Source organism: Zingiber officinale, chromosome 7B (assembly GCF_018446385.1).
Source record: "Zingiber officinale cultivar Zhangliang chromosome 7B, Zo_v1.1, whole genome shotgun sequence".
Taxonomy (NCBI): Eukaryota; Viridiplantae; Streptophyta; class Magnoliopsida; order Zingiberales; family Zingiberaceae; genus Zingiber; species Zingiber officinale.
The window spans coordinates 97,754,107-97,826,195 of record NC_055999.1 but is presented as its reverse complement, the minus strand read 5'-3'; the positions used below and the strand labels follow the sequence as shown (position 1 = coordinate 97,826,195).

General features: G+C 40.5%; 5 protein-coding genes and 1 long non-coding RNA gene across 6 annotated transcripts in view; 2 read left to right on the top strand and 4 right to left on the bottom strand.

Annotated features, from left to right (window-relative positions):
• LOC122006437 (receptor-like protein EIX1) overlaps positions 1-3,417 on the bottom strand; it is a 3,740-nt gene extending 323 nt beyond the window's left edge. The window contains exon 1 of the mRNA XM_042561940.1: positions 1-3,417. This exon is cut by the window's left edge and continues 323 nt beyond it. Within this exon, the coding sequence (XP_042417874.1) occupies positions 1-3,362 (3,362 nt within the window). The 5' untranslated portion in view covers positions 3,363-3,417.
• Positions 3,418-17,783: 14,366 nt separating this feature from the next.
• Positions 17,784-19,221, top strand: LOC122004597 (E3 ubiquitin-protein ligase TRIM71-like). The gene is made up of 3 exons (XM_042559459.1): positions 17,784-18,086; positions 18,174-18,506; positions 18,583-19,221. The coding sequence occupies exons 1-3, from the start codon at positions 17,784-17,786 to the stop codon at positions 19,219-19,221; spliced, it is 1,275 nt and encodes a 424-aa protein (XP_042415393.1).
• Positions 19,222-36,905: 17,684 nt separating this feature from the next.
• On the bottom strand, positions 36,906-40,206 carry LOC122006436 (receptor-like protein 19). Its single transcript, XM_042561939.1, has one exon. It carries the CDS (start codon positions 39,605-39,607, stop codon positions 37,037-37,039), a length of 2,571 nt encoding a protein of 856 aa, XP_042417873.1. The 5' UTR covers positions 39,608-40,206; the 3' UTR covers positions 36,906-37,036.
• On the bottom strand, positions 39,702-40,142 carry LOC122004595 (receptor-like protein EIX1). The gene has a single exon (XM_042559458.1). The coding sequence runs from the start codon at positions 40,140-40,142 to the stop codon at positions 39,702-39,704; it is 441 nt and encodes a 146-aa protein (XP_042415392.1).
• Positions 40,207-53,159: 12,953 nt separating the features above from the next.
• On the top strand, positions 53,160-53,499 carry LOC122003960. Its single transcript, XR_006118174.1, has 3 exons — positions 53,160-53,219; positions 53,300-53,368; positions 53,480-53,499. It is a non-coding gene; the product is annotated as an uncharacterized LOC122003960 (long non-coding RNA).
• Positions 53,500-61,417: 7,918 nt separating this feature from the next.
• Positions 61,418-65,116, bottom strand: LOC122004594 (probable inactive leucine-rich repeat receptor kinase XIAO). The gene is made up of 2 exons (XM_042559457.1): positions 62,971-65,116; positions 61,418-62,157 (listed from the first exon to the last, which is right to left on the bottom strand). Exons 1-2 carry the CDS (start codon positions 65,114-65,116, stop codon positions 61,418-61,420), a joined length of 2,886 nt encoding a protein of 961 aa, XP_042415391.1.
• Positions 65,117-72,089: the final 6,973 nt, after the last annotated feature.

Below are 72,089 nucleotides of genomic sequence, written 5' to 3'. Positions count from 1 at the left end.
TATGTCCAAAATCCGACTATAAATCCCATAGCAATGAAGGCATAATCCAGAACTTTTTCAAGCTTGCTGCCATTACCATCATCATCATCTCTTGCATGAAGTGGACCTCGCTGGGCTTCATCACTAGGACACTCGGGTAGTGGCCAACCACAAAGGTCCTTGTTGCCAGCGTATATCGCAGGGTCATCGAAGGTTAAAAATTGATTCCCGGTTGGAATTCTTCCGGACAAGTTATTGAAAGAGAGATTCAAGTGACTGAGAAAGTTTAGAGCAGACAAGTTGGAGGGAATTGTGCCAGTGAGATTGTTCATTGACAAGTCAAGAGAAAATAACTCTGTCAAATCGGCAATGTTTTCAGGAATTGTACCAGTCAAGTGATTGTTGGACAAGCTCAGGAAGTGCAAATCACGAAGCATCATTAGCTCGTTTGGGATTTCACCAGAAAGATTATTATGCGATAGGTCTATGCTGGTCACGAGGGAGAGAATTATAATGTATTCATAGGTTGATCCTTTGGCAGTTATTAGGATCTTATCCTTTGGTCTATAAGAGCCCATAGGTCCCCTTGCACATTGAAGATTATTATCATGGCATGGTTTAGAATTGGTATAATCTTGAAACATAGCCCTGAAATGTCCTACAGATGAAGGTATTTTACCAAATAATTTATTGAAAGAAAGATCCAAGACTTTAAGAGAAGCGAGGTATCCTATATTTATTGGGATGACACCGGTGAAAGAGTTTGAACTCAAACGTAAAATTTGTAGAGAAGTGAGATATCCAACCCATGTTGGTATTTTGCCCGACAATTTATTTTCACCGAGATCAAGAGTGATTAACAATTTACATTTTTTTAGGAAAAAAGGAAATTGTCCAGAGATACTATTATTGTTCAAATGTAGATACTGTAATGCATGAGGAAATGAGTTTTGACAATGTGGGAATGTACCAGATAAGTGATTGTTAGACAAATCAATGAAAAATATGGAAGTTAAATTACACAAGAAGGGTGGAAAACTACCATTTATATGGTTATTAGACAACACTAAAATTTGAGTGGAGTCTGTAATCATTATGTTCGTTGGAATTGGCCCTTCAAATGAGTTGTTTGAAAGATCAGTAAATGGAGAAAGAGTAGAAGGTATTAGACCACTCAAATTATTTGAACTTAGGTCAAGACATTGAAGCCTAGTGTTTGAAATGAAGTTTGAGAACCAGAGTGGAATTGTTCCTAAGAGTCCTACTCCAGAAAGGTACAGTGAATGCAAATACCTTTGGGATTGAATCCATGAAGGAAATGTACCTCCCAAATGACAGGAACTCATATCAATTTTATAGGCATGAAAAGGGGGACGCCAATCATTTGGTAGAATCACATTCAAGGAGTTAAAAGATATATTCAAAGACGACAAGCTTGTAAGTTGAGAAAAGTGAGCTTCAGTCATGTTACCTTGTAGAGAATTTGAGGAGAGGTCCAGTTCCTGTAAGTGAGCTAACAGTCCAAGGTTGGATGGAATACTTCCACTCATATTATTGTCGGCAATGCTTAAGGATGATAACGCTGCTCCTTGTGGACAATTAGATAAGTCATCAAGTAGATTTGCTAACTCTCCGATGATATTGTTTAATGACAGATCTAGCATCCATAGGTTGCATAGGCGGCCAAAAGTCTTTGGTATTTCTCCAATTAAGTTGTTCTCTGATACATCCAAATACCACAAGTTGAAAATTCTACCAATAGTTGTTGGTATTTCTCCAGTTAAGTAGTTATTTGATACATCCAAATAACTCAGGTTAGAAATTCTGTCAATCGTTATTGGTATTTCTCCAGTTAAGCGGTTCTCTGATACATCCAAATAACACAGGTTGGAAATTCTGGCAATCGTTGTTGGTATTTGTCCAGTGAGAAAGTTGCCGTGTAAATCTAATTGTAGCATATTTTGAAGACTCCCCAAAGTTTTTGGTATTTCTCCAGTAATCTTATTTCCAAACAAATTCAAATACTTCAAGGAAATAACATTACCAAGACTCTCTGGTATCGATCCTGTGATGTTGGTTTCGCTCAAATATAGCTCTTCCAAGTTTGTAAGGTTTCCTACGTTCAATGGCATCTCTCCTGTTATATCATTTATAGACAAATCAAGAAGCTCCAAATGGATAAGTTTCCCTATTGTTCTTGGAATTTCTCCAGTTATTCGAGTGTAGGACATACTCAAGTGTCTCAAGCTTGTGTAATTCCCTAACATCTCTGGGATTCTCCCATAGATGTCATTCATATCTAATGCTAAGAACTCCAATTGGTGCGGAAGGATCGACAAAATTGTTGAAATTTCTCCAGGTAAGAAGAAATTCCATTGCAAATCTAAATGTTGCAACATTCTGCTAACATTCTTCAGAATTGTAGAAACTTGTCCTGCTATTTGAGTTTCGACCAAAACTAGCTTCCTCAAATTATGCAGAGCTCCCAAAGCAACTGAAAGCGCCTCAGCATCAAACACCCTCATACATTTAGATAGATCGAGGTGTTCAAGATTACTGGCATTAGACAACCACCTCAACATGGAAGCGCTGATGTTCCATTCATACTGACTGAGATCGAGCATGGTGAGGGAAGTGAGGTTAAATGTGGGTAAAGAAGGTGGGACACGTGGGAGACTTGCACCCCCCAAAAGCAACACTTGTAGAGTAGGAATCAAATTAATTTGGTGGAGCCAATTGGTTGCTTTAGAGAGGTTTACACAACTCATGTCGAGATATTGTAGAGAATTTAAGTTGGAGAGCCAACTCAAGTTGTTTGAGAATAGAGTAATTGGATATGTACAATAATTTCGAAGGTCAAGGTGTTGTATGTGGGAAAGATTCCCTAACACGGGAGGAATTAATCCATCAAAACAAGCATTGGAGAGGTTAAGGTATTCCAAGTGCACAAGTGAGGCAATCATGTGGGGCACATGCGCATATGAGAAGTTATTAAAGCTCAAATCCAAGTATCTCAAATGCTTCAGTTCAAACAGAGAAGGATTTACCTTGCTCGCACCAATACTCTCCACCCATGGATTATATTCATCGGGATAGTGAAGGTCAAGCCTAGTGACATAACCAGTAAGATTGTCGCAAGCAACTCCTCTCCACTTGCAGCAATCATAGCCGGTCCATGAAGATAACCGCTCGCCAGGATCATACATATCGCTCTTGATGGCAATCAAAGCTCTCCTTTCACTCTCTAGGCAGTTGTTCCCCTTGTTGGCATGTAGAGAATCATCACAGTTTGCTCTATTGCTCAACAGTACTAAAGCGACGAAGATAACTATAGCATGCTTTGAGGAACTAGAAATCACCATGAAATCCCAATTGAGAGTCATTCGTAAGTTGATTCTCTCTCTAGGAAAGAGGGGAAGAAGATGTGAGTCGGAGGGAATGCAATCCTTAGTTCTCATATATATAAGTTGTCTTAACCGTGTGAAAGTTTATCAATATGCTTGGTCTCGATTGGAAAATTAGATGACTTTTGTCCGTCATAGTCCAAGTCAAGTTAGAAAATGTTGTCATTTTCATAGTCAATGGTCGCCTACTGCGACGACTGATCGATCAACAAGTCAATTTATTTTATTAATAACAACTTTTCTTTTAAATAGGAAAATGGACATTCAATTTTTAAACATTATGAGAAGTCCCAAATTACTCTTGTTATCATTTCGATTTGCCTGACTTCCTCGAACGCAAGTAAAACTTCTTCACAATTTATTCTTATTTCTTCTTGCTTGACCTAAAATTCATAAAGGAGGGAGGGAGGGGATGATCACAATCTTGCAAAAGGTTAAATGTATCATCCCGGTGGCTCCCATGATTGCTCCATGCCATTAAAAGGGAGTAAATGAGATACAGACTCCCATGTAGGAGGATATTTTTCACCGGTTTCATCGAGACCCTTGCTCAATGTTATAAATTTGTCAAATGGTTATTGGATTGGCTATACCCTAAGACAAGGAGAGAACAATTAAAAAAAAAATGAAAACATCACATCAACAGTTTTAAAATCGGTCCCATGATATAAAGAAATGTAAATATAAATAGACAGATGGAAGATGCATGAGAGGATTAGGCAGGTGATGGCTGTGAGGTCAAGCAAGTGGAGACAAGGGTCACAGCTAAGGAGGACAATATGTGGACAATGACATGAAGATAATTTAGGGAAAACAAATGCTATTTTGATAACAAAAAGACAGATTTTTTTTTTTTTTTAAAGAATACTCTTTTTGTGTTTTCTCTTAATATCTTAACAAAAAAAAAAAAAGAAGATTGAATCAAATAGATGCAAATTCTTAAGATTTTTATATATGCTTATATGATACGAGACAAGGTCACTTTCACCTTTATCTGCGTCAAAGTCAAGCAAACTTGTATATTGCTCTTGCATATTTAATAGAGTCACCTTCCATTGTTCAAAGGTGTCCATTTCCTTATCTCTTTGTTGGAACAAGTTAGAAGAATTGCTATTGATAATTTAATGGGTCAAGTGGCAATTTAGGGAAAACAAATGCTATTTCGATAAAAAAAAAAATCATAAAAGAATACCCTTTTAATGATTTCTTTTAATATCTTAACAAAAAAAAGATGATTGAATTAGATAGATGCCAATTCTTAAGATTTTTATGTATACGTATGTGATACGAGACAAGGTCCTCTCACATTTATCTGAGTCAATGTCAAGCAAACTTGAATATTGCTCATGCATACTTAAAGGCCTCACCATTAATGGAGTCACCTTCAATTGTTTAAAGGTGTCAATTTCTTCATCTCTTTCTTGGAACAGGTTAAGAGAAATAGAGAATTGCAATTGATAATTTAAATTGATAATTTAAAGGGTCAAAACCTTGGCTTTCACATTGAATCACTCAAGATAAAATTCAAATTGGAAAATCTTCATTAACTTTTTTAGATTAGATTGACCTTTTTTAAACACAAATTAGAAAAATAGATATTCAATTTAAACCACATCAGAAAGCAAATCGATTCAATCCTAGGGATCATACATGTAAGTCTTGATGGTCAACAAAGCTCTTCTTTCAATCTAAGCAATTGTTCCCTCCTGTGGCATTTAAAAAATCACTGAATATTGCTTAGTGCTCAACAATATTTAGGCAATGAAGATAACTGTAACATGCTTCGAGGAACTAAAAACCACCTTGAATTCACACTTAGGAGCCATTCATCAATTAATCCTCTCTCTAAGAAAGAGGGAGTCGAAGAGTAGAGAAGTTATGGGTTGGAGGTAAGACAATCTCTAGTGATAGGTTGTCTTCTCCATGTGAAAGTTCATCAAAATGCTTGATTTTGCTTGGAAACTTGGATGACTTTTGCTTATGATAGTCCAAGTTAAGTTGAGAAAATATTGTCATTTTGATTACCAATTAATGACCTACTATATATATATATATATATAGAACAGTGATATCTTGCACTGTGCATGTCGTGCAGGATATCAACAGTTTTTTTTTTTTTTTTTCATTTTTTGATTTTTTTAATATTTTAAATAAAAAAAATTAATATTTCTTTATATAAATTTCTAATACATTAATATATCCCCTCAACATATTACAATACTCAATAAATACTTAAATTAATTTTATTTTATTTTTTTTTAAACCAAACACTATAACCTAATTGGGAAGTCTGAACCCCAGAGGTAAAATCTAAAAAAAAAATAACTTTGATAATATAACCCAAAGCCTGAACCTTAGAGGTAAAATCTAAAAAAAAAAAATAGATTTGATACTATAACCCAAAGCCTGAACCTTAGAGGTAAAATCTAAAAAAAAAAAATAGCTTTGATACTATAACCCAAAACCTGAACCCTAAATAGCTTTGATACTATAACCCAAAGGTTGAACCCTAAAAATAAAATTTTAAAAAATAATTTAATTATTTGTTTTAATTCAAAAATTAAAAAAAAAACTAAAACCTGATATCCTGCGCGCGTGCACTGCGCACTGTACGGGCGCGCAGGATATCAGAATCATATATATATATATATATATATATATATATATATATAAAAGATAGAAAAATGAACATTTAATTTTTAAAGCCTATATAAATACTCTTTTATCTTTTTTTACGAATAATCACTACTTTTCATTTTATATTATTTTCAACAATCATAAAATGCTCTAATACTTACTAATATTAAGGCAATGAGGATGAATGTATCAGGCTTTGAGGAATTAAAAATGATCTTGAAGTCAAAGTCAAGTTGAGAAAAATGTTCACATTTTCGTAATCTATATATGCCCACCCTATTGTGTGACGGATCAACAAGCTAATTTATTTAATTTTATTAATAATAAATTTTCTTTTAAAATAGAAAAATGGACATTTAATTTTTAAACCTTGTGAGAAGTCCGAAATTAATTATATCATTCGGATTTATCTATCTTCCTCCACTGCAAGTGAAACCGCTTCACAATACATTCTTGTTTCTTCTCGCTCAACCTAAAATTCATACGGGAGAGGGCGACCACACGCTTAGTCAAGTGGCTACTGTGAGCTCAAGTAAGTAAAGGGTCTTGTAAGGAGGACAATATGTGGACAATGACATGAGGATAATTTAGGAAAAACAAATGATATTTTAATAAAAGAAAATCATAAAAGAATACCTCTTAATATATTAACAAAAAAATGATGAAGATTGAATTAGAGAGATGTCATTCTTAAGATTTTTATACATGCGTATATGTTACGAGACAAGGTCACCTTCACCTTTATGATCTGCGTCAAAGTCAAGTAAACTTGTATATTGCTCATGCATACTTAATGGAGTCATCTTCAATTGTTCAAAGATGTCCATTTCCTTATCTCTTTCTTGGAACAAATTAGAAGAATTGCTATTCATCTAGGCTTTAACATTGAATCAGTCAAAAGCTAAAATTCAAGCGGTGGCAAATTATCAAATCAATCTAAATCACGTATTCAAGATTCAAAATTATAAAATCATATACCTCATATCCATTTTTCCTCTCTATATTTATCTCAATTTATTACTACAGTGTAACAATTAATATAGTGTTCATCAACATAGTAAGATCTCTACTGTAACAATTGATTAAAAAAATTTATTTTATGTTTAAAAAATTACTATTTTTAATATAATATATCAAATTAATATTTGAATGTACGAATATAATTAAAAAAATTAGATAAATACATAAGACTTGTTTTATATCATTTTAAATTTTTTAAATTTATCGACCGATTTTAATTGAAACTATGGACTTTTGTTCGTGAAAGTCCAATTCAACTTGAGAAAATGTTATCATTTTCATAATCAATGGGCACCTATCATAAGTCATTACTTTTATCTTTTCCGTGAATACTCATCACTTTTTCATTTTATATTTGATTCCGTTCGGAAGTTGTGTCAGATGAAGGCTGGTCTCGGTGTACTGGAGGTTGACGAAAAGTCGCTACGGAGCTGGATCTACCTGGCACTCCCCGGAGAGGCGGGCACTCGCGGCTGACGAGGGAAGGTGATCAGGAAGATGACAACCGAACTCTGCGTATACTTGGACAAGCACACAAGTCGTTAGAGACCCAAAATCAGGGAAAAAGTCCCCGGGTCAGGCCCTCCGACGCTCAAGTCAGGTACTTTTTCCCCAGAAATCACAGAGAAAGGATGAAAAGTAAAGAGTAGTGAGAAATGACGAGTGAACGTACCCGCGTAAGGGACAAAACATCCCTTTTTATACTGCAACGAATGTTTCTGGAGCCTGGCGAATGTCAGAGAATGTCGGGTGTCAGGTGTTGTCTAACGGTGGTCGACACGTGGCCTTCCCTTATAGGCCGATGGAGGAATCAAGAGGCGTATGAGCCTCAAACCGTTAGAATATTCCCTAACATATGATGATTATTCTCTGACAGGTGGTTACGATTCCTTGTATATTTGTCATGTAGTGTCTGGTCTCCTGACCTGCATCTGTCCACTGTCATCCAAGGCATGCGCGTCCCGACCTGTACGCTGGGTCTGCCTCTCGTCTGTGCTGTTATCCAAGGCAAGTACGTCCTGACCTGCACGCTGGATCTGTGTCCCGACCCATATCTGTCTGCTATTATCCAAGGCAAGTACGTCCCGACTTGCACGCTGGGTCTGTGTCCCGACCCATATCTATCTGCTATTATCCAAGGCAAGTACGTCCCGACCTGCACGCTGGGTCTGTGTCCCGACCCATATCTGCCGGCTATTATCCAAGGCAAGTACGTCCCGACCTGCACGCTGGGTCTGCCTCCCGACCCATATCTGTCTGCTATTATCCAAGGCAAGTACGTCCCGACCTGCATGCTGGGTCTGCGTCCCGACCCATATATGTGCTATTATCCAAGGCAAGTACGTCCTGACCTGCACGCTGAGTCTGTGTCCGGGCCCGTTTACTAGTAGACTAAGTCCTCAGCTATACCTGGCCCGCGGGCCCGTCTATTGCCCACTATCAGGGCTGGTCTTATAATCCCCTCCTTTGATCGCCCCGTCCGCTGAGACTTTGACCTTGGCCACGTAAGCTTGACTTTTGACCTCCTTGCTCATGTCAGCTTGACTGCTGACCAGCCACGGAGGCTTGACTTCTGACCTTCTTGACTTCCTCGTCAGCTTGATTGCTGACCGGCCATGGAGGCTTGACTTTTGACCCTCATGACCTCCAGGTCAGCTTGACTCCTGACCCTCCTATGGCCTTGACTCATAACCACATCACCCTATCGACCCCACAAAACATACGTCGTATCACAAGCCTCCCCCTCAAGTCTAGTCGAAGGAGGCTCTAGGCCGACTGACTAGACCCCAGTTCCTTCAATACCCGCCCTGGGTCTTGCACTCTTTTGTTGACCTGTCTATTATCCATATGCTGCAAAATTTCCTTATATTTCGGGAGATGAACGATCTCCTTCGGAACTTATGTGGACTCCTCAACTTCTACACGCCCTTTCTTCCTATTAATGATATGCTGCTTTCCAAGCGCCGCCTCAAGTTCCGAGGAAATCCCTTTATCTTCTCCTTCTTTATAAAAGATCCAACTGTTCACAGCTTCCCACCATCCTCTTGTTAATGTAGTACCTTGCTTCCATGGAACCGACCACAGAACTTAGCGAACTTGCTTCCTTGCTTCGACAGACTTCCCATCTATTGGAGTTATCTGCTCAAAAAGAAGAAGCTTCGCTCCAGCAAATTGCCACTCTAACAGAGTTGCTAGCTCAAAAGGAAGGCATCCTTCAGGAGATGACTGCGAGCAACGATCTTCAAGCTTCCCTTACTCATGAAATGGAGAGCCTCTGGCTGGCTGCTAAATCTAGAACTCGAGCTGAAATTGCTCTTAAACATAAAGCTCAATCAGACTTTCAGAGTCAGGGGTAGTATATTGCTTATTTGAAGAGGAGGCATGAAGATGAAGTGGTTTTTTTGAAAGAGGAAGGACGGACCAAAGATGAAACCATTGGGCAATTGAAGCGTACCATCGATCTCCTTACAAAAGACCTCATCAAAGTCCGAGCTCATTTAACTAGGAAGGACCAAGCCTCTGGCTCGGGTAGCCATGTAAACCCTTGACAGATGTACTTCTGGTGTCACGGAATAAAAATCTGTTTTCTGCATTCCATTCATGGTTGTATAGCCCCATACTATATGCTACGAGTATCGTCATGCTTTTATATGACACCTGCACTTGTCTAATATTTCTAGCAAAAATAGCAGTAATAAAAATAGTCGGCTTACTCCGTTTTACCTCGTAACCTACGAGCCAAAAACCCATTAGAGGCTTGATGATCTGTTGGTAACACCTCATATGTGGCAAGAACCCTCAAATGCAGCTTATTGACTAGTCTGCTACGATGACTTGGCTTGTAGACTTGGTTTGCTGCATGATACCTCAACGAGTATAAGGAGTGCCGACCGAGATATTCCTTGCCCCTACTGAGAAAGTCGTTGGTCGTGAAAGTATGCTCACTTATAACTTGCACTGGGGTAAAAGTCTGGGACAACCGACCAGGAAGGTCGTTGGGCGTGAGAGCATAGCACACTTATAACTTGCACTGGGGCGAGAGTCTGGATCAGCCGACCTGGACGGTCATTGGGCGTGAGAGCATAATTCACTTATAACTCACACTGGGGCGAGGGTCTGGATCAGCCGACCTGGACGGTCGTTGGGCGTGAGAGCATAGCTCACTTATAACTCGCACTGGGGCGAAAGTCTGGATCAGCCGACCTAGACGGTCGTTGGGCGTGAGAGCATAGCTCACTTATAACTCGCACTGGGGCGAGAGTCTGGATCAGCCGACCTGGACGGTCGTTGGGCGTGAGAGCATAGCTCACTTATAACTCGCACTGGGGCGAGAGTATGGGACACCGACCTGGACGGTCGTTGGGCGTGAGAGCATAGCTCACTTATAACTCGCACTGGGGCGAGAGTCTAGGACATCGACCTAGATGGTCGTTGGTCGTGAGAGCATAGCTCACTTATAACACCTTTGGAGAGAGTTCGGATCGGCCGACACGGACGGTCGTTGGGCGTGATAGTATAGCTCACTTATAACTCGCCTGAGTGAGAGTTTGGATCACCGACCTAGGCGATCGTTGGGCGTGAGAGAACTCACTTATAACTCGCCGGGGCGAGTGCAGATCGACCGACACGGGCGGTGCGTTGGGCGTGAGCATAGCTCACTTATAACTCGCACTAGGGCGAGTGTCTGGATCCCGACCGAGAGGTGTCGTTGAGCGTGAGAGCATAGCTCACTTATAACTCGCCCGAGGCGAGAGTCTGGAACCGACCGAGAGGTGTTGGGCGTGAGAGCATAGCTCACTTATAACTCGCCTTGGGGCGAGAGCGATCGGCCGACACGGGCGGTGGTGGGTGAGAGCATAGCTCACTTATAACTTGCATGGGGCGAGAATCGGACCGACCGACGGTCGTTGGGCGTGAGAGCTTAGCTCACTTATAACTTGCACTGGGGCGAGAGTCTGGATCAGCCGACCTGGACGGTCGTTGGGCGTGAGAGCATAACTCACTTATAACTCATACTGGGGCGAGAGTCTGGACCAGCCGACCTAGACGGTCGTTGGGCGTGAGAGCATAGCTCACTTATAACTCGCACTGGGGCGAGAGTCTGGATCAGCCGACCTGGACGGTCGTTGGGCGTGATAGTATAGCTCACTTATAACTCGCACTGGAGTGAGAGTTTGTATCAGCCGACCTAGACAGTCGTTGGGCGTGAGAGCATAGCTCACTTATAACTCGCACTGGGGCGAGAGTCTGGATCAGCCGACCTGGACGGTCGTTGGGCGTGAGAGCATAGCTCACTTATAACTCGCACTGGGGCGAGAGTCTGGATCAGCCGACCTGGACGGTCGTTGGGCGTGAGAGCATAGCTCACTTATAACTCGTTGGGCGACTCGGAGATCGTACCGACCGGACGGTCGTTGGGCGTGAGCATAGCTCACTTATAACTCGCCTTGGGGCGAGAGTCTGGATCACGACGGTCGTTGGGCGTGAGCATAGCTCACTTATAACTCGCCTGGGCGAGTGCAGATCACCGACACGGGCGGCGTTGGGCGTGAGCATAGCTCACTTATAACTCGCCTTGGGCGAGAGTCTGACCGACACGGACGGTCGTTGGGCGTGAGAGCATATCTCACTTATAACTTGCACTGGAGCGAGAGTCTGGATCAGCCGACCTGGACGGTCGTTGGGCGTGATAGCATAGCTCACTTATAACTCGCACTGGGGCGAGAGTTTAGATCAGCCGACCTAGACGGTCGTTGGGCGTGAGAGCACAGCTCACTTATAACTCGCACTGGGGCAAGAGTCTGGGACAGCCGACCTGGAAGGTCGTTGAGCGTGAGAGCATAGCTCACTTATAACTCGCACTGGGGCGAGAGTCTGGGACAGCCGACCTGGAAAGTCGTTAGGCGTGAGAGCATAGCTCACTTATAACTTGCACTGGGGCAAGAGTCTGAGACAGCCGACCTGGAAGGTCGTTGGGCGTGAGAGCATAGCTCACTTATAACTGTGACCGGGCGAGAGTGGGACAACCGACACGGAAAGTCGTTGGGTGAGGCATAGCTCACTTATAACTTGGGGCAAGAGTTTGAACACCGACACGGAAGGTCGTTGGGCGTGAGAGCATAGCTCACTTATAACTTGCACTGGGGCAAGAGTCTGGGACAGCCGGCCTGGAAGGTCGTTGAGCGTGAGAGCATAGCTCACTTATAACTCGCACTGGGGCAAGAGTCTGGGACAGCCGACCTGGAAGGTCGCTGAGCGTGAGAGCATAGCTCACTTATAACTCGCACTGGGGCAAGAGTCTGGGACAGCCGACCTAGAAGGTCGTTGAGCATGAGAGTATAGCTCACTTATAACTCGCACTGGGCAAGAGTCTGGGACAGCCGACCAGGAAGGTCGTTGAGCGTGAGAGCATAGCTCACTTATAACTCGCACTGGGGCGAGAGTCAGGGACAGCCGACCAGGAAGGTCATTAAGTGTGAGAGCATAGCTCACTTATAACTTGCACTGGGGCGAGAGTCTGGGACAGCCGACCAGGAAGGTCGTTGAGCGTGAGAGTATAGCTCACTTATAACTCGAACTGGGACGAGAGTCTGGATTCAGCCGGACTGGTAGGTAACTTCCTGACCAGGATAGATGTTGCTGACCTAGGGGTATTCCCCGACCAGGAGGGATGCTGTCGACTTGGGGGGTATTTCCTGACCAGGAGATTACTTGAAGAACGCGTCGACGCTATTTAGCCTTTGGGAAAGGAATATCTTGTGGTTTCGCCATATTCGAATTTCCTTCCCGCCTTTTTTGTTCGCCTTTTCCCCAAAAGATCGTCTATCAGAAGCTTTCCGTACGCTTGTTGCCTCTCATGATTTTCTTATTACATCCATCATTAATACGCTTCCTAGAGGGGTGACACCTGTCCAATGCCTTTACTGCTTACGCTGTATGACGCCGCCAAGTTTACCCCCTTTTGTACACGCCTCCCCATAAGATCATTGTCGTTCTGTGATCGGACGAACCTGTGCACTTTACCCAGAAAGATACTTGACTCATCTTTTCGATATTCCCTAGGAGGAACAACTCCCTTTATAAGCCCTAAAGGCAGTCGGCCGTCGCTGCTATGCGTCTTAGACTGTCGTCGTCTTCCTGCTGCTTCGCCTTCTCCAGTGTCTTAGTTTCCTCTTCCCAACTTCTCGCCTTCTTACATCCGATGCTCTTCTTCCTTTCAACTGACTTCTTCTTCGACCTCTTTGATCCTAACAATGGCAGATGGTAAGGCCTCGTTCTGATATTCTCACTATATTTCCGACATGGATGAGCATGACCTATCCGTGATCCGTTCTGACTTAAACCTAAGCTCGGGTTATGAACTGTGTGTCCCCACGCCCTCCGAGCATCCCTCCTCCCCTCTTGAGGGTTTTGTAACTGTCTTCCGAGATCAGCTTATCGGAGGCCTCTGTTTTCCTATACATCCTTTTATTCTCGCCCTGGGCCAGTACTTTGGCGTTTGTCTTTCTCAGTTTGCCCCTAACTTCTTCCGAGCCGTATGCGGCACGGTCATATTGTGTCGCATATATCAACTTTCTTTAACCCCTCAACTATTCCATCATTTCTATTCCTTTAAACGATCTGATTCTGGAGTATTCATGGTGCAAGCTCGACCTGACTTTAAATTCTTCTCTGATATGCCCTCTTCCAACAAAGGTTGGAAATCTTGCTTTTTCTTTGTTAGATCATCTGAACTCCTGTTCGAACCGACCCCCTGGCTCCCTGACGTCCCTAGTATCCTCTCTGTACATCACCATCAACCTTTTTGCGATGATGCTTCAGCAAAACTGCAGGGTGTGAGCGTCCGCTTATCCATCATTCTATTGGAAGGCTTTTTGTATTCCTTCGGGCTCAGCCCGGTTCAGGCTGAAATAAGGGTTCCACTAGGTAAGACCCCGTTTTCCTTCTGGCAGCTCTTCGCTAACTAAGATATTTTTTCTTTTACTTTGCAGAGGCTGCCATGCTCTGTGTGTATTCCACAAATGTGAAACGCCAATCTGTCTCCTATTTAAGAGCCTTAAGTGCGGAGTTGAAGCAGGGTTTGGCTGCTTCTTCCCAGTCTGGCTCTTCCGCCTCCCGGTCTGCTCCTGCTACCCAGCTAGCCCCCCTCGCGTCGATCCAGGAGGAAGTTTCCTCGGCCCCCCCTGAGTATAGCTCCTGTAGAGGATCTGACCATTGTGGCAGAAGACCTAACCCTTGTAGAGCAGGTCGGGGAAGAACGAGCTGCCTCTCCCCCGCCGGCCAAACGTCTAAAGCTCCAGCGTATGAGGAAGAAAGTTACTCCAGTGACTCAGGCGTCACCTCCACCTCTTCCTTCCGGCCATCGCTCAGATGTCATCCTTCCCCCTTTGGAAATTAGAACCGCTACTCCCGACCGGGAGATTAATTTGGGGTCGGAGGTTCCCGTTATGTCGCCGCAGATATCTGTCCCGACCCTCAATCTTGACCAAGCTTCCGGGCAAATCATTCTTCCTGCTCATGCTCCTTCGGGGCAGGCCTCTCTTCCTGACACTCAGGCTTCTCCTCATGCCACTGCCCAGCTCGGGAGTTCTGCCCTTTTATCCATCGACCCCCCGATAGTTACTCCGGCCTCTACTCCTCGATCTCGGAGGAAAATCCACAAGAAGTATGCCTTTACTGACTCTTGGCGCCTGCCTTCTTCCACAGAGCTTGGTGCCGTCGAAGGGACTACAGAAGAGGCTCCTCCTCCAGTTGCCCTGGTTGAATTAGAGGGTGATTTAACGGCCTCCTGGCGCTCAGGCAATCGGAAGTTTTGGAAGAATCCTCCCATGACGGGGTTAGATCAAGTGGCTTGCCAGATTATTTCGGTAAGTCCTCTTATCCCCATGCTTTTCTGCTAGAATTTTTTATAATTTTTCATCCTATATCTAATGCAGGCCTGCTCTGCCAACCTAAGCGCCGTTCAGTATGCATCCCGCTTACAGAGGGAGAATGAAGTATTAAAGGCTCATCTTGAGGAGGTAGAGTTGCCACTAACTCCCCGTGATCCCCTTAACCCGACTCCGGGAGACCTAGCGCATTATCTTTGATTGATTGGGGAATCTGCAGAGTCTGCCCGCAACATTTCTCATGCAGCTTTTGATAAGATAAAGGCCTTGGAAGCGGCTCTGCAGACAAGCGAGTCCAAATTGGCTTCTGAAGTGGAGAGACGTCGGGCGCTAGCGGCTAATCTGGATAATAAGGATGCCCAGTTGGCGAGTCTGTAGGAAGCCCGGGAGACTCTTCAGAAGACTTTAACTGAAGTCCAGGGTCAATTGGCCTCCCACGCCGACCGGGAGAAAACTCTTCAAAGCAAGTGGGAGGATAGCCAGGCAACTCTTAGATCAATGCGGGCCGACCTTCTGAAAGCTCAAGAGACTATTTCTCAGAGCCAACAAGATTTGACTGTGACCCGATCGGATGCAGAAAAGGCCCAGGCGGATATGGAGAAGGTCCAAGCATAATTGTCTGACTACCGGGCGGGAGAAGTGGGTCGTCTACGAGCATACATGGCGAGCATACGTCTCCTCCCCCTTTTTCCTGAAGAAGATAGGGAGTTTGGTGAATCTCATGCTCTGTTGTGGTGCGGGTGACGGGGCTCGACAAATGTTGGAGCAGAACCTACTTTGTGCTGCCCCCTCAGAGGACTTCTTAGATATCGATCGCCTAATGAGAGAGATTCCCGATGGGTCGCTTCCCTCCTTCAAGGATGACAACGATCTATTCCTTCTCCCGGAGTCTCCTGTTGACCCGGTAGACCCTGCTGACCCTGCGGACCCTACGGACCCTGCGAAGACCATGCCTTGATGCGGCATTGTGTACTTTTTTGATGATAGATAACACTGAGATTACCCTGCTCTGTAAAAATGATGCTATCAAATCTAATCTTTTCAACCGTGTTTGATTTTTCTGCGATATGTTAACTTTCGATCTCTCCTTAGTTTTTCTTGACACCCTATCCATTGCCTTGCATGTTTTTTGACCGCCTTCAACTACCTAGAATGTTTCCCGACCCACATGTATTGCAGCCAGTACAGAAGTATCCTTCGACTCTCCAGTTCAAGTTTCAGTTGTCCCCGGTCGGGATACCCTTTTTTATCCCGGCCTGTTCCTCTTATCTTTGCCTACTGACCATCGTGGCTCAAGTATGCCTCCCGGTCGGTCCCTTCTCTCGGTCAAGCCCTTCTCTTGTTATCCAAGTCAGGGTACTTCCAGATCTGGCATGGGTGGAGACCAGGCCGGGGAGGCTAGGTCACTTAAGGAAGCTGTCACGTCTCTTCCTAAAATTTTTATCCTCGTACTTTACGCCAATGCTTACATTTCCACATATACCCTCGGGCGTTATTTTCAACGAAGATCCGTCGGCCCTCTTTGTTCCCACTTATTATTCTGCGCCGCTGGATGATGCCTGACAACATTGTCCTTCTGCAAGGCGGCTATAAATAACCCCCTTTAGCCTTCGCCCCCACACTTTTGTGCACCTTCTTCCTCCTTCAGTGATTCCTCTATTGTTGTTCCTGACCCCTCGCTTTTGTCTTGATATTTTCCCGCTCAATCTTTTCCTTCTGTGCCTTTCCTCATGGCTTCCCTCTCTTTTCTATCATCTCTGGTGACGATATGCTACCCAGGCTCATCCACCTTCGACGAGTTGGATCGGGATGACCTGCATTATACATACGGGGTTGAGGATGACCTTGCCCATGTGGTCATCCCCACTGGCATCCACCAATTTTATGCTCCCCCCGAGGGATACAACACCTTCTTTAAAGAGCAATTTGTGGCGGCCCTTCGTTTTCCTCTTCATCCCTTCTTCTCTGCTGTGTGCCACCATTTTCAAATTCCCCTGAGACAATTAACGCCCAACTCTATCAGGATTCTTTGCGGCTTTGTTGTGATTTGTGACGTTTGTGAACTTGGTTGGTCCACCCCCTTATTTAACTGTTTTTTCACCCTTCGCCGCCAGGAAGAAGGCACCTTCCGCTTCCAACCTCGTCTCCGAACTTCTTTCTTCTCACCCCTGCCCTCTTTGGAGCCGAGCTGGAGAAGCAAATTCCTATTTGTTCGCTTTCCCCATGAGGTAGAATAGCCACTACAATGGCAATCTGCACCTCCGCCGGATCCGCCGCTAGGGGACTTCCATTTGGATACATCTTATATTGAGGCCTCGTCACGCTTGGCTGGATGGCAACTGGATCTGACACGCTTATTAAATGAAGAAGTGCTATCCTATTTTTGTCTGAGCCACATTACTCTAGAGACACCCTATTCGCTAGGTAAGTTCCTCTTGTAACTCTCTTTTTACCTAACGCCTTTTATTTCTCAAATCGCATCTCACCTCCTACTTTGTCTTGCACAGTTGAGGCTTTAACTCATGCTTCAGAGGTTCTACCGCTTCCCTTAAACGACGCGGAGATAATGAGGCGAGGGCGAGTTATCCTACAAAGGAGACCACTGCCATTCTCATATTCAACCTCTGTCGGGAGGGCTTCTTCTGCCAATCCCAGGTTTGATCTCCCACGAAGAGGATCCACTGCTCGCAGACGTGCCTCTGCTGCCCGCTCTGCTCCTCCCCGTACTGAGCGTTCTCCTCGACCTGCTGTCCCTGCTCGTCCTCGGACTTCGCGTTCAACCCGACTTGCTGCCCGGGCTTCCTCCCGGACGTCGCCGTCAACTCGATCCTTTACCCCGACCCCTCTTCAGACAATGGATCCTCCCCCCAACACTTATGTCCCAGGTCGAGGTCTAGGTCGAAGAGCTAATGTACCCTACGCCAGTCCCGCCTTCCGGGAAGCTTCCCAGGCAGCTCGCCAAGCCTGTTCTGCCAATGAGCGGTCGGCTCATGATATCCCCGCTCCTTCTAGACGCAGGGTTCGACTGCCCTCCAACGACTCAGACTCGGACGACCAGCCCTTGGCTCAAAGGCGTCGTCATACGACCCCTGCTATTGCGCCAGACTCCGACCCTTCACCCGTTCCTCAGTCACCTCCTACTGCAACACCGACACTAGTCCTGAGCTAGGCAAATAACCCCCCTCCATCAAATACTCAGGTCAAACCTCCGTTAGCTCAACCTTCCACATCGCAACTACCGCAGGGCGATGAAGCAGGTCCAGCCACTCGCCCTTCTTCCACTATACCATCAGAGTTTCCTCAAACGCCCTCTTCAGCCCCTTCTGGCTCAGCTGCGAGGCCTTCACCACCACCTCCTGGCTCGGCCGTTGGACCTTCGCAACTAACCCCACTTACTCATCACTATTGTTGCACCGCTGTGCCTTCTGAGATGAAGTTATTGTCCCAACAAGATGTTCCTACCAGCTCCCTTAAAATGAAAGGTCGCTTGGCCACTATATGGGAAGAGAGCCTACAACAAATGGACTCCCTACCTCCCCCTACTAAAATGGACAGATTCTCAGAATTGTATATTAAGGTATTTTCCCTTGTCCTTCCAAATGCTATTTTTCCTGCTCTTATTAGATATTTCCTGGGTATTTCGTGTATTTCAGGTTTGTGCTGAGTCCCTGGTAATAAATCAGTCCTTCCACACTACTCATCACCAGAATAAACTGCTGCAAGACAGGGTGACCGAGCTAGAGCTACAGCTGAGCGATCCGGAACAAGATAATCACGCTCTGCGAGCTGAGATAAAAGATCTGACCAAAAGGAATAATCATCTGGAAGCATCCTTGACTCATGTTAACAACAAGTTCAAGGCCCTCGAGGAAGAGAAAAATCAAATCGACGTTGTGCACCAGCAGAGCATGGACCAACAAGCTTTGGAGCACCAGCGGTCCATTGATCAATTAACCCAGAAGCTGTGGGCTGCTGAGACTTTAGCACAGGAGCAAGACAAGAAATTAAAATCTCAGGAGGCGCAATTAACGACCCAGGAGGCAAAACTCTTGGCAACACGGGATGAACTGGCTCAAGCCCGGGCTATGGCGGAAGGGGCCTCCACGGCTTTGACAATCTATAAGGATGGGGAGCAAGATCGCTGTAAACAAAGTCACGACCTGTACTTTCGTTCCCCAGAGTTCTGTATACAGGCTGGACAGCGCTTCTCCACGTCTGTTATCTACGGGGCGGGTGGGGGCTCTGCGTCAACTTTACGAACAAGACTATTTAAAGTCAGTTTCGCCTCCTGAATTTTTAGATCATGACCGGATCCTTAAAGAGATCCCTGATGAAATTTTTGCACCTTTCAAGTGATCTTTTCTTGACTACTTGTATATAACAACTTAGTAATTTCTTGTAAAGTACTTTGCTATTTTTCCGCTCATATTCTAAGCTTATTTTTGCCAGAACTGCTTAGCTGGCCGAAAGGAAGATTAGGACATACAGTTTCTGCTCTTACACCCCTGCATCGCTCTATCCGATCTGCTTCTTACCCGATCTGTCAATCAAGTGACAGCTTAGCTCACAGCCCGGTTTACTCTTCTTTGCACATCATCAGATTCTGTAAGGTCTCAAGTAGTTAGTGTTCCATGGTCGATCTAACTACTTGCCTCGATCATCTTGTAAATAATAGGCTCCGGATGCTAACTTTTTGATGACTTTGTAAGATTCTTCCCATTGAGGTGCTAGTTTGGTCACGTCCCCCATAGGCTTGATTTGCTTCCAAACCAAATCTCCTTCCCCAAAGAATCGAGGAATTACTTTTCTGTTATAATTTTGCCTCATTCTTTGTCAGTAAGCCTCCAGCCGAGCCGCCGTTCTGTCCCGAATTTCACTAATAAGATCCAACTCAGCTAACCGCCACTCTGTGTTTTCTTCATCATATAATGTCCTCCTGACCGATGGCACTCCAACTTCTATGGGTACGACTGCTTCATTGCCATAAACCAGGTGGAATGATGTCAGACCTGTACTTTCTCGAGGTGTTGTACGATAGACCCACAAAATGCCTGGCAGCTCTTCCACCCAATTGCCTCCGACATGATCCAGCTTAACTTTCAGACCTCGCACTATTTCTCTGTTGACTACCTCGGTCTGACCATTACTTTGTGGATATGCTACTGAAGTGAAGGCTTGCGTTATGCCAAACCCCTTGCACCAAGCCTGAATTCTCTGTCCTTGAAATGGTCTTCCGTTGTCCGACACTAGTTTATGCGGAATACCAAATCTACAGAGGATGTTCTTCCACAGAAACTGGATGACAGCGTCTTCCGTGATCCTGGCCAGGGCTTCTGCCTCCGCCCACTTAGAGAAATAGTCCACCGCCACCAATAAGAAACGTCTCTGACCTGGAGCCATAGGAAATGGTCCTACTATATCCATGCCCCATTGATCAAAGGGACATGAAACTATGGATGTTCTTAGTAGAGCTGTCTGCCGGTGTGACAAATTCTGATGCTTCTGGCAAGAGAGGCAAGTATCCACCAGCTTCTGGCCATCTTTTTGTAGAGTTGGCCAAAAATACCCGGCCAGGAGTACTTTTCGAGCTAGTGTCCAACCGCCGACATGGCTATCACAGCATCCCAAATGTATCTCCCGCAAAGCCTGGTTGCCTCCTCTATGCCCAAGCACTTGAGTAAGGGTCTAGAGAAAGACCTCTTATAGAGTTGATCTCCAATCATAACATAAGCATGAGCCTGCTTCCTAACCAATCGTGATTCTTCTGGGTCAGCTGGTAAGATATCTTGCCTAAGGTAGCTGATCATGGGGGCCCGCCAATCAATAGTCACTTCTCTATTGTTTTGCAAATCTATCTGAGCTATGAGAAAGGTTTGTGCCGTTGATCGGTCTAACACCCAGGTAGTCAAAGAATTGGCCATCTTTGCTAGTTCATCTGCCTTCTCATTTTCTGCTCGGGGAATCTTGGTTACCGTGACTTCCGAAAATTCCTCTTTCATCTTTTCATAAGCTTCCCGGTATACTTGCAACTTATCACAATTAATCATAAAATTACCGGTTACTTGCTCAGTTACCAGTTGAGAATCTGAGTATATGACCACCCGAGCTGCCCCCACATGTCGAGCTGCTTACAGCCCTGCCAACAAAGCTTCATATTCTGCCTCATTATTAGTGGCTCGGAAATTCAATCGGACAGCAAGTTGGAGTATATCCCCTTGAGGAGATATCAACAAGATCCTGACCCCGCTTCTTTGGTGAGTTGCCGACCCATCTACAAAGACTTTCCATGTTTCCTCAGAGCTGGTTTGATGAACTTCCGTCAGAAAATCGGCCAAGGCCTGTGCCTTAATTGCTGTGCGTGGCTGGTATTGTATGTCATATTCGCCTAATTCCCTAGCCCACTTAATAAGCCAACCTGCAACTTCCATATTAGTTAGAGTTCTTCCCATGGTGTTGTTAGTCAAGACTGTGATGGGATGTGATAAGAAGTAAGGTCTTAGTCGCCTAGCCATGAGGACCAATCCATAAACCAACTTCTCGAGAGCTGTGTATCGAGACTCGACTCCTTTTAATAGATGACTGAAAAAATACACTGGTCATTGTACATTGTCCTGCTCCTTAACGAGCACAGCCCCCACGACCTCAGGGGTGGCAGATAAGTAGACCCAAAAGGCTCCCCAACAACTGGCTTAAACAAAGATAGTAGAGTCTTCAAATAATTCTTAAGCTCTTCAAAAGCTCTAGTGCATTCTTCATCCCATTGAAATTTGGAAGCCTTTCTTAGCACCTTGAAGAAAGGAGCAGCCCGGCCTGCGGACCTGGAAATGAATCTTGATAGGGCTGTTATTCTGCCGATCAGCTTTTGAGTTTCCTTCAGACTCTGAGGAGGCTGCATATCCCTTAGTGTTTGAAATTTTTCTGGATTGGCCTCTATTCCTCGTTCAATCACCAAATAGCCCAGGAATTTTCCTCCCTTCGCCCCAAATAAGCATTTCAAGAGGTTCAGCTTCAATCCATATTGACGGAGAATTCTGTATGTTTCTTCCACGTCCTGGATTAGGTTCACGGCTAATGGGGATTTGATAAGTATGTCATCCACATAAACCTCCACATTACCCCCAATCTGTTCCCGGAAGATTTTGTCCATCATCCTTTGATATGTGGCTCCAACATTCCTGAGACCAAAGGGCATGACAGTATAACAGAAAGTACCATCAGCTGTAATAAAGCTAACCTTTGCTTGATCCTCTTTTGCTAAAGGTATTTGATGGTACCCCTGGTAGGCGTCCAACATATAAATCCTTTCGCAGCCAACCGTGGAATCCACCATCTGATCAATCCGAGGTAAAGGATAACAGTCCTTGGGACTAGCTTTGTTGAGATCTCGGAAGTCTATACATACTCTCCATTTATTGTTGGGCTTCTTCACCAAGACTACGTTGGAGAGCCATGATGGGAATTGTACTTCCCGAACATGTCCTGCCTTCCAGAGCTGATCCACCTCAGTTCTGATTATCTTGTTTTGGTCGGCTGAGAAATTCCTCTTCTTTTGCTTGACAGGTCTGGAGTCAGGTAATAAATGCAGCTTGTGCTCAGCCACTTCCGGCTTGACCCTGGGCAGCTCCTCAGTAGACCAGGCAAAGACGTCCCGATTGCGGATCAGGCATTGAATTAATTCTTCCTTGAGAAGAGGAGGTAGATCACTCGCCAAGCGAGTTAAACTCTCTGGGCGATCAACATAGAGTTGTACCTCCTCCCAAGGGATGAGCTCTTCAGCTATGAGCAGAGGCTCTTCTTGGACAGCATGAATGCCCCTATCTTGTATTCTTTGATTCTTGTGAGCCTCCACTCAGACCATGTCGATGTAACATCGGCGCGAGACCTTCTGCTCCCCCCTGACTTCCCCGACCTGCTCGCCCACAGGGAATTTGATTTTCTGATGGAAGGTAGAGACAGCGACCCTAAATTCGTGCAGAGATGCCCAACCCAAGATGACATTGTAGGATGAGGGGGAGTCTACTACTATAAAGGTGCTCCTCCGTGTAGGCACCAATGGCTCAGTGCCTAAAAGATATGACCAGCTTAATCTGACTCATTGGTTTCACCTCATTGCCTGTAAAGCCATATAAAGATGTAGCCACATGTTGTAGCTCAGCCGCGTCGATCTCCATCTTCTCAAATGCAGTTCTAAACAGAATATTAACCGAGCTCTTGGTGTCGACGAAAACCCGAGCAACTCGGCTGTTGGCGATGATGGCCTTGATGATCAGGGCATCATCATGAGGCAGCTCTAAACCTTCCAGATCGACCGGTCCAAAGCTGATGACAGGGTCGGCAGCCTGCTCTTGACTACATCCCACAGTGTGTACTTCCAGGCGACGCACATGAGATTTACGCGCCCTTCCAGAGTCTCCATCAGTCGACCCTCCAAAGATCATGACAATTTCCCTGACGGCAGCATTGCCTCTGTTCTCAGCTTCCTGAGATCCTTCAAGCTCCTTTCCCCGACCTTGTTGAAGATTGTTGGGTCCTGCTAGGTCAGAGTGAGATTGCCCGGCCTGTCTAGTTGCGGTTCGCCGCTCTTCCATCATCTTGAGCACTTGAGGAGCCAATTCTGGCGGCGGTAGGCCTGCTTCAACAGCCCGCTTGGAATCCCGAGCAAACTGGAAACAATGATTATTATCATGAGTATGAGACCGATGATAGGTGCAGTACCGAGTGTTCCAGGGTCTAGGTCGGGGAGCATGCATGGCAGCCACTCTGGGAGTTGGTCTAATCTCCAGCCCGGGATGGAAAGTAGGTCTGGCTTCCCGGGCGCGCGGTAGAGGTTGGGGAGGTGGTTGAGGCGCCCTTCTTTCTGGCTTATTGGTGGTGGGAGGTGGTCTTTCGGCTTTCCTCCGGGCTGCTTGTGCTTCTTCAACTTTGATGTAGCTAGCAGCCTTTTCCACCATCTCATCAAAGTTCTACGCAGGATTTTTGATGAGATCTCTAAAGAATTCTCCTTCTCCTAACCCATGAGAGAAGACACTCATCAGAATCTCTGAAGTAGCAGTGGGTACATTCTGAGCCACTTGATTAAAGCGATTGATATAACTTCTTAAGGGCTCGGTCGGCCCTTGCTTCAGAGCGAAGAGACAATGATTCGTCTTCTGATACTTCTTACTACTAGCAAATCGATGCAGAAAAACCGTCTTGAAGTCTAAAAAATAGGTGATGGACCCTTGAGGTAGCCCATCAAACCACTTTAAAGCCGAGCCAGCTAAAGTGTTCAAGAAAAGTCTACATTTGACAGTATCACTGTACTGATGCAGCAGGGCTGCATTTTAAAACTTTCTTAAGTGCTCCTCCGGATCCTTGCTCCCATCATACTCCCCGATCGACGGGGCTCTATAGCCCTTAGGCAATCTTTCATTCAGGATTCTGGCCGAGAATGGCACTTTCTCATCCGAGTCTTCCGAGAATTCTTTCGTGATGATGAGAGCTTTTCCCTTCTTTGAATCTCTAGGTAAGGAACTCTTAGCTATGGAAACTTGCGGCTGTTCTCTCTTAAGGCTGTGACCTTGGGGCTCCGGTTGATAGTATCCCACACCAGGCTCACGATAAGGAACCTGGGGAAATACCTCAGGCTATTTTCTCTTGGAGCCCCGATCTGACACAGGAAGAGGCTCCTTGGAAGCTTCAATAGGGGCTTGTCATGGGCGCAAAACAGTTGCTTGTCTTTCGGATGCAGGTCGCCTCTTGGCCTCCTTGAAGAGTTCATACTCGCCTGTTGTCATGGTAACGTTGATGTGACCAGACTCCTCCATCGTCACGTTCCGGATCAGGTTGTTGTGCTCCCACAGACGGCGTCAAATTTGATCCCGTCCGGAAGCTGCATAGGATGAAGGCTGGCCTCGGTGTACTGGAGGTTGACGAAAAGTCACTACGGAGCTGGATCTACCTGGCACTCCCCGGAGAGGCGGGCACTCGTGGCTGACGAGGGAAGGTGATCAGGAAGATGACAACCGAACTCTGCACACACTTGGACAAGCACACAAGTCGTTAGAGACCCAAAACCAGGGAAAAAGTCTCCGGGTCAGGCCCTCCGACGCTCAAGTCAGGTACTTTTTCTCCAGAAATCACAGAGAAAGGATGAAAAGTAAATAGTAGTGAAAATGACGAGTGAGCGTACCCACGTAAGGGACAAAGCATCCTTTTTTATACTGCAACGGATGTTTCTAGAGCCTGGCGAATGTCAGAGAATGTCGAGTGTCAGGTGTTGTCTGGCGGTGGTCGACATGTGGCCTCCCCCTATAGGGCGGTGGAGGAATCAAGAGGCGTATGAGCCTCAAACCATTAGAATATTCCCTGACATATGATGATTATTCTCTGATAGGTGGTTACGATTCCTTGTATATTTGTCATGTAGTGTCTGGTCTCCTGACCTGCATCTGTCCACTGTCATCCAAGGCATGCGCGTTCCGACCTGTACGTTGGGTCTGCCTCTCGACCCATGTCTGTGCTGTTATCCAAGGTAAGTATGTCCCGACCTGCACGCTGGATCTGTGCCCCGACCCATATCTGTCTGCTATTATCCAAGGCAAGTACGTCCCGACCTGCACGCTGGGTCTGTGTCCCAACCCATATCTATCTGCTATTATCCAAGGCAAGTACGTCCCGACCTGCACGCTGGGTCTGTGTCCCGACCCATATCTGTCTGCCATTATCCAAAGCAAGTACGTTCCGACCTGCACACTGGGTCTATGTCCCGACCCATATCTACCGACTATTATCCAAGGCAAGTACGTCCCGACCTGCATGCTGGGTCTGCCTCCCGACCCATATCTGTCTACTATTATCCAAGGCAAGTACGTCCCGACCGGCACGCTGGGTCTGTGTCCCAACCCATATCTGTGCTATTATCCAAGGCAAGTACGTCCTAACCTGCACGCTGAGTCTGTGTCCGGGTCTGTTTACTGGTAGACTAAGTCCTCAGCTATACCTGGCCCGCGGGCCCGTCTATTGCCCACTATCAGGGATGGTCTTATAATCCTCTCCTTTGACCGCCCCGTCCGCTGAGATTTTGATCTTGGCCACGTAAGTTTGACTTTTGACCTCCTTGCTCATTTCAGCTTGACTGCTGACTAGCCACGGAGGCTTGACTTCTGATCTTCCTGACTTCCTCGTCAGCTTGATTGCTGACCGGCCACGGAGGCTTGACTCCTGACCCTCATGACCTCCAGGTCAGCTTGACTCCTGACCCTCCTATGACCTTGACTCATAACCACATCACCCTATTGACCCCACAAAACATGCGCCGTATCAATATTATTTTCAACAATCACATAATGCTCCGATAATAATATTAAGACAATGATGAGGATACATATAATGCTAGGGGTCTCTAGCTCACCCAAGCTTGGGAGTGAAGTGACAACGAGAGGGAAGTGGAGGAGAGGTGGATATGGATGATCACATAGAGATAATTTGGAGGTAATATATACTATTTCAATAAAAAAACAATATATACCTCTTTAATTTGATGATTATAAAAATATAGGACACTCTTGTTATCTAGGTGTTCATGCTTCACCGATTAATTACGGAGGTATAGACGGTTTTTCTTTTATATATATATATATATTTTAATACAAATGGAAGATTGAATTACATAGATTAAGATGCCGATTCTTAAGATTTTTATGTATGCGTATGTGACACGAGTCAAGGTCCCCTCACCTTCACGTTTATGGCTCTATCTTCGTCAAAGTCGAGCAAACTTGAAGAACGTAACTTTGTTGCTCATGGCATGCTTGATGCTTAATGGCCTCGCCACTGATGGAGTTATCTTCAGTGGTGTCCCTTTCCTCATCTCTTACTTTCTTGGAACAAGTGATATAGGAGAATTGCTTTGTATCTTCTTGTGGTAGGGCCAGAGAAGAAATAAACGTTGACTTTGTTACCATCCAGAATTTAGTATGCCATCCATTATCCATATGCATTAATGCTGTGATGGAGCTCTTAGACTCTTGCCTTTTTGAATCAGTCAAAATGAAAAATCATATCTTTATTAAATTAATAAAGACAGGTGATTCTTTCATAATCATACATCTATATACACATATAACTATTTTAGATAGTCCCATCAAAACGATACAGTGATTAAGATATAGAATATTATCATATGAAATTTTTGATTGAAACTCGGCATGTCCGAATTGGCGGGGTGTTAGAACGAACGAATTATCTTTTTACCATGTATAACTATTTTAGATAAGGAACATGAGCTTTGTCAGAACAAACTTGTTGCTCTCCTATTCGACCGAGTAAGCGCAAGATGAGCCATAAACTAAAGAGCGAATCTACTCTTTGTAGAATTGACTATATATATATATATATATATATATATATATATATATCAGGCTTAGCCCCTACTAATAAGAAGATGTTCCCAAAAGGGGGCATTGGACTCGTACCTTCGACTAAATTTGAGAGGGTGACTTGTGATATGGGGTGGATAAGGGGCCCACGTGGATAGAGGGGGTGTTTTGGGGGGGTTTTCTAGAGTATTGATGGCAAATTTATTACGAGACCAAACAAGGGACATCAGGAATAATAGGCAGTATACCTATTCAATATGTAGGGATCTTATGTATAAAACAATACAACACAACAGAAAAGAATCCCTCCAGAGATCCTTGCAGATATTATATACTACATTTTCCTATTCTATCAGATAGAATAGTTGTTACCTTTGTTGTGTGACCGGTATTTCCGACAGTAACTTTGATTCGAATGCAGATCTCAGCACGATCAGCATGTTCGCATCTCTACAATATCCATATGTACATGTTCTTTGTCAATCTCACAAACTCACGACTTGGAGAAGAAACAACCTTTGTTGTACTAGCAACTACACAAGGTTGTTTTGGGGCAAGAGAAGAAGAAAAAGAAGAACAAAAATCAAGATCACCATTGCCCAAAAGATATATTACTTCACCTATATAAGGTGATTTCACAAAAGATTACTTTACCAAAAGGGTTACTTCACCAAAATGTTACTTTACTAAAAAGGTTACTTCACCTAAAGGTTATTTTTACAAATGACTTTTATACTCATCCAATGAATACAAAAAGTTTGTCTTTTGATCTTCTTTTTGATTAATGATGTATTAATCTCTATTAATATTCATTAATCTTAATGGGTTGGATTTAGTATATTGGATTAAACATTAACCCAACAAGCCATTAACCCAATAAATCAATGAGTCCAACCTATTACTCAATGAGTCTAATTCGAATTCATTCGATTCTAATTCAATGTATATAATTCAGATTGGACTTAACCCTATAATCTATCTTCAAATCAATATGTTCTTTGTGTGTGACCCAATATGCTCTCGTAACATTGACAATGTATCTAAAACTATTTTAAATACATAAGCAATGAGTGACATATAACAATGCATCATTGCTACCTAAGTGACAAGAATGTCGAGATTCGACCTAACCTTTCCGTGCCTATTATCTTATATGACTCAATCCTCCTATCCTTGATAAATAGATTGATCAATGAGATATATACTGTGTCATCCTCTTATCAATTTTTATGTTTTTTGATCCCTAAGTAGACACACTCAATCAAATAAACTCAATATCTCATATTGACTAATTTGAGCATGATCATGCATTCTTGTGTCCTACTTAATCAAGGGGTCCATAGATATCACTTCCATCATATAGAAGGGATAAATCCATCTATATCACTCACATCCCTCTGCAAAACTTATTACATACCCAGTGATTGACTTTATAGTTCATCTTGTTACAAGTGATGTTTACCGATACCAAAGTACACAACTCCTTATATAAGAAACCGTAGTAACTTCAGATATAAGGACTATTCATACTAATAGTCACTATGAGAATATTTATGACACTCATATAACAATCTATGAGATATTCTCATGACAGGTCATTCAATACATATTCTCTAAAATATGTCTATGAATATACCTGATATCTCGTATCCATGACTTGTGAGATTAAGCCATCCGTTGACCTACATGCTAGTCTCAATGCATTAATATTATTCTGGTATATTAATGCTTGACTAAGAATAGTTTAGAGTAGCGTTTTATATATATCTACAATGTCTCACAATCAATTCAACCAATTAATATATTGTAAACTAGAACCTAATATCCTAGAACATTATTATACTTACTTGTTCGACACTGAACTATAGTAATGTAATAACCATCTTTGTTTTTTACTAATTAATGAAATATGATACAAAATTATCCTTGTCAATCATCTCATAATTGGTACTAGGGCTAATACTAATAATCTCCCACTAGCCCTAGTGTCAATCACTGAAATATCTAATACCCAGTGATCTAGTGTGACCATCATGCTTCCTCTGTGCCAAAGTCTTGGTCAACGAATTCACAATGTTAACATCGGTCAGTACTCTGCATATCCTCACTTCTCCTCTATCAATGATCTCTCGAATGAGATGGAATCACTATAGTATGTGTTTGGATCGCTGATGAGAGCGATGTTCCTTGGCCTATGCAATAGACTCATTATTATCATAATAAAGGTTTATTGGGTTCGTTATACTAGGAACAACACCAAACTCTGTAATAAACTTCCTAATCCAAACAACCTCTTTTACTACAGCTGAAGCAGCAATGTACTCGACTTTTGTTGTAGAATCAGCGACTGTGTCTTGCTTTGAACTCTTCCAGCTCATAACACCACCATTCAAGCAAAATACATATCCTAACTGTGATCTGGAATCATCCTTGTTAGTTTAGAAGCTAGCATCGGTGTAACCCTTTACAACAAGCTCTTCATCACCTTCTAAGATTAAGAAATAATCTTGAGTTCTTCTCAAGTACTTAAACATATTTTTGATTGTTGTCCGGTGACCTTCACCTAGATCTGACTAATATTTGCTCATCATACTTAACACATACGAGACATCTGGGTGAATACAAAGCATAACGTACATGATAGACCCTATAGCAGATGCATAAGGAATCTGATCCATGCAGTCTCTTTCTTCCATAGAAGAGGGGAGAGTGAGTCTTTGATAGACTCACACCATGTGACATTGACAGGAATTCCTTCTTGGAATTCTGCATGACTAAACGATTAAGCACCTTATCAATATATATATTCCCTAACCTCCAGTTAGGACTAGTCACTCGGTAGACCTCTCATACTTTAGTCACTAGGTAGGCTTCTTACCATTTTCGAATCTTCAGTTAGCACTTCCATTGCCTAACTACTTAAACATATTAACAAACATTGCAACCCTGGAGATCGATTTTACCAACAAATATCTAGTTCACTTGACCCATCCTGCCTTCTTACCTCCATGATCTGCTGAGACTTTCACCACCTAGTTTCTAGTCGAGCTGACCTACTAGGACTTTCTAAGTTAGGCATCCTACATACTTGATCAATCTATTAGATAACAACAAGACTTAACTTGAACCTTTGACAACATCAAAACATAGGTTCTATTTTGGTGCTCCCTGCACTAATAGATACAAAATATAAAATTTATAAAATAGCAAAGCATTTGTATCTAAATATACTCGGAGAGAATATGTTTCCAATAGATTTTCCAATCTAGATTAATTTAGTTCTTTCCTTGCAAAGAATCTTTGAATAATGCACCAAAAGTAATATTAGAATCCATTTGGACATGTCTGCCTCTATCTAGGATTTCAAGCAATAATGCTACATTTTTGGTTATGAAGGATACATCGACATTGGAGAATTTGAATTACTTTGCTTCCACATTCCAATTCTCAAATATGTTTATCAGTAATGCCCTAAGATGTTGAATTTCTGGTATGGTGAGGAATGACTCAAATGGGCTTCACCTTATAACACTAATATGGTTTCCATAGAGTATAGCTCTTGTTCCTCCCTTTGCCTTTCTCTTTGTAGAAGTTTCATAATTAAATTCTATAAAATGTACAAATTTACTTATCCAATGTAACTTTTCCTCCAAAGTTGATAATTAGATCTTAGTTGCAAAACTAGATGTATTTTTTTTAATTTCCCATCGTATAACAAAAAAACAATCAAGCTTTGTAAATTTCAATCAAATATCTTTTGTAAAACTAAGTTAAACTAAATTTACTCACTAGAACAATTAGAGAATTACACTGAATAATATATAATCTAAAAAATATTAAATTTAGAGATAAGCTTAACTAAGTTGATGAACTAAGCAAAACAACACGATGAGACCTATACACATGTAAGAGGTAGGTTAGAGATGATATAACCTATTTAGATTAAGGGATCCTTATCACATTGCAGTTAAGAAGTACAACATATATAGAAGAAAACAAAATGTGTTATTTAGATTAAGTATGTTTTAGGCAATTCATCTAGATAGTATTAATAAAGTTAAATATAATATATCACAACTGAATATGCATATCTTAGAAGATTGTACAGATCTAACCAATGGTAAACAACTAACATAATGTGTTTTCATAAATAAAACTTGATGAAATAGCTAAATAACGGTGTTTAAGATAATTTGATCACATAACTTTAGTAAACCTAAGTAAAATTATGTTAAATTTAATTATAATAAGGGTATTAAAATAAATAAAAAATTTAAAAACACATAGGAAAAAATCTTATAATCTAAAAATTATTACCTTTGGAAATGATGATAAATGCTTCAATATTGTCCTTCAATATTGTCCTAAATGAGTGATTTTATAGTTAAATTACAAATCAAAAAATAGAATTTGTAGTTAGATGGAAGCATTTTATCAGAGGTCATCAACGGGAAGGACGAGCTAATGTGGCGAGACGAGAATGAGCTAATGCGGTGAAGTGGATAAAACCGAAGTCAGACCTCGAAACTTCCGAGAACACAACAGGTAGTGAAGGATAAGAACTGGACTTCCAAACTGTCGGACTACAAAGACGCCAGTGAAGATGTCGATCGGTGGAGGTGAAGAAGCAGGTGATGCAGAAGCTTCGGCCGAAAGACGATGCGATGGAAATGTAGAGACTGGTTAGGATTTTGTGATTTTGACGATGAAGAGGTTTTGTGATTTCACGATTTACAGGAAAACAAATAAGGCGTTTGGTTCGGGATGGCTCGAGAAGAATTAGGGGGCGTTTGGTTTAGGGTAATAGAAGTGGGGAATGAGAATGAGAATCATTGATTCCCATTGTTAATGTTTGGATTATAGGAATAGAAATACAAATAAGGGAATGAATCCTTGAAATTGGGTAATGACTCATTCCCATGTACCTCCCCTTCAATGAGTCATTACCCTATTTTCATCAATCAAAATATTCCCTTATTCCAAAAATACCCTTGACTTAAAACTAAAATTTTCTCCATTAATATCAAATATCAAAATATATTTATTTATTTTTTCTTTCATATCACTTATCTCTCTTTATTCTCTCTCATTATATTTTCTCTCTCATTATATTTTCTCTCTCATCATAGTTTCTCTCTCATCGTTTTATCACACACTTTCTCTCTCCTTAATCTCTCCTATCACACTCTCTTTCCGCTTTTTTTCTCATTATACTTTCTCTCTCATCATACTTTCTCTCTCCTCAATCTCTTCCATCGCACTCTCTTCCTTCTTTTGTTCCTCATCACACTTTCTCTCTCATCACACTTTCTCTCTCCTTAATCTCTCCCATCACACTCTCTTTTTTCTCATCACACTTTCTCTCTCATCATACTTTCTCTCTCCTAAATCTCTCTTATCACACTTCCTCCTTTTTTCCTCAACACACTTTATCTCTCATCACACTTTCTCTCTCATCATACTTTCTCTCTCCTCAATCTCTCTTATCACACTTACTCCTTTTTTCCTCAACACACTTTCTCTTTCATCATACTTTCTCTCTCCTCAATCTCTCCCATCATATTCACTGTTCTTTTTTCTCTCACCATATTTTCTCTCTCCTCAATCTCTCTCATCACACTCTCTCTCCTCATTTTTTTCTCACTATATTTTCTCTCTCTTCATCCTCTCCTATCATACTTTCTCTCACATCATATTTTCTCTCATTATGCTCTCTCCAATCACACTCTTTTTTTTTTCATTTTCTCTCATCACACTTTCTCTCTCTTCATTCTTTCTTATCACACTTTCTCTCTCATAATACTTTCTCTCTCATAATTCTCTTTCATCATATTTTTCTCTCATATTCATCTTTCTCTCACATCTAATTTTTTCTCTTATTTTCCTTTAAGGGTAAAAAAGGAAACTTTGATTTATTCCGATAGAAGATATACAACTAACCAAACATTGCTTTTAAGAGTGATATCCATGCTCATACTCATTCCCATTCCACAATACAATGATTCCCATTCCGATTCCTATTCCTAGGAAAGAACCAAACGCCCCCTTAAATTTTCTCCCTTGCTTAGAACAAGAACGAATGTGACGTGGACGAGAACGAGAAATAATGAGAAGGGTAAAAAAAGGTATCACATACGTGATTTGGTAATTTCCAAAGTCACGTACATAATTTAGATAATTGGCAAAGTTACATACGTGGTTTGGAAAAATCTGCTCTTTTTTTTATAAATAATAAATAAAAAAATAGATATCCAATTTTAGAGCACATCATATTGTGTAAGTAGAGCTCTCTTTAACTTAGCAATTGTTTCCCTCTTTCGTGATAATCCAAGTCAAGTTGAGAAAATGTTATCATTTTCATACTCAATCGCCACCTACTGTGACTGATCAACAAGTTAATTTATTTTATTAATAACAAAATTTCTTTTAAAATAGAAAATTGGACATTTAAATTGTAAACCTTGCGAGAAGTCCCAAATTACCCTTGTTATCATTCCGATTTACCTGTCTTCCTTGACTGCAAACCAAACCGCTTCACAATATATTCTTGTTTCTTCTCGCTCAACCTAAAATTTATATGAGAGAGGACGACCACAAGCTTAGGCAGGTGGTGATTGTGAACTCGAGCAAGTAAAGTAAAGGGTCAGCTATGGAGGACAATATGTGGGCAATGACATGAGGACAATTTAGTAAAAATAAATGCTATTTTAATATTAAAAAAATTATAAAAGAATACTCTTTTAGTGATTTCTCTTAATATCTTAACCAAAAAAAAAAAAGGAAGATTGAATTAAATAGATGCAAATTCTTAAGATTTTTATGTATGTGTATATGATTCGAGATAAGGTCGATCACCTTCACCTTTATCTGCGTCAAAGTCAAGTAAACTTGTATATTGCTCATGCATATTTAATGGAGTCACCTTCAATTATTCAAAGGTGTCCATTTCCTTATCTCTTTCTTGGAACAAGTTAGAAGAATTGCTATTCATAATTTAAAGGGTCAAGGCTTTCACATTGAATCATTTACAAATCTAGATTAGATGGATTTTTTTAAAAAGAAAAAGAAAAATAGATATTCAATTTAGACCAAATGAGAAAGCAAATCAATTAAATTGGAATATTTTCTCTAACTTAATTAGATTAGATTGATCTTTTTTTATTATTAAAATAGAGAAATAGACATTCAATTTTAGACCACAACAGAGGGCAAATCAGATAGGTACAGAACGGATTACCTTCTATTCTTATTCTTATTTCCATTCTATTTTTCATACCAAGTGATCCTGTCCGGAAGCTGAGTCGGACAGAAGCGGGTAGCGCTGGAATCGGTGTTGACAGAGAGTCGTTGCGAAGCTGAGTCGATCTGGCACTAGCCGGAAGGGCTCGCGCGGATAGATGACGAGAGATGATGACTCGAGGGTTCTGCGCACACTCAGACAAGCACTCAGATCGTTAGAGACCAGAAACCAAGGAAAAAGTCCCCGGGTCATGCCCTCCGACGCTCAAGTCAGGTACTTTTTCCCTAGAAAACACAGAGAAAAACTAAAAAGTAAAGGACAAGTGTGGAATGACGAGTGAGCGTACCTGCGTAAGCGACAAAACATCCCTTTTGATACTGCAACGGGTACTTCTGGAGTCTGGCGGGTGTCAAGGAATGTCGGATGTCAGACTTTGTCTGGCGGTGAACGACACGTGACCTCCTCCTATAGGCTGGCGGAAGAACCGAAGAGGTAATGAGCCCCCGACCACTGGCATATTCCCTGACACTCTGATTATTTTCTAATAGGTGGTTACGATTCCCTTGTTTATTTGTCGTGTAGTGCTTGGTTTCCTCAGTCTGTGATCCCTAACCCGGGTCTTTGTGCTTGCTGACCCTGATCTGGGACCGCCTCCAGACCTGTGCATCTGGCCTTGTTCTTCACATCTCATATTGCAGACTCCCGACCTGCCTTACCTTGTATAGCTTCCAAACCTGTGCATCTAATCTTGTGCTACGCTTCTCATATTGCCGACTCCTGACCTGCCTTACCTTGTATCGTTTCCAGGCCTGCGTGTCTGACCTTGTTCTGCGCTTCTCATACTGCAGACTCCCGACCTGCCTTACCTTGTACTGCTTCCAGACCTGTGCATCTGATCTTGTGATGCGCTTCTCATATTGCTGACTTCTGACCTGCCTTACCTTGTATTGCTTCCAAACCTGTGCGTCTGATCTTGTGCTACGCTTCTCATATTACCGACTCCTGACCTGCCTTACCTTGTATCGTTTCCGGGCCTGTGTGTCTGACCTTGTTCTTGACTTCTCATACTGTAGACTCCTGACCCGCCTTACCTTGTACTGCTTCCAAACCTGTGCATCTGATCTTGTGCTGCGCTTCTCATATTGCCGACTTCTGACCTGCCTTACCTTGTATTGCTTCCAAGCCTGTGCGTCTGATCTTGTGCTACGCTTCTCATATTGCCGACTCCTGACCTGCCTTACCTTGTATCGTTTCCAGGCCTGTGTGTCTGACCTTGTTCTGCGCTTCTCATACTGCAGACTCCCGACCCGCCTTACCTTGTACTGCTTCCAGACCTATGCATTTGATCTTGTGATGTGCTTCTCATATTGCCGACTTCTGACCTGCCTTACCTTGTATTGCTTCTAAGCCTGTGCGTCTGATCTTGTGCTATGCTTCTCATATTGCCGACTCCTGACCTGCCTTACCTTGTATCGCTTCCAGGCCAGTGCATCTGATCTTGTGCTGCGCTTCTCATATTGCCGACTCCTGACCTGCCTTACCTTGTATCGTTTCCAGGCCTGTGCGTATGACGTATACCCTTGGTGGGCACATCTCGACTTGTACCCTTTGTCTCTGGTGTGCTGCAAGGCTATAAGTCCCAACACGTATCCTTGGTTGACACATCCCGACCTGCACGCTTTGTCTTTATGGTGTGCCGCAAGGCTATAAGTCCCGACCCGTATCCTTGGTTGGCACATCCCGACCTGCACGCTTTGATCCCTGTAACTTATGCTCCAAGATTATCAGTCCTGACCTGCATTCTTGGTTGACACCTCCTGACCTGTACGCTTTGCCTCTATGGTGTGCCGTAAGGTTGTAAGTCCCGACCTGTATTTTTCGACTGGACCCGTATTTTCCTACTAGACCTGTGTTTTCCTACCGGCACGCCCGGGCCATTGGACCTGTGTTCTCCGATTAGAGCCGTATTTTCCGACCAGCCCTGTGTTTTCTGACCGACCCTGTGTTTTCCGATCAGCCCACCCTAGCCAACCTGAACTCTTATTTATAAGAGGACCCCGCCTTCGACCGGCGCTTCAGGTCACTTTGCAGTCTGCATCGGGCCTTCTATCCTCCACCTAAGCGGGGGTTTTGACCACCACCTGGGCCGACCTTTGACTATGGCGTAGGCTTGACTTCTGACTGCCACGTAAGCTTGACTTTTGACTGCCTCGTAGGCTTGACCTTTGACCTTCTCGCAGATTTGACCCCGGACCATGTCCGCTGACCGACCCCACACTCACGCACCGTATCACCAAGCAACCGTTCTATTTTTCATTCCAAGCATGACAAATGGAATAGAACAATGGGGATGAACAATTTATTGCAAGAAACAAGGGACAACAGAAATAACACTATTATTCATATTCTAGCTAGTAGAGCAACATACAAGCTGGAGAGTTTATCTTTGATGGGAAAGTACAATCAGCAAATTATAAGGCTATCAATTTCATCTTTGCCCCTTTGTCTTCACCTTCCAAACTTCAGTGCGAGTTGCACGTAGCTCCAGTCGTAAATCCTGTCCACCATCTGGAAGAGAGCAATTCTGATGGACATTTTCATGATCATTGTGCCCCAATATGCCCAAAATCCGATTATAAACCCCATAGCAATGAAGGCATAATCCAAAACTTTTTCAAGCTTGCCGCCATTACCAGCATCATCATTATCTCTTGCATGAAGTCGACCTTGCTGGGCTCTATTACTAGGACACTTGGGTAGTGGCCAACCACAAAGGTCTTTGTTGCCGGCGTATATTGAAGGGTCATTGAAGGTTAAAAATTGATTCCCTGTTGGGATTTGTCCCGACAAGTTGTTGAAAGAGAGATTCAAGTGTCTGAGAAAGTTTAGAGCAGATAAGTTGGAGGGAATTGTGCCGGTGAGATTGTTCATTGACAAGTCAAGAGAAAATAACTCTGTCAAGACGGCAATGTTTTCAGGAATTATACCAGTCAAGTGGTTGTTGGACAAGCTCAGGAAGTGTAGACCACGGAGCATCATCATCTCATTTGGGATTTCACCAGAAAGATTATTGTGAGATAGATCTATGCTAGTCACGAGGGAGAGAATTCTAATGTATTCATTGGTTGATCCTTTGGCCGTTATTAGGATCTTATCCTTTGGTATATAAGAGCCCATATTTGTCGTTGCACATTGAAGATTATTATCATGGCATGGGTTAGAAATGGTATAATCTTGAAACATAGCCCTGAAATGTCCTACAGATAAAGGTATTTTACCAAATAATTTATTGAAAGAAAGATCCAAGACCTTAAGTGAAGCTAGGTATCCTATATTTACTGGGATGACACCGGCGAAAGAGTTTGAACTCAAACGCAAAATTTGTAGAGAAGTGAGATATGCAACCCATGTTGGTATTTTGCCCGATAATTTATTTTCACCGAGATCAAGAGTGATTAACAATTTATATTTTTTTAGGAAAGAAGGAAATTGTCCTAAGATACTATTATTGTTCAAATGTAGATACTCTAATGCATGAGGAAATGAGTTTTGATAATGTGGGAATGTACCAGATAAGTGATTGTTAGACAAATCAATGAAAAATATGGAAGTTAAATTACACAAGAAGGGTGGAAAACTACCATTTATATGGTTATTAGACAACACTAAAATTTGAGCAGAGTCTGTAATCGCTAAGTTCGTTGGAATTGGCCCTTCAAATGAGTTGTTTGAAAGATCAGTAAATGGAGAAAGAGTAGAAGGTATTAGACCAGTCAAATTATTTGAACTTAAGTCAAGATATTCAAGACTAGTGTTTGGAATGAAGTTTGAGAACCAGAGTGGAATTGTTCCTGAGAGTCCTACTCCAGAAAGATACAGTGAATTCAAAAACATTTGGGATTGGATCCATGAAGGAAAGGTACCTCCCAAATGACAGGAACTCATATCAATTTCATCAACATGAAAAGGGGGATGCCAATCATTTGGAAAAATGACATTCAAGGAGTTAAAAGATATATTCAAGTACTCCAATCTTGTAAGCCGAGAAAAATGAGCTTCAGTCATGTTACCTAGTAGAGAATTTGAGGAGAGGTCCAGTCCCTCTAATTGAGCTAACAGTCCAAGGTTGGAAGGAATAATTCCACTCAAATCATTGTCAGCAATGAATAAGTGTGATAGCATCGCTCCTTGCGAGCAATTGGATAAGCCATCAAGTACATCTGTTAACTCTCCATTAATATTGTTTGATGACAAACATAGCACTCTTAGGTTGCATAGCCGCCCAAATGTCTTTGGTATTTCTCCAGTTAAGTTGTTCTCTGATACATCCAAATAACGCAGGTTGAAAATTTTGCCAATTGTTATTGGTATTTGCCCGATGAGAAAGTTGCCATTTAAATCTAATATTAGCATATTTTGAAGACTCCCCAAAGTTTTTGGTATTTCTCCAGTAATCTTATTTCCAAACAAATTCAAATATTTCAAGGAAATAACATTACCAAGACTCTCTGGTATCAATCCTGTGATGCTGGTTTCGATCAAATTTAGCTCTTCCAAGTTTGTAAGGTTTCCTACGTTCAATGGCATCTCTCCTGTTATATCATTTCCAGACAAATCAAGATACTCCAAATGGATAAGTTTCCCTATTGTTCTCGGAATACCTCCAGTTACTTGAGTGTGGAACATACTCAAGTGTCTCAAGCTTGTGTAATTCCCTAACATCTCTGGGATTCTCCCATAGATTTTATTACTGTCTAAAGCTAAGAACTCCAGTCGGTGCGGAAGGATCGACAAAATTGTTGAAATTTCTCCAGATAATAAGAAATTCCGTCGCAAATCTAAATATTGCAACATTCTGCTAACATTCTTCAGAATTGTAGAAAGTTCTCCTGCTATTTGAGTATCGACCAAAAATAGCTTCCTCAAATTATGCAGAGATCCCAAAGCAATTGAAAGTGCCTCGGCATCAGACACCCTCCAGCATCTAGATAGATCGAGGTGTTCAAGATTACTGGCATGAGACAACCACCTCAACATGGAAGCGCTGATGTTCCATTCATACTGTTGGAGGTCGAGCATGGTGAGGGATGTGAGGTTAAATGTGGGTAAAGAAGGTGGAACATTTGGGAGAACTGCATCCCCCAAAAGCAACACTTGTAGAGTAGGAATCAAATTAATTTGGTGGAGCAATCATGTGGGGCACATGCGCATATGCGAAGTTATTGAAGCTCAAATCCAAGTATTTCAAATGCTTCAGTTCGAGTAGAGAAGGATTTACCTTACTCGCACCGATACTCTCCCCCCTTGGATTATATTCATCGGAATAGTGAAGGTCAAGCCTAGTGACATAACCAGTACCATTGTCGCAAGCAACTCCTCTCCACTTGCAGCAATCATAGCCTGTCCATGAAGATAACCACTCGCCAGGATCATACATATCGCTCTTGATGGCAATCAAAGCTCTCCTTTCACTCTCTAGGCAGGTGTTCCCCTTGTTGGCATGTAGAGAATCATCACAGTTTGCTCTATTGCTCAACAGTATTACAGCGACAAAGATAACTACAGCATGCTTTGAGGAACTAGAAATCGCCATGAAATCCCAATTAAGAGTCATTCGTAAGTTGATTCTCTCTCTAGGAAAGAGGGGAAGAAGATGTGATCGAGTTGGAGGGAATGCAATCCTTAGTTCGCATATATATAAGTTGTCTTAGCCGTGTGAAAGTTTATCAATATGCTTGGTTTCGATTGGAAAATTAGATGACTTTTATTCGTGATAGTCCAAGTCAAGTCAGAAAATGTTGTCATTTTCATAATCAATGTCACCTACTGCGACGACTGATCGATCAACAAGTCAATTTATTTTATTAATAGCAAATTTTCTTTTAAAATAGGAAAATGGGCATTCAATTTTTAAACATTTTGGGAAGTCCCAAATTACTCTTGTTATCATTTCGATTTGCCTGACTTCCTCGAACGCAAGCGAAACTGCTTCACAATTTATTCTTATTTCTTCTTGCTTGACCTAAAATTCATAAAGGAAGGAGGGGACGATCACAAAATTGCAAAAGGTGAAATATGTTCATCTTGATGGAGTGATGGTCCTCCATCACTCCTCCACGCCATTAAAAGGAAGTAAATGAAGTACCGAACAGATCTTCATGTAGGAGGATAATTTTCACTGGTTTCACCGGGACCCTTGCTCTATGTTGTAAATCTGTCAAATGATTATTGGCTTGGCTATGCTCGAGGCAGGGAGAGGACGATCACAAGCTTAGGCAGATAGTGGCTATGAGGTCAAGCAAGTAGAGAAAAGCCTCAGTTGAGGAGTTGAGGAGCTGTTATATCGTTGTAGCAGCTAACATTCTAACTTAACCGCTACAAATTGTAAAAACTAACTTTCCAATTTAGTTACTATAAGGTGTAGTAGTTATTTGTCAAAGTAGCTGCTACAACGTGTAACAGCAAAGCAAAGTTGATATACATGAACTTAAATATTTGTATGGGTAATATCTGTTAGAAAATGTAGCTATAAAAAAAATGACTTACCAAGTGGCTGCTTCACGTTTGTAGCATGCAGGTGTTTGTAGCCGACATCGTCCCTGTATGTTATAGCGTAATCTTTCTAATATATGTATGTTATCACAGTGTGGAATAATAAATTAAAATGAAACAAATTACCATTGAGAATGGAGAGAGGTGGTAAGCTCTCACAACAGCTGTGAGATTCAAGACGCCGGTGAAACTTTCTCGGTGGGAGCGCGAGGTCCGACGGATGACGGACGATGGAGACGGAGGGAGAGAGAGAGAGAGGGAGCGGCGAGGGACGACGGACGATGGAGACAGAGGGCACGCGAGAGAGAGGGAGCGGCAAGGGAGATTTTAATTTGGAAAATTTCCCAGTAGAAGTTTTGAATAGAAGGCGAAAGGGGAGAGGGAATAAATAACAATATATTTTTTTTTAGCAAAATTGAGCTAGCAACGCCACGTCTACATGTCGCTCACGATTGTGCATAAAGCATTGTTCAATATATCAAATATATATATATATATATAGAGAGAGAGAGAGTTTTGATATTGTGCGCGACGTGCACAGTGCGTGACTGTGCGCGTCGCGCACCATATCAATTTTTTTTTTTTAATTATTATTTTTTTAACCCTAGAAGTAAAATCTTTAAAAAGGAAATTAGCTTAAAAATTATAACCAATTGGGAAATCTGAACCTTAGAAATAAAATCTTTAAAAAAAAATAATTATTTTTTTAATTCAAAATTAAAAAATAACAAAACACAGACATTTTGAATTTAAAAAAAAATATTTCTTTATATAAGTAGCTAATACGTTAAGATATCCCCTTAATATATTACAATACTCCGTAAATACTTAAATTTATTTTATTTTATTTTTTTTAACTAAATACTATAATCCAATTGGAAAATCTAAGCTCTAGAGGTAAAATCTTTAACAAAAAAATTAACTAAAAATTATATCCCAATTAGGATGTCTGAACTCTATCAATAAAATCTTAAAAAATATATTTTACTTATTTTTTTAATCAAAATAAAAAAAAATCATGATATACTGCGCGACGCGTACATTTGTGCACTGTACGTGTCGTGCAGTATATTAAAATCATGTATATATAGATACACACACAATTCTTAAGATTTTTATGTGTGCGTATGTGACAGGAGTCAAGGTCTCCTCACCTTCGCCTACACACACGATTCTTAAGATTTTTATGTGTGCGTCACCTACACACACGATTCTTAAGATTTTTATGTGTGCGTATGTGACAGGAGTCAAGGTCTCCTCACCTTTGCCTTTATCTTCGTCAAAGTCAAGCAAATTTGAAAAAGGTGAGTTTGTTGGTCATGGGATGCATGCTTAATGGCCTCGCCACTGATGGAATTACCTTCAATGGTGTCACTTTCCTCATCTCTTTCTTTATTGGAACAAGTTATATAGGAGAATTGCTTTGTATCTTGTTGTGGTAGGGCCAGATAAGAAATAAGCGTTGACTTTGTTGCCATTCATGATTTGGTATGTCATCCATATGCATTAATGCTATGGTGGAGTCCTGTTAATGATTAGAGTTCTACCAAATTTTTTTTTAAGGATCCTAATATAACACATTATGTCGTATCAATATTTGAGTTCTAAATATTTTTTATATAGTCTAATTAATGATACGTAATTATATGACTACATACGTATTATATCAATTTTAAAATAAAAAATAACTTTAAAATTTTACTATTGTTCTTAAAATACAAAATTCAAACCTTGCACCTAGAATGATTAGAACTTTTTTATTCAACTTTTTTATTTTACAAACCTCTTTAAAACTTTACATTAGAGATGTCCTAAGCTGAATTAGTCAAAAGATAAAATCATATCTTTATTAACTTAATAAAGACAGGCTAGGTCATCTATCTATATACACATAATTATTTTAAATAAGGGGCACGAGTTCTTTCAGAAAAGTCTTGTTGTTCCCTATCTGTGTAAAATATGACACCTAAATAATAAATAAATAATAAGATTATTTGAAAAATAATCTTATTGGATTTTTTCAGAATTTTATGAAATTTTTCGGGATTTAAACGAATTCCATATGACACGTTTAAGGAGATAAATTAATTAGGCTTAGGGAAAGCTTGTTTGGATTATCATTTTAGTGGGAGTTGATTGAATTAATCCACGTATGGTTGGATTTTATTAACATAAGGTATAAAATTTTTAAACTAGGTTTTCTTTTTTCCTTTTTTCTCCCGATTGCTTTCTTCCTCTCCCAAATCCCTCGACCAAAGCTCTTCGCCTCCTCCCGATTCAGCATCGTCGATAGCCGAGCAGTGCTCTTTGTGCCCCTCGACGCTGAGCCCTCGCGACTTCATCGCACATCGATGCCACTGATGCCGACCATCCGCGTGAGATCCGCCGGTAACGTAGCAACTATTGCCAGCATGGGAGGTGAAGCTACTAGCAGATGATGCCACCCCATCTTTCGACCATGCTATCTCCTTCCTGTGCCAATCGTCGTCTGTGCCGCACTGCTTTTCGTCAGGGCAGACTTTGGGGCCAGCGTTGCTAGCCAAAGCAGTGGCCATGGCAGCGACTATTAAAGCCGACCAGCCATTTTCTCTCGATTTGCTTAACGTCGGCCGCTTATTCCACTGTGGGTTTCCTCGTTGAGAAGTCGCGATGGACAACCATAGCTCTGACCACAAGCAGATGCTGGTGATCTTCCCCTATTGCCTCTCTTCACCCATGATCAGATATGTGATCGTTGCCCCTTCACTTGATGTTAGCTTGGAAATGCCACAGTCGCTGCTATCGTGAGGGGCAACACCGTCAGCTATGGTGAGGGTCCCTGAAACTCCCTATGGTGTTGCTGTTCGGATGTATACTAAAAGCCTAGCTTTTTGTATAAATATTTATTTTGAAATAAGAATACATTTGTCAAATGTCTGCATTTAGTTTAATGCAGTTATCCATTTAATTCATATTATAGATAACATGGTGTGTGATGTCACACAGAAGATCATGTTATCTGTTCTTTATAAATTATAAATAGTATCTCACGACCAAGATGGATATGGACAAACCATTGGAACGGTCGTAGTGTAATTTGGTATTAGTTTATCTTGACTATAAGATTACACTAGTATATTATGAGTATATTGAGCAGGACCATTTGAGGTTGTTTCTTTTTATACTAACTGCAAAAAAGAACAAAACATATGTTATTATGGATGTGCGTACTCTTAATCCCGATATAATAATAAGCGCATATACTTAGTATTTATTTCTTTAATTTATCAATGGGTGAGATTTATTTTGTTAAATCAATAAACATGATAAGTTGGGAAATAATATTATTTATATGGTGTGTTGTTGATTATAGAAGGAAACTGTGTCCTAAAAATCTAGGTTGATGATGTCCCCTTAAGGAGCTCATAAGGATTATCATGTAAACCCTATAGGTGGACTTGGTCCGGCATGATAATGAAGTTGAGTGGTACTACTCTTGGAACTAGATGTTAATTAAGTGAGTTGTCAGTAACTCATTTAATTGGACATTCTATATCTTAAACACAGGGAGACTAACGCACTCATAATAAGAAGGAGCCCATAATGTAATATGAGATTGACGCGGTAGTTTAATAATAACTCTTTAGTGGTATGAGTTATTATTGATGAACTTGAGTTGATTGTTTAGGGCGAACACGGGAAGCTCAAGTCCATCGGGAGACCAAAATCAATTCCTTCTCTTGGTCCCTGTTGTAGCCTCTATAAAGCCTTGTATCCACTAAGTCCACTTAATTCATCGGGACTCCCTCACCAAGTGTCCGGTCAATACCTTTGACCCACTTGGACTTTCCTCCTTGTGCCAAGTGTCTGGTCAACCTTGACCCACTTCGACTTACCAATACCAGGTGTCCGATCAGCCTTGATCCACCTGGATTTTCCCGTGCCTGGCTTCACTCACCAAGACTTCCCTTCCGCCTAGCTTCACTCAACAGGACTTTCTTTCTGCCTAGCTTCACTCACTAGGTCTTTCACCTGGCTTCACTCACCAGGATTTTCAACTGCCCGGTTTCACTCACCAGGACTTTCCATCTGCCTGGCTTCACTCACCAGGACTTTCCTTCTACCTAGCTTCACTCACTAGGTCTTTCACCTGACTTCACTCACAAGAATTTTCCAACTGCCCGACTTCACTCACCAGGACTTTTCTTTCTACCTAGCTTCACTCACTAGGTATTTTCACCTTGCTTCACTCACCAGGATTTTCCTTCTGCCTAACCTTCCAGTTAGGACTTTCCCAGTCAAGTATCTGGTCAACCTTGACCTACTTGACTCTTCTTCAACCCAATCTGATCAAACCCTGATCAGAGGGGAATTGTACCAACAATCTCCCTAGATGAACGATGGCACCTGCAATCTCCATGTATTGTCAGTCTCCATGTATTATCAAACATCGAAATCCAAACACCAAGACTCAAGCTTGAATCAACTCAAGCTCAGTCAAACAGGTCAACCTTGACCTAGGGAATATTGCACCAACACAGATAACCTAGTAGATCCTTTCACTAAGGTCCTTCCGGCGAAAGCTTTTGATCGGCATGTTGAGGGGATGAGAATCAGATGTATGGCAGCAGTTATGGCAACATAGTCTTTTAGTATAAGTGGGAGATTTTTAGAGTATATACTAAAAGTCTAGCTTTTTGTAAACAATTATTTTGAAATAAGAATCACAATTGATCAAATGTCTACATTTATATGCTAAGTGTAGTTGTCCATTTAATTTATATTGTAGATAACATGGTGTGTAGTGTCACACACAGAAGATCATGTTATCAGCACTTTATAAATTATAAATAGTAGCTCACGACCAAGATGGATAGGGACAAACTATTGGAATGGTCGTAGTGTAATTTGGTATTAGTTTATCTTGACTATAAAATTACACTAGTACACTATGAGTGTATTGAGCAGGACCATTTGAGGTAGTTTTTTATACTGACTGCATAAAAGAACCGTGCCTTTGTTATTAGGGAAGGGCATACTCTTAATCCCGATATAATAACAAACACGTATACTTAATGTTTATTTCTTTAATTTATCAATGGATGAGATTTAGTTCGTTAAATCAATATGTCTGATAAGTTGGGAAATGATATTATTTATATGGTGTGTTGTTAATTATAAAAGGAAACTGTGTCCTAGTGATCTTGGTTGATGATGTCCCCAAGAGCAACTCATAAGGATTGTCATGTAAACCCTGCAGGTGGACTTAGTCTGATATGACGATAAGGTTGAGTGGTACTACTCTTGGAGCTAGATATTAATTAAGTGAGTTGTCAGTAACTCATTTAATTAGTTGACATTTGATATTTTAAACACAGGGAGATTAGCGCACTCATGGTAAGAAGGAGCCCATATTGTAATATGGGATTGGTGCGGTAGTTCAATAATAACTCTTTAGTGGTATGAGTTGTTATTGATGAACTTGAGTTGGGTGTTCGGGGTGAACACGGGAAGCTCAAGCTCATCGGGAGACCAAAACCAATTCCTCCTCTCGGTCCCTGTCGTAGCCTCTTATTTATAAAGTCTTATATCCACCTAAAATCCAACTTCTTACCCATCTCAATGGGGCCGGCTAAGCTAAGCTTGGAGCCCAAGCTAGGGCCGGCCAAGCTTGGAGCCCAAGCTAAGTGGCTGACTACAATTAATTAAAAGGGTGTTTTAGTTTTTAAAATTTTTCCTTATGTGGAAGCAATGATTTTAAAAGAGAGTTTAGAAAATTTTAAAATCTTTTAAAAGAGAGATTTTAATTTTTGAACCTTTCATTTTTTGTAACCATCCACATGTTTTAAAAGAGAGATTTTAATTTCTAAAAATTTTGCTTTTATAACTAGTCAACCATGAAGGGATTCAAAAGAGGATTTTTTTATTTTAAAATCTTTCCTTAAAAGGATTTAAAGGATACATTTTAATTTTAAAAATTTTTCCAGAAACAAATAAGGAAGTTTTAATTTTTTGTATTTAAAACTTTCCTTATTTGGAGGACATAAGGTGGCTGGCTATAACAATGAGGAAAAGGAGGTTTTAATTTTTATTTTAAAATTTTCCTTTTTAGTCATTAGCAAGGAAAATAAGGAAATTTTAATTATTTCTAAAATTTTCCTTTTTTGCCTTGACCAAGGAATATAAAAGAGAGGGAGGGGGTGCTTTCATGAGATACAACACATCTTCTATTCCTCCTCTCTATTCCTTATGACCGGTCATTGCTCTTCCTCTTCTCTTCTTCTTTGGTGGTCGGTGGCATCATCTTTTGGAGATTGTTTGGTGGCCGGATCTTGCTTGGAGAAGAAGGAGAGAAAGGAGGCATTCTTTCCTTGTGTCCCTTGGAGATTGGTTGGTGGCCGAAAGCTTGGGAGGAAGAAGAAGGCTTGGGTGGTTCTCATTTTGGTAGATCGTCACTCACATGACGTCCAAGAGAAGAAGAGGAATACAACAGAAGATCAAGAGGTCTATAAGCTACAAGCGGTATAACTAGTAGTTTGTTTCCGCATCATACTAGTTCATTCCTTTTGTATAGATTTTGAAATACCAAACACAAGAGGTTTTCGATTTTAGGTTATCGTTTTGTAATCAATTTTGTGTTTTCGATTTCATGTTTCAATATTGTGCTTCTATTGAGGTCTCTATAATTAAACCTAGTTTACGGTTAGAAGTTTAAATTTCTGATTTCTTTGAAAGGCTTTGTCTAGGCAGTGGTGGATGATCCCATACCCAAGAAGGTCTGTGCCTCGCCACGTTTGTCCTGGAAGCCAATCTTTGAAATAGAAATTTAATCAACTTCTGTAATATGGTTTAACTTATGAAGAACACATTGGTTAAATTTGGAGTAAGAATGTTAAGTTCCGTTCTCAATCCAAATTTAACTTCTGAAGGACAACTTGGATTAATAATGTTAAGCATCGTTTGCAATCCAAGTTTGGACTTCAGTAGAGCACATGGGTAGCTAGGAAAGTTCTGTGCTTGTACAAAATTTTTGTACAGGAGAACGGAACGACATCCAGTAGTAGCGACCAACATGCCCTAGGGAGCAAAGGAGGTGCACATAGATCCATAAACCTCGAAGGCGATGCCATTGGACAATGCAAAGGTAGAACTAGCATCTATAAACCTCGAATGCGATGCCATCCAATGGTATGACTGGCTTGAAGCATGCCATGAGCCTCCAAAATGGGAGCAATTCAAAGAAGAACTCATCAATCAATTTGGTCCCTCTAGTTATGAGAATGTAGATGGAGAATTGGCCAAAATTCGACAGACTTCAACCGTACTAGAGTACCAAGGATGATTCAAGCGACTCTCTAATTGAACTCATGATTGGTCAAAAAAGTAACTACTGGGCACTTTTATTGAAGGACTTCTCCTTGATATATGACGAGAAGTAAAAATGAATCAACCGCGCACCATGAAGGCGGCCTTATCCTTTGCATGACTACAAGAAGAGAAGATCAATGAGGAAGGAAGAAGAAATAACAAGGTAATTCATGTAAACACATTGCATTATTCAACACCGGTAGATTGACAAAGGAAGAGATCAAGAAAAGGATGACAAAGGGATTATGTTGGCATTGCAATGAAAAGTGGCACTGCGGTCATCAATGCAAGCAAAATAGGATACTGATGATTGAACCAATAGAGAATTCTGAGGAAGAAGATGATTTCGATGAAGGTGAAACACAAGATAATATCAACGAAGTACAAGATGACTCTATGACAATATCAGTTCATGCCTTAGAAGGACTACAAACTCCGCAAACGATGAAGGTAAAATGATTCATTAAAAAGTAACCAGTAATGATACTTATAGATTCACGAAGCACCAACAATTTTCTACTCAACCTTGGCAAGAAGGCTTAAACAAAAAATAGAGCAAGCATCTACATTTGATGTTAAGGTGGCGGATGGAAGATCACTTACAAGTCCAGGAAAGTGTGATGGTATTAAAATTTTCTTACCAAATTATGAATTAATCACAGATCTCTTTCTTCTACCCCTAGATGGATGTGATGTTGTACTTGGAGCACAATAATTGAGAACATTAGGAGACATAATATGGAATTTCTCTCAAGTAACAATGCGCTTCCTAGATCAAGGAAAAGAAGTTTGCATCAATGGCAAGAGACAAGATGTTATGACATCAATCAGTAGTTATCAAGTAGAGTGATTATTAAAGAAAGATTACTCCATTTTTCTCATCAACTCTCCATCAAAAAGGATCCTAAAAGTACCTCACATACCCCTCAAGAATTAGAGACACTTCTTTCAAAATTTTCTATGATATTTGCTGAGCTAAAGGGACTTCCTCCATCACGTTCACATGATCATCGTATACCTCTAATACCGGGGAGTGCACCGGCAAATGTTAGGCCTTATCACTACCCTTACATATAGAAGGAGATAATTGAGAAGATTGTACAAGAGATGCTTCAAGCTGGTATTGTTCGCCCAAGTGTAAGTCCATATTCTTCTCCAGTACTGCTTGTACGAAAGAAAGAGATAAGTTGGCGGATTTGTATAGATTACCAGGCACTGAATAAAATTACAATGAAAGATAAGTACCCCATCCCCATCATTGATGAATTACTTGATGAATTAAGAGGTTCCTCATTCTTCTCAAAGTTGGGTCTTCACTCAGGCTTTTATCAGATAAGGATCTATTAGCCAGACATTCCAAAAACAACCTTTCGGACTCATGATGGTCATTATGAATTTCTAGTCATGCTTTTCAGTTTAACTAATGCACCTTCTACATTCCAAAGTTTGATGAACGATATTTTCAGGCTTTACCTCCGCAAGTTTGTTTTGATTTTCTTTGATGATATTCTTGTTTATAGTTCATCGTTCGAAGATCATTTGCATCACCTTTATAAAGTACTCACTCTTTTGCATGAGCATTCTCTTTTTGTGAAAAGATCTAGGTGCAGTATTGGGACAACTAAGGTGGAATACCTTGGTCATATTGTAATCCAAAAAGGAGTAGCTACTGACCTCTCAAAGGTGCTAGTTATGAAGGAGTGACCCACCCCAAAGAATATCAAGCCATTACGTGGTTTTCTGGATCTCACATATGCATTTAGATGGTGTTCTGAAGCAGAAAAGACATTTCAGAATTTAAAGGAGTCTTTGATGACAACATCCACTACAAGAAAAACCCTCATAGACATCGGTGGAACAACAACAGTTCTAAGCAAAAATCGATGTCTTTGAGTATTTTACACCGGTTTTTCTAAAAATCGGTATCTATGAGCGCAGATTTTCGCTCATAGACATCGGTTTTTTAGCCGATGTCTATGAGCACCTTTTTTTTTGTTAATAGACAACGGTTTTAACAACCCGATGTTAATGAACCAAAAATAATAATTTAATTTTTCCACCAGCCAAAATTTACAACACTTTACAAAGTTCCCTCCAAACCTAAACCAATATCGCGCACCTTCTCTCAACCTAAACCTAAACCTAAACCTAAACCTCCGACCATCTCTCTCAGCCTCATCTCCCTCTTCCCCTTCCTGGATCTCTTCCCCTTCCTGGATCGACGCCCCTTCCTCTCCCGATTAGGATCAAAACCACCTGCTTCGGTCCTAAGCAAAATCGCAGCATAAATCGTTCCATTCTGCCTCCTCGTCCGATCCTCTCTTCCTCCTCCTCCTTCCTCTCTTTGCTCTTCCCGGATAAGGTAGGGGCCGATGAGATCGCATCGAAGCACTTGATTCATTCGATTCCGGTTCCTGTTCGCGAAACCAGTTTCTTTCGATCGAGGTGATGGCGGACGTGCAGATGGGGGAGACGGAGACCTTCGCGTTCCAGGCGGAGATCAACCAGTTGCTGAGTCTCATCATCATCAACACCATCTACTCCAACAAGGAGATCTTCCTGCGCGAGCTGATTAGCAACGCCTCGGATGTGAGACATCGCTGCTTTCCATGTTGCTACTCCCGTTTTTTTCCCGTGTTGTCGTTGCTAAAGCAAATCGTGTGACTGCAGGCACTCGATAAGATCCGGTTCGAGGGTCTCACCGACAAGAGCAAGCTGGACTCCCAGCCGGAGCTCTTCATCCGCCTCGTGCCTGACAAGGCGAACAAGACGCTTTCCATTATCGAAAGCGGCATCGGCATGACCAAAGTTGGTAATTTCTCTTCTCCGCACCTTGTCGGGATGACGCCGCCGTCTTGATGAACGCTCAAGGTAATGTAGTCCGAGAAATGCCCTAATTTTTGGCTCCTCACGCTTACGATCGCTTTTCCTGGTAGCCCGTAGGCGGCATTAGCCCCGTGATGTTCGGAGCGCAGCTGTCGGCAAAAGAGGACGAGAGCTTGAGCAAGAGGTAGGGAATGGCTTATATAGTGACGTCTGTTCTTTCTTTTTCTTATTTTCTTGTTAAGGTTTATTTCTGATCTTGTTTTCGCCTCTCACTCAGTTTGATTCGAGTTCCATGGTGAGAAAATTGTCGTTTTGTTTTCCTCCCATTATCGACTTCCTTGATATGACGAGAAGAAAGGGTTTTACAATAGAGCATGTAGCAGTGTAATAGTTCCGAATGTTGCTGATCTCCTTGCTTTACAACCCGCAGCTTCATTTTCTCCTATTTTCCTCCAGTTCTTGTGTTCTTCTATTTTATTTATCAATTTTTCTAAATTTTGTTTATGCCACCTCAGTTGACCTAGATTCTCCTTTGTATCACAGACTCGAGTTTACTTGATACTGGAATATGCAGCTAAAGGTGAACTCTACAAGGAACTACAGAAGTCCAAATGCTTCAGTGAGAGGCGAACTGCTACAGTGAGTTCTTTGCAAACACACACTAACGGTTATCAGTGTATGAGCTTTTATCTATTATTGCCAATGAAGGACTAACACTCTAATCATGTACCCATAGAATTTGCAGTTCCTTTCTCACTGTATGTACAAGTGTATGAGCTTTTTGTACTGATATATGAGTGATGATATTGGAACTCAAAGAAGAAGCACTGCAACCGCCCAATCTTCAAAACATTCATCGGAGGATCAATGAAAGTGAGTAAGCCTATCTCCCTTTAAGAGAAATAATCTAAACTTATTACGAAGCGAGATCCCTAGATTTTTGAATCGCCTACATATGTTGCGGAGTGCTATGCTTCTTAGCCAGTTACTCTATATAATTCTTACATCAGTTGCTTCTATATGACTGTATCATTTTTAGATTATAGCATTGCACATTTTGTAAATAATTTGCTCTTTGTTTTGATGGGTTTTTTCTGATGGTTGTTGACATGAATTTTGAATCTTGACCTTTGAAATTGTGATTTTCTTGCATTGTTGTCCTATTTTCATACACTTTTACATGTTTTTTTCTTCTCTTTTTTCATTGAATTAAATCGCCATCTATGTGCCACTAGCTGACATGTGGATGCTTGTGGTTGGGTTTCTGATTGCATGTGCTTTGTGCGATTTTGCAACTAGAATGGATGTAATCAATTATGCAATATTTGAATTTTTGTTAATCATGTGTCTCTTTCACAATTCTGAAAGCTATCAATAAGCTTCATTCTTTAAAATCAAATCAAGATGGATAGGGTTTCTTTTGTAATTGTTTACGTAGTTTACAACAATTCTTAGTGATCAAACTCGACAAGGATGGATGACAAATTAGCTGATACTGTGACTGTTGGGAGCAATTTAATTTCTATAGTAAAGTTGAAAGATTTATGGCCATTCTTAATGCATTCATTGACTTCATACAGGTAATTTGTCTTTGTAGAACTCAAGTTTACCACCCCTATCACTACAAGAAAAGAAAGAAAAAAGCTTAAAGACAATGCTTTTCTATGTGGCTAGAAAAAAAACATATCATTCTGGTGAAAAGAAAGAGGACTACTTCTTATCTTGTTGGATGGGAAAGGATAGCACTCAGGTAACTACCAATAACCAAGTGTCCTCTTAAGGAACCAAAAGAGTAGTAGTTATACTCCTATCCCGCAGCTCTATGATGCAGAGTTGCTTATAGTTCAATGAGCTTCTAATTAGGTTTATCATCACAATGTGAATTTCTTATTTCCAGGACGATCAACTAATGGCTCTACAACTGGCTACTAAAATGTGGATCTCCTTGAAAAGGAGACCAGTGCAGGTTCTTATAAGTTTAAATTTACTAATCTTTATCTATGAACTTGATAAACTAAACTTCTTCATGAAATTCATCTCTTGCAGGGATGCATATTTCAAGGGAAAGAGCCGCTACAATTCATCGCACTTTTCCATCCCATGGTTGTTTTGAAGGTACCACCTACTAATTATTAATTATTTACCACTTTGATCTAGCATGTCTAGGAAAAACATTTCACAGTCTTTTTTGTTAACTGTTATATTACAATTATTTCTCTTAAATAGGGTGGAGTCGGTTCTGGGTAAAAAGCTTAATTTCAGAAAAAAAAAAAACCTGAGTGATGAAACTTATGCTCCTGATGGCATTGCGCTGATCCAAGTATCTGGTACATCATCCCACAACCGTAAGGCAATGCAAGTAGATGCGGTATGACTATTCACATTTTTGTTATTCATACTTTAATTTTTATCTACAATCTTCTTGTATTTAAAATTAGATGGGAGAAAGAGCCATCAAAGCTCTCACCAACCGAGCTACATGACACCTATCATCTTCATTTTTGTAATTAAGAAAAAAAACATAATTATCATTTAGATACTTGAGTACTACAATTACAATGGCGTTATCTGTTTTTTTAGGTGGCGGCATCCTTAAATTCCTATGATTGTTTTGTTTTGCAATCTGGGAATATAGTTTTCACGTAAAATGAAAGTTCAAGTACTCATGAACAGCAATAGTGGGTTGATCAGACAGCAGAATTTTTGAAGGTATAATATGTAAAAATGTTAAAAAGATTTTGTGCCTAAATATCATCCTCTATTTCTTTTGTGCTAACATGTTAGTCCATTTGACATTCATATAATTAGTTAATTGAATTTGGATAGAATATAAACGAGACAACAATTTTATATTATGGTTACCAACTTTGAATTATAAACATATTTCGGTCAGCAAGTTATCTTTGTTATCTTTTCCATTGTGGAGCATCCATATAGGTTAATCATTGAATGATTGAACTTGCGAGGCACAATTATAGGTTGGAAAAGATTTTAAAAGTTATCAGCAATATCTCAGGTGCAAATAGTCCTTCTATACATTTTCAGAGAAATATGATGTACTCCTAGATCTGTTGCTTCCATACAGTTTAAAGAGTGATTCTTTATCCAACGTCATGGTTCTACAAGATTTCTCTTTCGCCTGCAGTCAAGTGCTACGCTGAAGCATTGCAAAGAGGGAACAGAAAGCTCGGCTTTCTGGTTTGCTCTTGGTGGGAAGCAAAATTTTTCCAACAAAAAGAGCACTCAAGATGTTGTTAGAGATCCTCACTTGTATACCTTTACATTTAAGCAAGGTCGGACATATCTTTTTTCCAATTTCCAAGTCATTGTTACCTTCTATGCTATCCTTCATTCAACGTTCTAACAACTGTGTTCATTTGTGATCAACAATGATTTGGCTCAAAATTGAGGAAATATAACCCCCAATCCTTCTTCCCTCATTTATGTCAAAGGAAACAGAGGAAAAGGGTGTATGGTGAAATCCTGGTTCCATATGTGTTTGTTTTATATCAACCTGTAATGGAGCAACATTTGTTTTTGTGACGAGGTGTTGCACATTCTTGGTACTGAACTTCTTTTGTCTGTTGCTTTCATAGATACATCATGTCGGCTTCTCGGCTCCTACACCAATTCAGGCTCAGTCATGGTCAATTGTCTTAAGGGGGCGTGACATTGTGGCCATTGCAAAGACAGGATCAGGAAAAACAGTAGGCTTTCTAATGCCAGGGTTTGTTGTTCTCAAACGCAATCATAATAATTCTAAGATGGGTCCTACTGTACTGTACTAATTTTGTCACCAACGAGGGAGCTGGCCACTCAAATACAGGATGAAGCAGTCAAGTTTGGTAAATCATCAAGAGTATTTTGTGTGGTATGTTTGATGATAGTTGTTACATTCCTTATTTTGATTTTTTTTTTGTTTGCATGATAATGAGTCAGCAATAAAAAAAATTCAATACTCCTGAGGACCAAATGCACCCATGCTCTTATGCCATGAGTCCATGGACAGATGTCTTGGGACTAACCAGGTACAGCCATTATGCTTTAGAAAATGTCATTGTTTTACAGTGAAACGAGATGGTTATACTTAGTATCCGTTATGGGACTAATATATTATTTATGTGTTTTTACAGTTTACAAATCTCAAGTACTCCAGAGTTGAAATTGATGAAGTGCGGTTCGAGTGGGCTGAATGCATGCTAGATTACATTTGAGTAGGAAAGGTATTTGAATTTTGAAAACTTTGGTTGATGCATGCATTTGCATGGAATGTAAATTGCGGATATTACCTTGATGTGTACAATATTTATTACCTTTTGATGTTGTAAAAAGAATTTGTGTATTTTATGGATACTGTTGTAAGAAGAATATTTATGTAATTTGTGAATATTTGTGTATTTTATGGATATTGTTGAAGAAAAATATGCCTAATTTGTGAATATTTGTATATTTTATAGATAGTGTTGTAAGAATAATATTGGTGCATTTTATTGGTTTTTCACTGTTTCGGAAATTGAATTTGTGTCGTTAAACAAACTTGATATTACATCGATTTTCCACCGCTGCAAAACCGGTGTCATTAGCTAATATTACATCGGTCATATACCGCTGCCAAAACTGGTGTTATTAACATATAATATTACATCGGTTTTACACCCGATGTCGTTAAGTGATACTACATCGGTTTTAACCCGATGTCTAAAATGACAGACCTTTTACATCGCCTTCATAGACATCGATCGAAAATATAATAGACATCGGTGGAAAATCGATGTCTATGAGGGTTTTTGTTGTAGTGATTAGTTCTTGCAATAACTAATTTCAATAAGCAATTTGTCATTGAAGCCGATGCATTCAGAGTTAGAATCGAAGCAGTACTTAGGCAAGAAGGACAACCATTAGCTTTTACTAGCAAAGCACTATCTCCTCAACAACACCTTCCTGGAGTGAATTTAGATGGTGAAGTTAAATTTCAACCTTATGCTATTTTAGAAAGGAGACTTGTGAAGAAGAACAATCCAACGACGATTAAGTTGTTAATTCAATGGAATAATTTATCTATCGATGATGCAACATGAGAATTATATGATACTATTCAAGAAAAATTTTCAGAGTAAATTGATAAACAACCTTGAGGACAAGGTTGTTTTGAAGGGCGATGGAATGATAGGGTCCTTTAATGGATCTATTCATTTATATCCTTTAACTTTATTTCCTTTTCTAAAATAAGTTTTAGACCTTTTCCTTTTCTAAGATAAGTTTTAATAATACATTTTCTCTTGAAAATGTATTTTTATTTTAGACATTTTCTTTTGAAAAGGTAGTTTAGATCTCTATTTAAAGAGACGTTATGTAATTTTGGATGACAAGTAATTTTTCTTTTAATTAATCAATTTCATTTGATTATTGGAGATTGTGATCACCCTATCCCCCTTTTCATTTTTCTCTTTCCATTTTTTCACGTGATAGGCCCCTAGGTTCCTATAAGATATCTTGCATAGGTTTTTGATTTACCTCTAAATGATGGTGTTGAAAAGTTGCATTAGAGTAGGTCTTGGTGAGTTCTGAATTTTTGGTTTTTGATATGCGATTCGATTCTTGTACAGATTTTGTTTTTTTTCCTGCATTTGTTTTTGATGTACATCTAGATGATTGTGATGAATTTCTGTATTAGTAAAAACACAAGCCTTGTTGTAGGAGTGGGATGGGAAATGGATATTGAGTTTTCTGCATTGGTGTGATGAACAACTTGTTGGTGGTGTGGGTTTGTGAGCATGAGATGAGGCTCTATTTTTGCATTTTCGGTTATGATTCTTGTATTTGTGCTATGTGAACATCTCGGGTTTGATAGTAGATGCAGATAGAGAGGAACTAGAATGATTTTGCGATCAAATTGTGATTTATTTGTAGGGATTGGAATTTTTGCGTTGTTTTAGTAATTGCCTTCCATTGTTACCTATTGATACTTAGATTGTTTATGTATTGTTAGCAATATCAAATGGATCAACTAATGAATGATAGTAGAAGAATGTTGCATGATTACTTGTGTGTTTAGACATGATTAAATAAAGTTTCTCTATATGGCTAACTAAATCAACATGAGCATGAGTGGTAACAATATGGGATGAGTGCCTTGGGATGAGCTCTGGGGAGGACTCTTCCAAGCATAAATGATGAGGATATATAGAATGGTAATGGTTAAATGTTTCATTTTTCGAAAGAGGTACCTCACAACGAGACATGAATAAGGAGTAAAAATATGGGCTCAATAAATACAAATATGGTTGTCACAATTGTTCCATGTTTACTCTTAGTTGGTATATTATAGTTTCTTCTTTTCCTACGTACATGCAATACCATATTTAAGTTAACAGTACTTGTTATTTTCTTGTATGCAGGGACCATCGTTATAGTGAAGTTTTCTTTGAGATGGTAAATGACCTATGTTTATTTATGTCGAATGTAGACTTTGTTTTACAGCACTCGTATTGTATCTATTCAGAAAATATACTTGCTGGGTTGTAAACTCACAATAAAAGTAATGCAGGTGGGGAGGATAGCGCCCAAGCTGTGATGGGGAATGTGGAGGTAGAGTAGTTGAGGAGATAAGATGAAATGCATGATACACTGTCCGGTAGGGTTGTAAATGAACCTAACATTCGTAAACAAGCTTAGTGTTCGACTTGGTAAGAGTTTGTTTATGTTCGTTCAATATACATAAGTTTAATTAAACAAACAAGCTTGAACAGCTCGTTAAAATAAACAAACAAGCTTGAACATATATGTGTTCGGCTCATTAACGTTCGTGAACAGTATTCGTGAACAACGTTCATGAACAGTGTTCGTGAACAACGTTCATGAACAATGTTCACGAACCATATTTATTAATAAAACTTTTTTCAATATGCTAAATAAATAATAAAATAAAATAAATAAATTTAAATTATCAAACTCAATAATCAATCAAACAACTAAAAAGTTTCAAACAATCAAACAAGCTTGAATTAAGAGCTTGATAACATCTGAACGAACCAAGCTCGAACTAAGCTCAAGCCAAGCTCTAACCAAGCTCAAGCCATGCTTCAAACAAGCTTAATCTCATAAAAAATAAACCAAATCAAGCTTGAACACTCATTTCAAAATCTTGGCTGATTTTAAGCTCGGCTTGGTTATCTTATCAAATAAGCTTGAACAACCCAAAGCTCGGCTCGGCTCGGCTCAGCTTATTTACTGTCTTACTATCCGGGGCCTCTAAGTGATGTCATCCGTTTTGAGATTTGATTGCTAGTTATGAGTTGGAAACTAATTCTTATTGGGGGATTTTTATGGATTTTCCATTTGAAAAAGACATGCTGAGTTTTGAGGTTCATATGAAATAACAGTGCCGGCCTTGAGTGGTCAAGGTGGGGCCGGTGCACAAGGCCCATCTCCCTAGTGGGCCTCATTTTTTAAATTTTAAAATAAAGTTATGATATTTTTCATAGTATTAACTAACATTCCTATATCAATAAAAAAAAATTTAATTAAAAATGATCTAATTATAAATTATAAATTATTATGGACTTTTTTTATAAAAGTGCTAAACCAAAGATAACACGGACAGTTTCTTCTTCCTCCACTCTTCTATTTCCCTAAACCCCTAAATGTCAACGCTCTTCCAACATTTTGCCTTTTGCTTTTTGAACCTTTTCGCCCGTGCCCATGCCGACACCGAGGCTGATGTCGAAGGCTCGACAAGCTTTATAGGGGGTAGACAACCCACCGGTCACACGAAGTCGTGAACGACAAACCCTAGTGATCTCGAGCGCCATCATCATAAATTCACAATTTCACAGTCACCTTTGGTCTTCGTGGTTGTTATCGCATCATCCGGTTGAAGTATCATGTTTCCATTTCTACTTACGCATCTATGATCAATTGTTTTACTTAAATATGTTTGGTTGGATTATACTTTTCATTGATTGTTAGTTTCAACATCAAATTAAAGTATTTTTTTCTCTGAAATATGTAGTTTTTGGATATCTAGGAATTAAGGTGGATAATTAAAGGGTGCGTCGTAGGCATTATGCCATTAATATGTGGTTTTAACATCAATTGTTTTTTTGCACCGGACCCTTCAAAGTCTAAGGCCGGCCCTGTGAAATAAATAGAAGGAAATTGAACCTTTTTCAGTAAAATGCATGATTCCAGTATATTTGATTGGAAAGACTCGAGTAAGGAGTAAGGATTGTTTCATATGGTGGTCAGAGTTCATGGTGGGTTAGAAAGCCGAAGAGCTGGCCTATAGAGCCCACATCCTTGATCGGCCATGCCGATCGGATAAGTCCCATGTGGACGCCACTCCTAACTTGAATCGGGTTTACTAAGGATTTGACTTCCTCATCCCCAACCGGCCTTACCGATCGGATAGGATCTATGTGGACATCCCTCTCGGCTTAGACCGGAGTTAATAGGTTCCCAACTCCCTCATCCCCGATTGGTCCTGTCAATTGGATAGGTTCCATGTGGACACCACTCCCCGTTTGGACAGGACTTACAAGGGACCCGACTCCATCATCCCCTATCGGTTCTACCGATCGGATAGATTCTTTACAAACTCTACTGATGATGTAAACCAGATCCACTAAGGATCCATCGCTCCCGATCAACCTTGCCAGTCGAACGAATTTCTCATGGGCCCCATTCCCAATGTTGACCTGGTTTTCTTGCTTCCCTATTCCCACTTCTTTGGACGGTCAACCAGAGGGGTTCTAGAAGAATCAATGAGGACTTGCTGAGCCGTTGTAACCCCGTTTCCTTTAATAAAAATATACGTGTGGATATCTCGTTCTTAGGCTTTAAAAACAGTGCTGCATTTTCCAAACTTAATCAAGGTTAGGAGTTTTCTAAAAGAAATTTTTTTCCTAGGAATTCCTTTGAATAAGGCTAGAATAAGAATTTTTTTCATTGCAGTAAGATTCTTTGTTTCCATTCTTAAATTCTAAAATAATAGAATTTTTGATAATATAACAATATTAAAAGAGATTTTTTATATATATTTATGATGTGATTTTTAATACTTTTGGATAAAGAATGAACCCACATTACATGAAAATTAATAGGTAATTACAAATTAATTGCTTATGGATTTTATTGTATTGGGTTTGTGACCCATTAGTCATGATGAATTATCAAAAATGTCCACGTGACATTGTATTTTATCGATCAATAACGTTAATAAATCTAATTGCGTAATTGAGATACATTACAAACATTATCTAGAGATTTCACGAAATCAAATCTAAATTATTTAAGATTATTAGTTTAATTATCATGTAAGGGCTAAATTTAGTTCAAACCTATTTTGAATTCACGAAGGCGAGTCTATAAAATTTGCATTCTATTTTTTTTTTAATTCACAAAGATGAACAATTTTAATCAATTTAGTTCAAACTAATCAATTTTAATGGATTCTTTCCCGGGATTCAGCATGGCGGGAGCTTTGTGTACCGGGCTACCCTTTATAATTGAAGAATTAATCTTAAAATTTTCCATTAGCCACAAGATAAATCGGGAAGCACTCGCGAAGGTCTATCCAAACAGTAAATATCTTAGCTAGTTTGTTATTCCATTAGAGTAAAATCTTTAACGCGCACAGCAATTAAGATTGGAATTTTAGATGCTTAGTTAATTATTTGAAGGATCTTATCATTGCACCGTAGATCCGGGGCGAATTCATAGCCTTTTCTGAATCATGACTTACGATGGAGGTGATAAAATCACATGAAATTTACAGCTCGTTTAGCTTCTGATTACCCATATCAGTATTTATTGCTAGGATTCAGACAGACAAAAATTAATCCACGGTTTAGCATTCATTTATTTCTTGCATGCAATTGTTTTTCTTCACCTTCTGTCATGTAACAATTTTTCATAAACCTGATTGCATCTATGTCGGATCATCGATATAATACAAATATCATCAGGTAAACTGAAAAGTGGAACAATGTCCCAAATGGTTCTACAAGTACATAACAGAAGTTTGCAAATACTTCCTATTTCACACAGCACCATTATTCATATTCTAGCTAGTAGAGCAGCATACAAGCTGGAGTGTTTCTCTTTGATAGGGAAGTACAATCAGCAAATTATAAGGCTTTCAAGTTCATCTTTGCCACTTTGTCTTCACCTTACAAACTTCACTGCGAGTTGCACATAGTCATAAATCCTGTCCACCATCTGGAAGAGAGCAATTCTGATGGACTTTTTCATAATCATTGCGCCCCAATATGCCCAAAATCCGACTATAAATCCCATAGCAATGAAGGCATAATCCAGAACTTTTTCAAGCTTGCTGCCATTACCATCATCATCATCTCTTGCATGAAGTGGACCTCGCTGGGCTTCATCACTAGGACACTCGGGTAGTGGCCAACCACAAAGGTCCTTGTTGCCAGCGTATATCGCAGGGTCATCGAAGGTTAAAAATTGATTCCCGGTTGGAATTCTTCCGGACAAGTTATTGAAAGAGAGATTCAAGTGACTGAGAAAGTTTAGAGCAGATAAGTTGGAGGGAATTGTGCCAGTGAGATTGTTCATTGACAAGTCAAGAGAAAATAACTCTGTCAAAACGGCAATGTTTTCAGGAATTATACCGGTCAAGTGATTGTTGGACAAGCTTAGGAAGTGCAAATCACGAAGCATCATTAGCTCGTTTGGGATTTCACCAGAAAGATTATTATGCGATAGGTCTATGCTGGTCACGAGGGAGAGAATTCTAATGTATTCATAGGTTGATCCTTTGGCAGTTATTAGGATCTTATCCTTTGGTCTATAAGAGCCCATAGGTGCCATTGCACATTGAAGATTATTATCATGGCATGGGTTAGAATTGGTATAATCTTGAAACATAGCCCTGAAATGTCCTACAGATGAAGGTATTTTACCAAATAATTTATTGAAAGAAAGATCCAAGACCTTAAGAGAAGTCAGGTATCCTATATTTATTGGGATGACACCGGTAAAAGAGTTTGAACTCAAACGCAAAATTTGTAGAGAAGTGAGATATCCAACCCATGTTGGTATTTTGCCTGACAATTTATTTTCACCGAGATCAAGAGTGATTAACAATTTACATTTTTTTAGGAAAGAAGGAAATTGTCCAGAGATACTATTATTGTTCAAATGTAAATACTCTAATGCATGAGGAAATGAGTTTTGACAATGTGGGAATGTACCAGATAAGTGATTGTTAGACAAATCAATGAAAAATATGGAAGTTAAATTACACAAGAAGGGTGGAAAACTACCATTTATATGGTTATTAGACAACACCAAAATTTGAGCGGAGGTTGTAATCGCTAAGTTCGTTGGAATTGGCCCTTCAAATGAGTTGTTTGAAAGATCAGTAAATGGAGAAAGAGTAGAAGGTATTAGACCACTCAAATTATTTGAACTTAAGTCAAGATATTGAAGCCTATTATTTGGAATGAAATTTGAGAACCAGAGTGGAATTGTTCCTGAGAGTCCTACTCCAGAAAGATACAGTGAATTCAAATACCTTTGGGATTGAATCCATGAAGGAAATGTACCTCCCAAATGACAGGAACTCATATCAATTTCATAGGCATGAAAAGGGGGATGCCAATCATTTGGTAGAATCACATCCAAGGAGTTAAAAGATATATTCAAATACGACAAGCTTGTAAGTTGAGAAAAGTGAGCTTCAGTTATGTTACCTTGCAGAGAATTTGAGGAGAGGTCCAGTTCCTCTAATTGAGCTAACAGTCCAAGGTTGGATGGAATAATTCCATTCAAATTATTGTCAGCAATGCGTAAGGATGATAACGCTGCTCCTTGTGGACAATTAGATAAGCCATCAAGTAGATCTGCTAACTCTCCGATGATATTGTTTAATGACAGATCTAGCATCCATAGGTTGCATAGGCGGCTAAAAGTCTTTGGTATTTCTCCAGTTAAGTGGTTCTCTGATACATCCAAATAACGCAGGTTGAAAATTCTGTCAATCGTTCTTGGTATTTCTCCAGTTAAGTGGTTCTCTGATACATCCAAATAACGCAGGTTGAAAATTCTGTCAATCGTTGTTGGTATTTCTCCAGTTAAGTGGTTCTCTGATACATCCAAATAACGCAGGTTGAAAATTGTGTCAATCGTTGTTGGTATTTCTCCAATTAAGTGGTTCCCTGATACATCCAAATAACGCAGGTTAAAAATTCTGTTGAAAATTTTGTCAATCGTTGCTGGTATTTCTCCAGTTAAGTGGTTCTCTGATACATCCAAATAACGCAGGTTAGAAATTTTGCCAATCGTTGTTGGTATTTGCCCAGTGAGAAAGTTGCCTTGTAAATCTAATATTAGCATATTTTGAAGACTCCCCAAAGTCTTTGGTATTTCTCCAGTAATCTTATTTTCAGACAAAGCTAAAATCTTCAAGGAAACCAAATTACCAACACTCTCTAGTATTGGTCCTGTGATATTGTTTCCACTCAAACATAGAAATACCAAATTCGTAAGGTTGCCGAGGCTCAACGGCATCTCTCCTGTTATATGATTTCCAAACAAATCAAGATACTCCAAATGGATAAGTTTCCCTATTGTTCTTGGAATATCTCCAGTTATTCGAGTGTAGGACATAGTCAAGTATCTCAAGCTTGTGTAATTCCCTAACATCTCTGGGATTCTCCCATAGATGTTGTTATCGTGTAATGCTAAGAACTCCAGTTGGTGCGGAAGGATCGACAAAATTGTTGAAATTTCTCCAGATAATAAGAAATTCCATCGCAAATCTAAATATTGCAACATTCTGCTAACATTCTTCAGAATTGTAGAAAATTCTCCTGCTAGTTGAGTATGGACCAAAACTAGCTTCCTCAAATTATGCAGAGCCCCCAAAGCAACTGGTAGCCCCTTTACATCAAACACCCTCATGCATTCAGATAGATCGAGGTGTTCAAGATTACTGGCATTAGACAACCACCTCAACATGGAAGCGCTGATGTTCCCTTCATACCTACTGAGATCGAGCATGGTGAGGGATGTGAGGTTAAATGTGGGTAATGAAGGTGGAACACATGGAAGACTTGCACGCCTCAAAATCAACACTTGTAGAGTAGGAATCAAATTAATTTGGTGGAGCCAATTGGTTGCTTTAGAGAGGTGGACACAACTCATATCGAGATATTGTAGAGAATTTAAGTTGGAGAGCCAACTCAAGTTGTTTGAGAATAGGCTTGGATATGTATAACAATTTCCAAGGTCAAGGTGTTGTATGTGGGAAAGATTCCCTAATACAGGAGGAATTAATCCATAAAAAAAGGCATTGGAGAGGTTAAGGTATTCCAAGTGCACAAGTGAGGCATTCATGGGAGGCACATGGGCATATGAGAAGTTATTAAAGCTCAAATCCAAGTATCTCAAATGCTTCAGTTCAAACAGAGAAGGATTTACCTTGCTCGCACCAATACGCTCCACTACCCATGGATTATAATCATAGGGATAGAAATCAATCTCCGCCCAAAGATAATATTCATAGGGGTTGCTACTAATCCCCACCCGTGGATTATATTCAAAGGGATAGTGAAGGTCAAGACTAGTGACAAAACCAGTAACATTGTCGCAAGCAACTCCTCTCCACTTGCAGCAATCATAGCCGGTCCATGAAGACAACCACTCGCCAGGATCATACATATCGCTCTTGATGGCAATCAAAGCTCTCCTTTCACTCTCTAGGCAGGTGTTCCCCTTGTTGGCATGTAGAGAATCATCACAGTTTGCTCTATTGCTCAACAGTATTAAAGCGGCAAAGATAACTATAGCATGCTTTGAGGAACTAGAAATTACCATGAAATCCCAATTAAGAGTCATTCGTAAGTTGATTCTCTCTCTAGGAAAGAGGGGAAGAAGATGTGAGTTGGAGGGAATGCAATACTTAGTTTGCATATATATAAGTTGTCTTAATCGTGTGAAAGTTCAATATACTTGGTTTCGATTGGAAAATTAGATGACTTTTATTCGTGATAGTCCAAGTCCAGTTAGACAATGTTGTCATTTTCATAATCAATGGTCACCTACTGCGACGATTGATCGATGAACAAGTCAATTTATTTTATTAATACAAATTTTCTTTTAAAATAGGAAAATGGACATTCAATTTTTAAACATTATGAGAAGTCCCTAATTACTCTTGTTATCATTTGATTTGTCTGACTTCCTCGAACGCAAGTGAAACTGCATCACAATTTATTCTTATTTCTTCTTGCTTGATCTAAAATTCATAAAGAAGGCAGGGGACGACAATACTACAAAAAGTCATCTTGGTGGCCTCCCATTGTGTTCCACGCCATAGGGGAGTAAATTTGATACTGAATAAACCTCCATGTAGGAGGATATTTTCCACCGGGTTCACCGGACCCTTGCTCTATGTCATAAATCTATCAAATGGCTATTAGCTTGGTTATGCCCCACGGTAAGGAGGGGACGATAAAAAAAATAATAAATTTAATTAGTCTCCTAGTCCTATAACGACTGGAATGATTCTAATAAAATTTTTTACTGGTCATTAGGATAAATCGGGAAGCGTGCACGGCGGGCAGCCCAAGAGCCCAGTATCTTTTGATTGTTGTCCCATTTGGAGGAAAATTTTTTACAAATATGTCATAGCTGAGGATCGAACAAAAAATGATAAACCTAGTTATCCTTAATCACTAGCCCTGGGTGACCGGTCCAGCCTTATCGAATTTTTCCACTGGCCACCAGGGTAAATCAGGAAGCGCGCGCGGCGGGCAGCCGAAGAGTCCAACATCCTTTGGTTGCATGTCCCACTAGAGTAAATCTAGAAGCGCGAGTAGTGGGTAGCCTATGAGCCTAGTATCCTTTGGTTGCATGTCCTATTTGGAGGAAAGATTCCTGTAAATATATCATAGTTGAGATCTAACTAAAAATAATAAACTCAATTAACCTCATTAATTAGCCTGGAGTGACTGGTCTGATTCTATGAAATTTTTTACTGACCATCATGATTGATATAAATCAAGAGAGGACGATCATAATTGTGGCAAAGGGCGAATACGCTCGCCCCCAGCGCCCTCGCCAACCCGTCCCAGGTCAACATGAAGGAGATAAATCACGGGCGGCTACTAGCCTTTGAAATAGTGACTAACACATAAGGGAGGCATTTACCTCAACTTTGTCGAAATTCGAATCCTAGAGCTCATTATGGTAACACCTCATGTACTAATCACTAGATCCATTCGAGGAGATAAGAAGGGACGATTACAAGCTTAGGCAGGTGGTGATTGTGAGGTTAAGCAAGTAGAGGAAAGGGTCAGTTAAGGAGGACAATATGCAGACAATGACAGGAGGACAATTTAGAGAAAACAAATGTTATTTTGATTAAAAAAGAGGAAAAATCTTTAAAGAATACTCTCTATGTGATTTCTCTTAATATCTTAAAAAAAAAAAGATTGAATCAAATAGATGCCAATTCGTAAGATTTTTATATCTGCTTATATGATACTAGGTCACCTTTACCTTTATCTGCGTCAAAGTCAAGCAAACTTGTATATTGCTCTGGCATATTTAATGGAGTCACCTTCAATTGTTCAAAGGTATCCATTTTCTTGTCTCTTTCTTGGAACAAGTTAGAAGAATTGCTATTGATAATTTAATGGGTCAAGTGGCAATTTAGGGAAAACAAATGCTATTTTGATAAAAAAAAAATCATAAAAGAAATACCCTTTTAATGATTTATTTTAATATCTCAACAAAAAAGATTGAATTAGCTAGATGCCAATTCTTAAGATTTTTTTTATTATGTATGCGTATGTGATACGAGACAATGTCCCCTCACCTTTATCTGTGTCACAGTCAACCAAACTTGAATTTTACTTATGCATGCTTAATGGTCTCACCATTAATGGAGCCACCTTCAATTGTTTAAAGGTGTCCATTTCCCCATCTCTTTCTTGGAACAAGTTAAGAGAATTGCAATTGTTAATTTAAATGGATAATTTAAAGGGTCAAATCCTTGACTTTCACATTGAATCAGTCAAAAGATAAAATTCAAATTGGAAAATCTTCATTACCTTTTTAAACATAAATTAGAAAAATAGACATTCAATTTAGAACGCATCAGAAAGCAAATCAATTCAATCCTGGGGATCATACATGTAAACCCTTGATGGCCAACAAAGCTCTTCTTTCACTCTAAGCAGTTTCCCCTCTTGCGGCATTTAAAAAATCACCGAATATTGTTTAGTGCTCAACAATATTAAGGCAATGAAGATAACTATAACATGCTTCGAGGAACTAAAATCCACCTTGAATTCACACTTTGGAGCCATTCATCAATTAATCCTCTCTCTAAGAAAGAGGGGAAGAGTAGAGAAGTTATGAGTTTGAAGGTAAGACAATCTTTAGTGATAGGTTCTCCATGTGAAAGTTCATCAAAATGCTTGATTTTGTTTGGAAAATTCGATGACTTTTACTCATGATGGTCAAGTTAAGTTGAGAAAATATTGTCATTTTGATTACCAATGATCTACTATTATATGAGTCAACATGTCATTTTTTTTATTGGAAATGAATTTTCTTTTAAGATACAAAATTTTAATTTTTAAAGCCTATATAAATACTCTTTTATCTTTTTTTTTTACGAATAATCACTAATTTTTCATTTTATATTATTTTCAACAATCATAGAATGCCCTAATACTTAGTAATATTAAGGCAATGAGGATGAATGTAGCGGCCTTTGAGGAATTTAAAATGATCTTGAAGTCACAAATAAAAAAAAAAAAGTGGAAATTAAGGGAGAGGAGTAGATAAGTTTGTCCCATTCTTGGAACAAATAGAAGGCCTAGCTTGCTAGACTCTTGAGGAATTGAGAAGGTGGGGGCATGGAAACTGCTGCCATACTCTTGGCTTTTAGGTAGAATCAGACAAAAGATAAAATTATATCTTTATTAACTTAATTAGATCATATTCGTATCCAATTTCTAGTTCATAGATTAGGTTCTTTTTATCAGAAACTCTTATTTTTTATAAATAAAAAATGAAAAATAGACATCCAATTTTAGACCACATCATATTGTGTAAGTAAATAGAGCTCACTTTTCACTTAGCAATTGCTTCCCTCTTTTATGATAGTCAAAGTGAAGTTGAGAAAAATGTTAACATTTTCATAATCAATATATGCCCACCCTATTGTGTGACTGATCAACAAGTTAATTTATTTAATTTTATTAATAACAAATTTTCTTTTAAAATAGAAAAATGGAGATTCAATTTCTAAACAAGTTCCAAATTATATGATTCCGATTTACCTGTCTTCCTCGACTACAAGCGAAACCGCTTCACAATATATTTTTTTTATTCGCTCAACCTAAAATTCATACAGGAGAGGACAATCATAAAAAAAAAAAAAAAAATATGGAACCGTCACATCAACGGTCCTCTAGAGTCGATCCCACGAATATGGAGGGAGATAAATGTAAGTACATAGTTGAAAGCGTATAGCCGGGACGTTAACCCCAGACAATGATATCCCGAGAATCAAACCCTGGACCTTTCGACCATGAAATTATGCACCCCTAATTGTACTACGTCTTGGAAACAAGAGAGGACAACCACTAGCTTAGGCAAGTGGTGACTCTAAGCTCAAGCAAGTAAAGGAAAGGATCTGCTAAGGAGGACAATATGTGGACAATGACATGAGGATAATTTAGGAAAAATATGCTATTTTAATAAAAGAAAATCATAAAAGAATACTCTTTTAATTATTTCTCTTAATATCTTAACAAAAAAGATGAAGAAGATTGAATCAGATAGATGCCAATTCTTAAGATTTTTATATATGCTATATGCTACGAGACAAGGTCACCTTTCCATTTATAATATGCGTCAAAGTCAAGCAAACTTGTATATTGCTCATGCATATTTAATAGAGTCATCTTTAATTGTTCAAAGTGTCCCTTTCCTAATCTCTTTCTTGAAACAAGTTAGAAGAATTGCTATAGATAACTTAATGGGTTAAGTGGCTTTCACATTAAATCAGTCGAATGCTAAAATTCAAGTGGTGGTAAATTATCAAATCAAATAGATGAAGTTTCAGTATATCTAAATTAAGTATTCAAGTTTTAAAATTATAAAATCATATACCTTATAACCATTTTGCCTTTCTATATTTATCTCAATCAATTGTTACAGTATAGTAAGTCAGATATTATTCACCATTATAGTAACAACATCCACATCAATTACTCTAAACTAAATTTTTATCTTAAATTTTATATATATAAAAAACAATATCTGCATCAACCCTACCCATTCCCTAAATATATATTTTATGAATAGTAATTTTTTAAATTTAGGAAATGAATTCTGATCCTGTCCGAACGCTGAATCAACGGACGCTGGGCACGTGGTGCTCTCCGCGTTGCTAACGCAGATCCGGCGAACCTGCAAAGAAGTCGGGCCGGGAAGGGGTTCCCGGCGACGACCCTCTGACGCTCAAGTCAGGCAAGTGGACGACAAAGAAGTGACTCTCAATATCGTAGAATGCGTACCTCCGGTGAAGGGTGAGACCCTTTATATAGGGCTGGGAAGGGGCTCACGCACACATATCTAGGCGAATACGTGTCCTCAGCCCATACTTCAATATGAGCTTGTCAGAAAAGCTTACCTGACCCCTTACTGCTACAGTCCGAGCACGTCTTTGATGGGACAGCGGACCCCTGTCATAAGATCTTGCATATGGCCTGCTCCTCAAACATACCCGCTGTCAGAGGATGTTTCCTTGTCCTGTTGTCTCTTCTTACTCCATGCCGAGTGTCCGGCCGGTCGGCAGTCCCCTTTCGTCCAGCCGGTCATATGTGCTGGTCCATTTAGGATATTCCCGGTAGTGTGCTCTGTGGAGACTATTCGCAGTATTGCTACCTTATGCCTTCGGCCGAGTGGGCTACCCGCTCGGTCGTACAATCCTATTCAACGAGCGTCAGAACCCTGACTCCTCGCCGGGTGCCTTTGACTCCGATGAGACCCCGTTCGGCCGACCGGTCTTCTCTTCTCCGGTCGGTCGTTCGGCCCATAGACTTCCACGTGGCGTTGACTTCCCTCAGAGGGGGGTCCCTGTTCTTACCGCCGGATCACTTGCCTCCCCTTCAAGTCTAGTCGAAGGAGGCGATTAGTCCGAGTGACTGGACCATCAGTTGGGCCGAGCGGTGTACTGAAACTACTATCCGCTCGAAAATAAGGGGCAGCCAAAATGTTAATCAACGCCAATATTACTCAGCATCTCTTCGACTTTTCCGCCAATCTCCATCATTAAGGTCTAGCACGCGCTCATTAAATGCACTCCAGTGGTTGAATGCCACATGGCGGTGCTGCCATCATCGTACGACGGCGGCGTGATGTTCTGACGGGATCGAGGCGGTTCGAAATGAACGGCGCGATTCGTGCTCCGATTCTCGCGACCTGGATCCAACGGCGGAGGCCGCTCGAGCTCCGCCCTATAAAATCTTCGCTTTCTCCCCTTCACCGCATCTGCGTCTGCACGAGTTCACTGCTTCCTCTTGTGTTCCAAACTCCCGGCGATCTTACGCTTCTGCTTCCGGCGATCTCCGGTGCTCTTCCCTCGATCTTCTTCTTCATTGTAAGGTTCTTCTCCTTTCTCTCTTTGGTTCGAGCATTTTCTTTGCACTCCTTTCCCAAGTTTTCTTCCTCGGGATACTGTTTCGTTGCCATCTTCTTCCTTTTATCCTTTCATTTTCTTTCAATTTCGTCCGTTCAGACCATGGCCCAATCCTCTCAACCCGAAGACCAAACCCTCGGTCCATGGTATACTACCATAGAGTCGCGCTTCGATCGGCGCGACACCGATCTTTTGATAGAAAATTTTGACATCCCTTCTGATTTCGAAGTCATTTTACCCGGTCCCTCCGCTCGGCCTCATAAACCGCCACGCGGAGCCGTTTGTGTTTTCCACGACCAATTCACAGCCGGTCTGCGATTTCCCATTCATCCTTTCATCGTTGACGTCTGTAACTTTTTCGGCATTCCACTCGGAAGCCTAGTCCCCAATACCTTCCGCCTTTTATGCGGCGTCGTTGTCCTGTTCAAAATCCACAATATCCCCCTCCGACCGGAGGTTTTCTATTATTTTTATTACCCTAAACAGTCCGAGCTGGACACATATATGTTCCAGGCTCGGCCCGACCTAGTTTTCTTCAATAAACTTCCTTCTTCCAATAAGCATTGGAAAGAATTTTATTTTTACCTCCGCATGCCCGAGCGGGCCCCCTTCCTGACGAAGTGACAGATCGGACAACCAACCTCCCTAGAGCTCAAAAGATTCAAGACCCGGCCGGATTATCTACACGTTGCCAATATGCTTGCCGGTCTGCGGGTCGACATCATCAAATTCATTCCAGAAGGGGTTATGTACGTATTCGGGCTAAGTCCGATCAGAACACTCCTCCCAAGCATCTTCGGTAAGAATTTTACTTGTGCATTCGCTTTGATTGCTAACTGATTTCCTCCTTTTTCCTTTGCAGCAAACATTGTCATGGAGTCGGTGATGGCTGGAATTCTGAAAAGGAAGGCGGCAGCGCTCGAAGCCGCGGCAGCCAAAGAAATGGAGACGCTCGGCATCCAGCCAGTCGGCTCGCATGAAGGGGAAAGCGGGACTCATGAAGAGTCGGTCGCTCAGGCTTCTCTCCCGGAGCCGGCGGTAGGAGCAACTATTAGCCAAGAGCCTTCCGCCCGGGAGGAAGGCTCCGCTTAGGGAGGAGAGCGGCCTCTCCGACAAAAAAGGCGCCGTGTGGAGACTCCCCTTCGATCG

Bases quoted from the DNA above. Each gene is read 5' to 3' on its own strand.
- LOC122004597 (XM_042559459.1), top strand. From the start codon at position 17,784: ATGGATCCTCCCCCCAACACTTATGTCCCAGGTCGAGGTCTAGGTCGA. The intron at 18,087-18,173 runs GTCCTGAGCTAG...CAACTACCGCAG, and splicing joins CTACTGCAACACCGACACTA to GGCGATGAAGCAGGTCCAGC. The intron at 18,507-18,582 runs GTATTTTCCCTT...CGTGTATTTCAG, and splicing joins TCTCAGAATTGTATATTAAG to GTTTGTGCTGAGTCCCTGGT.
- LOC122006436 (XM_042561939.1), bottom strand. From the start codon at position 39,607: ATGCTCGACCTCCAACAGTATGAATGGAACATCAGCGCTTCCATGTTG.
- LOC122004595 (XM_042559458.1), bottom strand. From the start codon at position 40,142: ATGACTCTTAATTGGGATTTCATGGCGATTTCTAGTTCCTCAAAGCAT.
- LOC122004594 (XM_042559457.1), bottom strand. From the start codon at position 65,116: ATGACTCTTAATTGGGATTTCATGGTAATTTCTAGTTCCTCAAAGCAT. The intron at 62,158-62,970 runs GTAACATAACTG...CTTCATCTGTAG, and splicing joins CTCCTCAAATTCTCTGCAAG to GACATTTCAGGGCTATGTTT.